The sequence below is a fragment of the Cotesia typhae genome, unplaced genomic scaffold (genome assembly GCF_013202065.1).
Source record: "Cotesia typhae breed Kobodo isofemale line unplaced genomic scaffold, CoteBio_Ctyphae contig_59, whole genome shotgun sequence".
Lineage (NCBI taxonomy): Eukaryota > Metazoa > Arthropoda > Insecta > Hymenoptera > Braconidae > Cotesia > Cotesia typhae.
In genome coordinates, this window is record NW_027423761.1 from 3,100,061 (window position 1) to 3,172,149 (window position 72,089).

The 72,089-nt window shown below is 34.6% G+C and overlaps 6 protein-coding genes and 1 long non-coding RNA gene across 7 annotated transcripts; all 7 read left to right on the top strand.

The window, feature by feature from the left end:
• The first annotated feature begins 6,955 nt into the window (after positions 1-6,955).
• LOC141532413 (uncharacterized) lies at positions 6,956-8,311 on the top strand. The gene has a single exon (XM_074250744.1). The coding sequence runs from the start codon at positions 6,956-6,958 to the stop codon at positions 8,309-8,311; it is 1,356 nt and encodes a 451-aa protein (XP_074106845.1).
• LOC141532414 (uncharacterized) lies at positions 8,308-11,878 on the top strand. Its single transcript, XM_074250745.1, has 2 exons — positions 8,308-8,352; positions 8,429-11,878. Exons 1-2 carry the CDS (start codon positions 8,308-8,310, stop codon positions 11,876-11,878), a joined length of 3,495 nt encoding a protein of 1,164 aa, XP_074106846.1.
• Positions 11,879-14,488: 2,610 nt separating this feature from the next.
• On the top strand, positions 14,489-22,169 carry LOC141532337 (uncharacterized). The gene is made up of 3 exons (XR_012480075.1): positions 14,489-14,967; positions 16,972-17,011; positions 21,905-22,169. It is a non-coding gene; the product is annotated as an uncharacterized LOC141532337 (long non-coding RNA).
• Positions 22,170-22,301: 132 nt separating this feature from the next.
• Positions 22,302-24,327, top strand: LOC141532415 (uncharacterized). The gene is made up of 2 exons (XM_074250746.1): positions 22,302-22,406; positions 23,866-24,327. The coding sequence occupies exons 1-2, from the start codon at positions 22,302-22,304 to the stop codon at positions 24,325-24,327; spliced, it is 567 nt and encodes a 188-aa protein (XP_074106847.1).
• Positions 22,308-51,938, top strand: LOC141532416 (uncharacterized). The gene is made up of 10 exons (XM_074250747.1): positions 22,308-22,406; positions 22,587-22,739; positions 23,866-24,475; positions 26,254-26,772; positions 28,412-28,519; positions 28,923-29,045; positions 29,127-29,264; positions 50,208-50,417; positions 50,754-51,389; positions 51,933-51,938. Exons 3-10 carry the CDS (start codon positions 24,368-24,370, stop codon positions 51,936-51,938), a joined length of 1,848 nt encoding a protein of 615 aa, XP_074106848.1. The 5' UTR covers positions 22,308-22,406; positions 22,587-22,739; positions 23,866-24,367.
• A 291-nt stretch (positions 51,939-52,229) lies between these two features.
• LOC141532218 (uncharacterized) lies at positions 52,230-55,695 on the top strand. Its single transcript, XM_074250458.1, has 7 exons — positions 52,230-52,359; positions 52,592-53,067; positions 53,187-53,375; positions 53,518-53,694; positions 54,090-54,263; positions 54,345-54,924; positions 55,416-55,695. The coding sequence occupies exons 1-7, from the start codon at positions 52,266-52,268 to the stop codon at positions 55,679-55,681; spliced, it is 1,956 nt and encodes a 651-aa protein (XP_074106559.1). The 5' UTR covers positions 52,230-52,265; the 3' UTR covers positions 55,682-55,695.
• On the top strand, positions 55,695-58,221 carry LOC141532219 (uncharacterized). Its single transcript, XM_074250459.1, has 2 exons — positions 55,695-57,218; positions 57,328-58,221. Exons 1-2 carry the CDS (start codon positions 56,138-56,140, stop codon positions 57,615-57,617), a joined length of 1,371 nt encoding a protein of 456 aa, XP_074106560.1. The 5' UTR covers positions 55,695-56,137; the 3' UTR covers positions 57,618-58,221.
• Positions 58,222-72,089: the final 13,868 nt, after the last annotated feature.

A 72,089-nucleotide genomic window follows, 5' to 3' on the forward strand; every position in this document is an offset into this window, starting at 1 on the left:
ATTAGTCGACTCAGCACTGGAGCGCCCCGGTCTTCGGGCTCTTCCGTTTAGTAATTAAGAAAAGGGGGGGGGTGAAATGGGTAAGTGCTCGGGGGTCGGAGAGTGACAAAAAGAGAAGAGGTTTGATAGTCAACCGCACCGGTCACTACTCAACAGAAAAACAGGTAATTAATATATTCGCACGTGAATTTTGGAACGCTGCGATGAAAATTTATCAAGATCGTCTTTTAAGCTTGAGGACAACATTTCTAACATTTTTTACTGTTATAGGAAAACTGGAGTTTGAAGTAAAGACGGATCCCCGGAGTGAAAGAAAACCAACCAACGAGTACCCAGAGAAGTCACCACGTCAGAGAAACATCGTGAACAGGAATTTAAGTCAAATACTCAGGTACTTTATTTCATTCCGTGGGTGGAAGTTAGATCGCGGTTTGTACTCGGTCTATCATTCCGTTTCTCCTCGTATATAAAATTTTTATAAAATTTAATAAATTAATAGTGCAACATTTGCTAGTTTTGGATTTAGTGATTTTCATGGGGGTTTATACCCGAAGATCACTCAATCGACCTTGCGGGGAAATTTTAATTACCGGAAAAATTATCAATTAATAAATTAACATCCGAAAGTTTCGTTAATTTTATTGTTGTAATTTTTATAACAATTAACTTAGTAAAAATTGATTAATTTTTGTCATTGAAAAAAAATCGACAAATTTTTATTCGTGGAATTTTGGTCAACCGTCAGTTTTGTGTCGCAGTAAATTCCAATACCCAAGGTCAAGCAAAAACAGCTAGCGAATGTTCTAGCAATTGAAATTGGAATATTTCGAATTGTGTCAAATTTTTTATAAGTGATAAAACTAGAAGAAAACTATTAATAATATTATATTAAGAATTAATTACTAAGAATATTTTATATTAAGAAAATTATTAAGAGTTAATTATTGAGGATAATATAGATTGGAAAATTATTAAGTATATTATATTAGGAATCATTTATTGAAAATATTTTATTGTAAAACTAATTATTTTATATCACGTGGAAATTTAGTAATTTTTGGGGGTTAAGTACGTGAAGTAGTTAAATTAAAATTACTGAAATTGATAATTATCGGCGTAGACATTAAGTCCAAGAGTTCAGTTAATTGAGTTAAAAAATTGTCACAGTAAAAACTTAGTCAGAATTAGTTAATTAAACTTGTGTTAATAATTTTGAATGGGATTGGAAAAGTTATATTGTGATTCACTTAATTATCAAACGTTGGTTCAGGATATTAAGACCTATTGTCTAAATAGTTATTGTTGTATATTGTTAAGACCATGATTATAAGTTACTGAGGAATTTTAATCTATCTAATATTTTAACGGAATTAAAATTAACAATTGGAATTTGAGAATTGGTTGTAAATTGAATATTGTTTGTCGTTTTATTTATTTACTAATGATTGAATAATTGATTTAAAATATTTAATTAGAATTAGTTACAGTCAATTTTATTAAAGTAAAATTTATAAAGTTAGTAGTGTGAGTACTAGACAAGTGTGGGTTATGTGTGAGTTGCAGAGTAATCAGGTCTATGTTTCGTCGCTGGGCTGTTACTGCTGTAGCTGGAGTGGGTTATGAGAGTGTGCTGCAGAACATCTAGGTCTATGTTTCGTCGCTGGGCTGTTGTTCTGTAGTAAAGTGTGTATAAGCTGCAGGAGTATCTAGGTCTATGTTTCGTCGCTGGGCTGTTACTCCTGTGAGCCGAGTTAACGACCCCGGTATATGATTCGTCTCTGTGCGGGTGATTATAGGTTTAGAAATCGGGTAGACGCCGAAAGGGGCCCGTCACGTGTAGACGCCGAGAGGGGCACGTGATAGAAATCGACGGGTAGACGCCGAAAGGGGCTCGTCGAGAATAAGTTAGAAATCGACGGGTAGACGCCGAAAGGGGCTCGTCGAGAATAAGGATATTGTTAAGTGTGGTTAGAGTGTGTGTGAATGAAATTTGTTAACTAGTTTTAAGTCAAACCTTGTTAAGTTTTTTTTTTTTGTTAATAAATATCGATCGATCTTGTTAATTAAATTTTTATTATTTAACAGCAACCTTCCTCCACTCTCTCTACCCTAAGATAGGATTTTCTCAGCTCTGGACCGGTTCCAGGAACCGTGATTAATAATCCTGGTGGCGCCCTGATAATTTTTATTGTTGTTAGTTTTGTTTAGTTATTTATAAAATTGATTAGGGGCTAACCTGAGCAGGTAAAACTGTTACAATCTAATTCAGCAACAGAATCAATGACGTGATCACTGTTTACCTCATCTGGCCCTCGAGGAAGGGCTGGTTTAATTCCCGCGTCCTTTCCCGGGTATGTATCCAGATTGGTTTCCCTCGATACAGTGAAATTATTGTTTCCCTTGTTTTCAATTTGTTCTGGTAAACACGTGGGAAACTTACGTGTCACCTCTAGGCATTTTTTTTAATTGGTTGAACGACCTTCTCAACAGGATGTTCGGTATTAATTGATGCTGATCCAGGTTGGTTATTCCAGAGAGCAGATAAAGGACAGTTCTCCCTGGTATGACCTATTTTGTAGCAGAATTACAAACTTCTCTTCTTGGACCAGGGCAGAACTCGAATGTATGACCTGGTGTGCCACAGTTGAAACAGGGGCTCGGTTCTCGGATGTATTTTAAATTATACATGTGACCCAGGTCTTGTATAGGTGCATTCGAAAATTGTGGTCCTGGTTGTTGAAGAGTCCCATATTGTCCTAATGAGATGGTATTAGGGGTTCCAGTTTGTATATTCTGTACAGGCACTTGTTGGTTTGCTAGTTGAGTAGCATTTGTTTGCTGTGATGGATAAAACCTCGAGCGATAATATTGTTTATTGGCTGGAAACTGGTTATTAGGACGTCTGATGACTCCATAACGGTTGTCGTATTCCCTTGAATTTGATTGCATATTATTGAATTCGGGGAGTTCCACAATCTCCTCAATAAACCCTATATCCTCGTTAGGATGTTGAATAGCTCCAAAACGAGGTTTATCCGTTTTCTTATTTAGTGAAACAGACTGGTTATTGCTACTCGAGTCCTTGGTACACCTGGCCGCCTCGTGTAATACGTTGAGAAGGTCTTCATATGTTGTTACTTGTCTGGAGAAAACCATGAGCCTCAGCTCGTCTGTTAGGTGGTTACGGATACAGTTCACCTGCTCCTGGACTGGTGGGGGAATCTCCATCGATTGATATTTCTGTTGGACATTGAGCACGAACTCCGTGACATTGTCCCCAGGATTCATCTTCATCTCACTTATGTCCAGGATCATCTGATGGTCTGTAACAGGGCTGCCGAAAGCTTTTCGGAACTCCTGTTTGAACTGGGCGAAATTTTGCCATCTGTAATAGTTCGTGTCCACCCAACGAGCTGCTGCTCCCTTCAGGGTGTAACTGATCACCTTCATTAGCTCTGGTTTACTCCAATCCTCACGTCTCGCTCTAGCTTCCAGTGAGTTCACGAAGTCATTAGCTGTTATACCCTTTTGAAGAAAAGAAATGCCGGACATCTGTATGCTGTCCTTAATTTCCTTCCAACGGTAATATGAAATGTGTCCAGGTCTAATGTCGGTGTTCACCCCGTTGAAGTCACCTCCAGGCAATCTAGGTGCATAATTATCGGGACAATTCCCAGGATAATTAGCCTGTGGTATGTACGTGTTACCTGGTGTGAAACCCCGGTAACGGTCTGGTTGTTCAAGATTTGTTGGTTGATAATCCTGATGATTTATTGTGTTGATCAATGGGCGAGAAGTCAAGCCGATTGGTCGAGTCTCTTAATTATTTATCTGTTGGTATAAAGGAGAACTCGAATTTACTCCCAGATGCGCTGTTCCTGTGTAAATCTCACGAGTCAGTCGTTCACGTTCACGAAGTTGACGGATTTCCTGCTCTTGTTGTTGATGCAGGCGTTCGAGACGTTCCCGTTGAATTTGTTCTTGTCTTAACTGGTCTCTTAGTACCTGTTCCCGTGCCTCACGCTCTCTTATGGCTTCTTCGACACCTTGAAGTCGTGTTCGAGGTGCTTGAATGGTTGCAGGATCACCTCGGAGTCTATGTTGTAACCAAGAGAACTCACGGTCCATGTCGTCAATTATTCCGTTCATCGTATCAGCAACCTCTCCAAAATGTAATGAAGAGTTTGAAGAACCGGTTGGAGCTGGTGTGATCGTGTTTCTTCGAATTACATCGCTGATTCTGGCCATGTTTTGATTTCCAGGGAACAACGCTGTCCCACTCGTACCTGGAGTCTCGCTTATTGATATACATTGGTTGTTCAGGACCGAAGATATTACTCCCGCGGATCCATATTGTCTATAACCCGGGTTTAAGTGAGTCGACTCACCCATGGGCGCAGGCATGACGCCTGACCCGGGTACTTGAGCTGGCTCCCCCAAGGGTCTCTGATCAACGTTGGATCCTGGTCTATTAGTAATAGTCGGTGATGTTCTACCCCGGCCTCTACCGAAGGAAAGTCGTCAAGCCTCAGCTTCTGGCTCTTCGAGTCCTTGAGACCCCGTTCTCGGTCCACCTTGACGTAACATTGTGTTAAAATTTATAAAATTATTTCTCGAATCTGAAGGATCTCACCGTTGAAACACGACAATAAACTTGTAATTCAATTATCCAATATTGAAGATTTTAATTTTAGAATAAGTAATATAAAATATTTGATAAAGAAGAAAAAAAATTATAATGCGATAAATTCCTAAAGGAATTTGTTCAAGAGAAAAAGATTTTATAATTTTTCCAAATAAGATATAACTAATTATTTTCTCTATGAAGGAAAAGAAACTACTGTTAAATTCAATTTAAATAGGATAAAAATTCTTTTGAGGATTATATGTAAAAATTTCTTTTGAAAAGTACTTTACGATGTTGTAATACAATTGTCAAATTTTAATTTAGACAATAAAAGAAAATTTTACATTGAAATAAATTTCGAAAACCAAAAGAATTTGTTCAATGAAAAGGATTTTATAAATTTTGTCAATTAATATTTTATTATAATTCTCTATGAAAGAAAAGAATTTTTGCTAATTTTAAATTGAATAGGATTAAGATTCTTTTCAAAAGCAATTGTCGAATTTTCTCAAGTAAATTCCTCAAAAATGAGAAGTAAAGTTACCCGGGGTAGTCAAAATCGATAAGTATTTTAATCCTTATTGAAAGAAAAATACTTCGACTTAATTCGACTACCAGGTTTGAATATTATGATGATTTTCTTTGGTACCCAAGATAGCTGTGACTTGTAGAAAAAAAAAAACTACCACAAGCTACTGGGTTTAGCTGAATGATAATGATTTTTTTTTTTTCTTCAAAAATTTTAATTAAGAATTAAATTAATGTTAAAATTTGAATTTCAAGGAAAATTAGAAGAAAGAAAATTTTTCGACACTCAGTAACGCACTTTTCTAAGTTAAAAAATTTTTCGAGTAATAAAAAAATAATTTTTCCAATGATTGAATAATATGTTTCTAATTAATTAATCAAAAATTTATTACTCAACAACTTCCATTCGCTCTCTATGGGGTTTTTAAGAAGTTGGGCGCCAATGTAACAGTTTTACCTGCTCAGGTTAGCCCCTAATCAATTTTATAAATAACTAAACAAAACTAACAACAATAAAAATTATCAGGGCGCCACCAGGATTATTAATCACGGTTCCTGGAACCGGTCCAGAGCTGAGAAAACTTATCTTAGGGTAGAGAGAGTGGAGGAAGGTGCTGTTGAATAATAAAAATTTAATTAACAATATACCGGTATTTATTAACAATAAAAATTTTACAAGCTTAACAAATTTAAGCGCTCACTCACACACTTATAATCTAACGAAGCGGAGAATAACTGCGAAATAAACGATATTTACAAACGAACCTTCCGATGACGATACAATGACTAGATGGGCTTTTTCGAACAAACGGTCTCCCACACCTGTCTTAGAACTAATTGGGCTTTTTCGAACAAACGGTCTCCCACACCTGTCTTAGAACTAATTGGGCTTTTTCGAACCAACGGTCTCCCACACCTGTTGAAAAAAGCCAAAATCATCATTTAGCATCAAAAATCGCACGGACCATGACTAGAGAGCTAGTCATGGTACTGACAAAAGCACGGACCTTAACGAGAGAGCTAGTGGAAAATTACTCTATTATAGTGGGAAATTATTCTAAATTGCTATTGGGCCGCTACCTTCGAAACCCCCACTTAGTCCATCGGAGCTGCCGGGCCAGTGAATTGACCGAATCCAATCCCCTCTCAAATCAACAAATTGTTTAAAAAGAGGCAGCGAGGAGAGCTAACCACAGTCCACTTCCATCCACTGAGCGAAGAAGAAGAACAAGAAGAAGAAGAAGAAGAAGAAGAAGAAGCCAATCAAGAATCTACAGTAAGCGAGCCAGGCTTATAATACAGTGCAGTATCTTTGGATATCAAGCGAGCAAAGCTTGTATATCCACTACTCAATAATCGGACCAATTCGGATCATCTCAAATACACCAGCCGACTGACATCGTTAAATCAGTTCTTTTTAGAACTAAAACTTAAACAGTTCTTTTCAGAACTAACCAACTAAGTCTTCTCAAGACTACTCAAGGCTCTTATTTAAGAGCGTGTGACTAACAAGTCATCTCAGGACTACTAAGTAGTCCAAAAACAATCGGTCTTTTTCAAGACCACCAAACAATTGCAATTGTAAGAAACCTACCCAAGTTTGAGAGAAGGTGCCGGTATTATAACCGAACATTTTTATGGTCCCTCGAGCCGAATCATCTCTCGGCTTGGGTAGTACTAAGTGACATCTCCAGACATATCTCTGAGAGTGCACAACATTGTTTGAGATTGGGTTTCACTACTTTGCGCATTGCGGAGCACTAAGTGCTGCGGGAAGTCTTGTCACTCAAATCCTCAAAGATGTCAGCACTTCAGGCTAGATTGTCGCTGCAGCAGTCAAAATACGCGTTCATCATGTCTCTGCAAAAGGAAGTTCAGGCCGAAACTCACCAATCTTTCAACATTCACGTGGCCAAAGCAAAGCTGTTGATGCTCAAGACCAACTGGGAAAAGTTTGAGGCAGAGCACGAAAGGATCATCCTGTCTAAGGTCGAGATCCCATCAGACGATCCTTACATCAAAAACAACGCCTACGAAACTGCTATGCAGTGCGTTGTTAGTATTCAAGCAGCCCTGGAAGAAAGAATCTCAGAGCTAGAAACAGCTAAACCACCAAGTGGAACTAGCCTAGCTAATGTAAGTCTAATCGGAGGTACAGCAGTCAGACCATCATCATTGCCTAAGATTCCGATTCCACCATTTTCCGGTAACTTCGGAGATTGGAGAGCCTTCTCAGATTTGTTCGTCTCACTGATAGGGGAAAACACAGCCATCTCCAATGCAGAAAAGTTTGTCCATCTCAGAAACAGTCTCTCTGGAAATGCTGCTAGTCTTATCTCAAACATCAAAATCTCAGCTGACTCTTTCCAAGTAGCCTGGGACATGCTAGTCAAGAGGTATGAGAACAAAAGGCTTCTCATAGCAGCTCAACTGGACAAGCTTCTACGCTTAAAGACGCCAGGAGTTCGGTCATTAGCAACTCTCAATGATCTTCTCAACGTCGTTTCTGAATCAACCAACTCTCTGAAAGCTCTCGGACTTCCAGTTGACCAGTGGGATTCAATCATCGTTCATCTCATGACACATCACCTAGACTCCAAAACTCGCGAAGATTGGGAAATGCATCTTGGGTCATCAACGGAGTATCCATCTCTAGAACAGTTAACTGGTTTTCTAACTGGTGCTGCTAGCGCTCTAGAAAGCATCGAGGAGCAGTCCAAGACCACTTTAAGAAAGACAAAATCAGAAACAAGGGCATCTCAACCAGCAAAGGTTCATCACGTCATCTCTGAGCATCCTGGAACGTCATCTCAACCAGAAACCAAGCCATGGGTAAAGGACTTAAATAACACCTGCAAGTACTGTGGCAAGAATCATTATCTCGCCTTCTGCCCAGACTTCTCAACAAAGTCAGATGCTGAGAAGCTTCAATTTGTGAAAACCGAACGGTTGTGCTACAACTGCATCGGTAGACACAACTTGTACAAGTGCAGCAACACTCAAACTTGCAAACTGTGTAAAGAGCGCCATCACACATTGTTGCACGGATTGTTTGCAAAACCAAAGGAAAAGCCAACATCTCTCACAGCCTTCTCTGAAAAGTTATCATCGTTGTCTCAACATTCCCAGACCGAAGACAAGCCAGCTCCACAATGACGGTGGCAGCTGTCATCTCAAAACCCACGCAGTCATCTCAAGCCAGGAAGACATCTCAGATCAAGAGCATCTCAAACTGATACAAACATCACCAAATATAAGCAGTCATCTCAAAAGGTTATCATCAACAAGTCATCTCAGACAATTGACATATTCAAGTCATCTCAGCCAGAGCAATTGCCTACTCAGGCAAATAAGTCATCTCAACCAGAGCAATTGCCTGTTCAGGCAAATGCAATCGCTTTGTCAGCAATTAACACAAGAACTGCAGTAATCCTGGCTACTTGCAAAGCACTAGTAGTGTCTCCTAACTTGAAAAAACATACAACTCGTCTTCTCATCGATCCAGGATCAGAATTGACACTAGTCTCAGCCAAGCTAGTTAAAGAAGCAAAACTTGACCAACTAGCCGCTGTGATACCAATCAAAGGCGTGAGAAATCAGTCTTCAAGCAAAACTCTTGGTCAAACTAACTTAACCATTGAGTCTTGTATCTCACATAAACAAGTCCATCTCAGAGCACATATCCTGTCTCAAATCACTACTAAGATTCCATCAGTCTCCATCACAGACCAGCATTGGTCTCATCTGAGCAACCTAGAAAGAGCAGATCCAGAGTTCCTGAAGCCTGGACACGTTGAAATCCTCATAGGGGCTGACACTCTCAATCAAATACTAGAACGATCTCCAATAATTAAAGGGCAATCAGATGAGCCATTAGCTATTCACACAATCTTTGGATGGGCCTTTCTTGGACCAGCATCATCTCAAGCACGAAATCTCTCTCTCAGGTCTCTTCATACTGTGACAAACGATGAGCTTCAAGACTTCCTCACAAGATTCTGGGTTCAGGAAGAAGTACCACATCAAACAAAGACATCTCTCAGCTTAGCCGAAGCGCAATGTGAAGAATATTACACTAGCACACTCTCACGAAATCAAGACGGGCGCTACGTAGTGCGAATACCACTATCAGCTGAAACCTCACAGTTAGGAGATTCCAGAGCTATCGCTTATCGGTGTTTGAAAAGGCTTCTCAAGCGTCTAGAATCTGACGGACTTCTTAAACAGCGGTATATGGACTTCATGCATGAGTATGAAACATTAAGCCACATGGTAGCAGTTCCAAAAGATGCTCCTGAACCTAAACAAGTCTACTACCTACCTCATCATGGAGTTCTCCGAGAACAAAGCACTACTACAAAACTCAGAGTCGTTTTCAACGGGTCATGTAAAACCACCTCACAAGTATCACTCAATGACATTCAGCATGCTGGTCCAAAAACTCAAAGAGATATATTTGACGTATTGCTGTTCATCAGACGTTTCAAATTCATCTTCATGACTGACATAGTCAAGATGTTTCGACAGATTCAAGTCCATCAAGATGATTGGGACTTACAACGAATTCTCTGGATCAACCAACAGAATGAAGTTCAAGAATATCAACTAAAAACAGTTACGTATGGAACTCGATCAGCACCATACTTAGCTTGCAGAACATTATTCCAACTAGTAGAAGATGAAAAAGAAAGTTACCCATTAGCAGTTGATTCAATCCTAAAAGGCAGTTATGTTGATGACATCTCAGGTGGAGCTGATTCAATTGACCAGCTCAACACAATAGCTCAACAGCTTAACTACATGTGCGCTTCAGCATGTCTTCCACTAGATAAATGGAAAAGTAACACACAAGAGTTTATTATTCCATCGACATCTCAATCCAAGGACAAGTCATCGCTTCACACGTTTGATGAATCATTATCAAAAGTATTAGGTCTCTCCTGGTCAGCAACTCATGATCAGTTTACGTTTCAAAGCTCCATATCAGAAAGTGCAGTAATAACCAAGAGATCAATTCTCTCAGAAGTAGCTCAACTGTTCGATCCTCTCGGCCTCATCTCTCCAGTGGTCATTAAAGCCAAAATTCTGCTCCAGCAACTTTGGCTTGAGAAGCTTGATTGGGATGATCAACTTTGCCCTGATACAGTAAATCAATGGACCAAGTTTCGAGAAGACATCTCAAAGTTAACCGAACTTCGAATACCTAGATGGATTAATCTGCAAGCTAATTCATACTCAGTACAACTCCATGGATTATCCGATGCATCTCAGCTAGCTATGGCTGCTGTTGTTTACCTCAGAGTCACTGATCATAAAGGAAACTCAAAAGTCACTCCAGTCTGCTCAAAAACTAGAGTCGCTCCAATCAAGCGGCTAACAATTCCACGATTAGAGCTTTCAGCTGCAGTGCTTCTCGCCCATCTCATAAGACATACGCAATCTACATTAGAACTCCAAGATGTCCCAGTATTTTTATGGACCGACTCTTCAATAACACTTGCATGGGTCAAAAATAACCCCATGAAATGGAAAGAATACGTTGGAAACCGAGTTTCAACTATTCATCAAACACTTCCAAATGCAAGTTGGAGATACACGTCAGGTAAACTTAATCCAGCAGATTGTGCTTCAAGAGGTCTAAACGCGTCTCAACTAATTAGTCATCATCTCTGGTGGACAGGTCCACCTTGGTTAGCTCAATCTCTTGAACATTGGCCAATCTCAGTAGCTCCATCTCCAACAGAAGATCTCGAAGAACGACCTGGCATCTCTTTAACTGCAGTAATACAACCAACAATCTGGGACTTGATCGATCTTCCATGTGTAAAAACATTTCACAAAGGCCTTAACAAGCTACTACGAATAACAGCACTATGTCAACGAGCCATCTCATGTTTCAAACGAATCCCCAACTCGAACGTATCAACATCTCCAATTGGTCCAGCAGACTTAGAGAAAGCAAAACTATTTTGGATAAAAGCAACTCAGCAAGCATACTTCTCATCCGAGATCAGCACCATAGTATCAGGAAAACCCCTAGCAAAATCTCATGCCCTCTCTAGACTAACTGCAAGATTAGATCATCAAGGTATACTTCGAGTTGGAGGACGCCTCCAAAATTCTAAACTTGATCATGATAGCAAGCACCCACCCATCTTACCTCGACAATGTAAACTTTCTGAACTTCTCATCGCAGATGCTCATGCTCGGACTTTCCACGGTGGAACTCAACTCACACTAATGCACTTACGACGTCAATGTTGGATATTAGGAGGAAGAGCTCCTATCAAGTCCTTTATCCAACACTGTTTAGTCTGCGCCCGAATCAGAGCAGTCCGAACACAACAACTCATGGCACCTCTACCGTCATCTCGAGTGACTCCATCATTAGTTTTTGAAACTACTGGAGTTGATTACGCTGGACCAATTACATTAAAGACATTTCAAGGAAGGGGTGCAAAGAAATTCAAAGGGTGGATAGCAGTCTTCGTCTGTTTCTCAACGTCAGCAATTCATCTTGAAGCAGTCTCAGATTACTCAACTGAAGCCTTCTTGAAGGCATTTCGAAGATTTTCTAGTCGACGAGGAATCTGCAAAACACTACATAGTGATTGTGGAACTAATTTCAAAGGAGCTGACAATGAATTGAAACGTCTCTTCTCCAAGGCTACTTCAGAATCAAAAGAACTTCAACGTCTTCTCACTAATGATGGCACAAATTAGAAATTTAATCCCCCAGGAGCACCTCACATAGGGGGAAAATGGGAAGCCGCAGTGAAATCTGTCAAACGTCATCTCCAATCATCAATATCAGAAACCAGCTTCACGTTTGAAGATTTTTCTACTCTCCTAGCACAAGTTGAAGCAGTACTCAACTCAAGACCTCTCAGTGCCTTATCAGATGATCCAGAAGATCTCTCAGCCCTAACTCCAGGCCATTTTATTCGAGGAGCTGCGCTCAACTCCATACCTGAACCATCTCTAACTTCTGTGAACGAATCAAGATTATCCCAATTCCAAAGAATACAGGAACGATTCCAACAATTCTGGAACAGATGGTCAGCAGAATGCTTATCTGCACATCAGTCCATCTCAAAGTGGCGCAACCAAAAAGACAATATCAAACTAGAGTCTTTAGTTTTAATAACAGATGAAAGACTTCCTCCTTCAAAATGGCCTCTCGCGAGAGTGATCCAACTTCACCCTGGAAAAGATGGACTTACTCGAGTAGTCACTCTCAAGACCGCTACATCAATTCTTACTCGACCAATTGTCAAGTTAGCTCTTCTCCCACTAGCTCCTCACCAAGAATCGTCTGATTGAAATTCTGCATTCCTGCAGAATTTGGGGGGGAGAATGTTGAAAAAAGCCAAAATCATCATTTAGCATCAAAAATCGCACGGACCATGACTAGAGAGCTAGTCATGGTACTGACAAAAGCACGGACCTTAACGAGAGAGCTAGTGGAAAATTACTCTATTATAGTGGGAAATTATTCTAAATTGCTATTGGGCCGCTACCTTCGAAACCCCCACATAGTTCATCGGAGCTGCCGGGCCAGTGAATTGACCGAATCCAATCCCCTCTCAAATCAACAAACTGTTTAAAAAGAGGCAGCGAGGAGAGCTAACCACAGTCCACTTCCATCCACTGAGCGAAGAAGAAGAACAAGAAGAAGAAGAAGAAGAAGAAGAAGAAGCCAATCAAGAATCTACAGTAAGCGAGCAAGGCTTATAATACAGTGCAGTATCTTTGGATATCAAGCGAGCAAAGCTTGTATATCCACTACTCAATAATCGGACCAATTCGGATCATCTCAAATACACCAGCCGACTGGCATCGTTAAATCAGTTCTTTTTAGAACTAAAACTTAAACAGTTCTTTTCAGAACTAACCAACTAAGTCTTCTCAAGACTACTCAAGGCTCTTATTTAAGAGCGTGTGACTAACAAGTCATCTCAGGACTACTAAGTAGTCCAAAAACAATCGGTCTTTTTCAAGACCACCAAACAATTACAATTGTAAGAAACCTACCCAAGTTTGAGAGAAGGTGCCGGTATTATAACCGAACAACACCTGTCTTAGAACTAATTGGGCTTTTTCGAACAAACGGTCTCCCACACCTGTCTTAGAACTAAACTTAAAATTAAACGTCCACCGGACGATCAAAACTAACTAACTTACACACTTTTCTACTTAAAATTAAGTCCACAGGACTACCGAACTTAACACTATTAACATTCTCTATCACGCATAACCCGTTCAATTCTTCACACACATAACCCACACTTCGCTTAATTGATTTTATAATTTTAAATTGAAAAAAGGATTTTAATTTAATTACAATATTTTTTCAAATTATTCAATCATAAGTATTTTTTTTTTAACGACAATTTTCAATTTACAACCAATTTCCAAATAGCTTTGAACTAATCTCTATAGAACCAGAGGCTTAATGCCTAGAATTAACTTAATCACAATATAAACCTTTGCAATCACTTCAAAATTATTAACATAAGTTTAATTAACTAATTCTGACTAAATTTTTACTGTAACAAATTTTTGACTCAATTAACCGATTTCTTGGACTTAATGTTCTACGTCGATAATTATTAAATTCAGTAATTTTAATTTAACTACTTCACGGACTTAATCCCCAAAAATTACTAAATTTCCACGTGATATAATTCATTTTACAATATAAATTAATTTTCGATAAATTTTCCACTATATAATTTTCTTAATAATTCCTACTCTATAATATTCTCAATTAATAATTTTCTTACTATATTTTTCGATCGGTATTGTTTTTCAATAATAAATTCTTACTATAATATTCTTAACAATTAATACTTAATAATTTTCCGATCTATCCTATTTTCAATAATAAATTCCAAATATAACAATCCCACTAATTAATTCTTAATATAAAATATTGTCAACGATTTTCTGATCGTTTTATCAATTATAAAAATTCGACACGAGTCGAAATAGTCAAATTCAATTGCTAGAACATTCGCTAGTCAAGTCTTGGTTGACGTTGGGTATTGGAATTTATGCGACACAAAACTGACGCTTGACGAAAATTCCACGAATAAAAATTTATCTATTTTTCTCAATGACAAAAGTTAATCAATTTTACTCAGTTAATTATTGAAAAATTAATTTAATGAATTTTCTTAGATGTTAGTTGATTGATTGAAAACTTTTAGATATTAAAATTTTCCCCGCAAGGTCGATTGAGTAATCCTCGGGTATAAACCCCCATGAAAATCACTCAATCCAAAAACTAGCAAATGTTCCACGATTTATTTATTGAATAAAAAGGAAAAGAAGAGGAATGATAGACCGAGTACAAACCGCGGTCTATCTTCCACCCACGGAATGAAATAATGTACCTGGGTAATTGTCTTACTACGTCCACGATGTCTGTCTACCGTGGTGAGTCCTCCAGGTACCGGTTGTTAGATTCTGTTTCACTCCGGGGAATTGTCCTCACTCTAAGTTCAGTTTTTCCTGTAACAGAACCAATGTTAGAAATATTGTCTAAAAGATTGGGAAAACAATCTTATTAAAAATCATCGCAGCGTTCCGAAAATTCACGTGCGAAAAAAAATAATTACCTGCTGTTTCATTGAGTAGTGACCGGTGCGGCTGACTATCAAACCTCTTCTGATTTTGTCACTCTCCGACTCCCGAGCACTTACCCATTCCACCCCCCCTCTTAATTACTAAACGGAAGACCCCGAAGATCGGGGCGCGCCAGTGCTGAGTCGACTAATTATCGAAATCTGGCGACTTATCGATTTAGGGTAATTTACCCTGTTACACAATCTTTATTCTACAATAAAATATTCTTAATTATTTCAAAATCCACTTCTGAAAAGTTTATGGCCGGATGTCGTATCGTTTTACGTCACTTCTGTGACCATTTTATTCGGTTGTTGATTGGTCGACTGAGATAGTAGCGGGATTTTTAAATGATTGAAGGCGAGCGAAGCGAGCGTGTTATATCTAGTATTAGTAAATACTACACTGTAAAAAATTTTGGTGTAAACGTTGGACCCAGAGACTTTTACACAGTCGTGTAAGTGTTAAAAGTCGGTATAAATTTTCCTCCGAGTGAAATTTTCACTCGTGTAAATTTAACACGGTGTAATTGACTGTTTTACACTATTCCGTGTTATTATTTATAACTTTGCAAGTTTTATAACTATTGCTAGTAACCCTACAGTCACTATATAAATGCCGTGATTTGTGAACGATTAATAAATAAAATTTTGTTTCATTAAAAAATGACTTTTGTTAAATTGCACTATACTTTTTAACTGTTAACATTTTTCTAGATATAAGCTTATCCCGATCTTACATTCATCAAGAACTTTCATTTGAGTACCCACATGCATTTTGATATATTTATATATACAATGTATATAAATATATGAAAAATTGATGTGGGTATTCATATGAAAGGTCTCGATGAGTGTAACATCGGGATGAGATTATATCTTTAAAAACGTCAATAGTTAAAAAAGTACAGTGCCATTTAACAAAAGTCATGATAAATTTTACCATAAAAATGTAATTTTACTCCGTAAAATAGCATAGTATAGAAAAATATATACTTTTTAATATTTATTTCTACATGTTTATATTTATAATCTAATATCATACAAACCTGAAACTAAACAATCAAATTATATTAATTAATGATAAATTTTTTGAATATATTACATTTACACGCTTGATGGTGTAAAATTGAAGATTCACCCCGTTCAAATTTAACGTTACACTTAGTGCGATTTTCACACCGTCCGTATTAAAAATTTTTACACCGAATCACTTACACCACACCGAGTCCAAAAAATTTTTTACAGTGTACCTATCTATAAATTTGTGATTGAAATGGAATGAGGGATTATATTTCAAAAAATTAATTCCGGTTGAATATAAGATTATCAAAATTGATTTCAACATTTTTCTCGCGGTCGAAACGTATGCTTTAGAGAAAATTTTCTTTTTTCGTTTTTTTTGGATATCGTTGCTAGCTATGTACAGTTTCGGATTCAGGCCCGATGCCACGCTAGGCCCTGTTTGTCGCGCCGCCCTTAATATTAGAATACATTTTATTATTTTTGAAACAATTTTTTTTTTTAATTTTAAATAAATTTTTTTGTTGGAATATAATTTTTAATTATAACTAATAAATATTACAGATATTTAAGAAATAAACATTAGACAAATAAATAAAAATTTTTTATTTTCAATATTAATCAATTTAAAAATTTTGTTTTCCTGGTTTTGGTCCGCGCTAAAATATTAATTATAGCATCATAATTAATTTTTTGGACTAGTTGAGCTTTAATAGACAGTGATACAAGAGCATTAAGTCTATCTTGACCCATACTTGTCCGTAAATAGGTTTTTACTCCTTTTAAAGTAGGAAAAGATCTTTCTCTTGAACAATTTGAAGCCGAAATACTCAAAAAAAAAAAAAAAAAAAAAAAGAAAAAAGTAAAGCAATATCAACATTTGGATATACATCTTGAAGACTATATGAAAGTAATACATAGCATATATTTTCTGCAGAGCGTACATCTCCCGTATTTGCTGAAGAATCTTTGAGTTGATAATGTAAATGAATACATTCGTTTCCTAATGTCTCTTCTAAATCGTCAGAATAGTCTATTTATATCAAAGTTTTGGGCAATACTTCATTTTTTACTTGCCTATAAGAGTTATGATGTATTTATAATGTAGTAATTCTAACTTTTATGCTTGATATTTTTTATTTTTCATTGCTTAATATTTTATAGGAAAGACAATCACGGTAGTCGAACTTTTCCAGCAAATAAGGTATGATCTTTAATAAATCATTCATTTATTCTTTTTCGTTCTTCCTAGTTGATCTGATAAACTTACGTATATTTGTGCTAGATTAAAGCATTTCCTTGTGGCCTTGAGCTTCCGGTGTATATACTGCACATACACCGTGTATTTGTTTTATTCGTACACGTTGTATTCATTGTATATCCGTGGGAAATTCTTTGTACTTTGGTAAAAAATTAACCCGGGAAAAATGATCATACCTATCCATGCCTGTTCATGCTATGGATCAAATATGCTAAGAAACAATGTTTGTATATGTTCAGTGTATATACATCAATTTCGATAGTTAATAAATTTGTAAATCTATATATATATATATATATAAGAGATTTCCACCTATATATTGACTCATCACGATATCTCTGGAACCATAAGGCGTAGCGACTTGAAATTTAGTAGGATTATTCCTTTCGCCGAGTAGAGGTCAGCTAAGAACGGATTTTACGAAATTCCACCCACAAGGGGGGTTGCGGGGGCGTTAACAATGGAAAATTCCCATTTTTAACCTATAGCTGCTATCGAGTTCAAATTTGGTAGGAATCTCCTATATGTGATGTAGTGTAAGATAATTGTCTTAACATTAAATATTTATTTGCCGGGACCAGGTGTTAAAAGATGGAGGAGACACATTCGTGGTTATAATAGTATTTATTCTAAAATTAATCACAGACGTAGTTTTGGTTGTACAGAGCTTGAGTAGATTACAAATATTGAGCACTTTGAACACTTATTCTGAACTGAAATTATTACATTAATTCATGAGTACGCGTTGGTTGAGTTTAATTGAGTTGTATTAATTAATGCATATTAATTAGACTGAGCATGAGTTGTAGAAAGTTGATCTTCAATTGAACTGTTAATTAATTCACAATGTAATTAACACTAGCAATTGTGAGCGAGAAGTATGAGTAATGTTGCAGAATTAGGTTCACCAGACGATTAATTAATTACACTTAATTAATAGTCATAGTATGAGCGTATAAATTGGATTGATTGAGTGTAATGATTGATAGAGTGAATGAATTCAAGTGTAGTGAGAGTTTGAGCTTGAATCTGTGGAGTTCACAATGATGATTAATTGGATGAGCTGTATAAGTTAGAGTCACTGGATTATTAATCAACTAACAATATGTTAACTCTCACAGTGCGAGCGAATGAGCCTTAAACTGATGAGTGTAATGGAGTACGTGAGTCTCGGGATCCGAGATAGAACCCAGAACGTTGAACACGGAATTGCCGACAGGCCCAAGAGCAGGTAGCAGTCACCCCCAATCCCCACCAAGCAACATCTGCAATGCGGCATTTGATTTTGCCGCATGATGACGAATGTCTATTAGCAATTGTAATATTATATCGTTGCTAGATAGAAAGTGTAGGTGACTGTTGTACATGTGCATGAGAGAGAGCGACACATGAGTAGCCATGTGACAATGAGTAGGAGAGAGTGGGAGCATGTGAGTATGGATTGTGATAAAGTGATCTCAGATGATTTACAAGAAATACTTAATTGTACCTGAGTTGCCAATGATTGCTGGTGAATAAGATGAGTAGCGATGCTGTAGTTGACTTCAGTAAAGTTGAGTGGATGAGCTTGATGATTTCGTAAATACACAAAAAATGCACTGGTCGCGGTAATGCGTGTGTACGCTGTACAATTAGCACGTATTATGAGGAGTATGGCCGCTTGCCGGTGAGCCAGTTGAGTTGAGGTAGAACACCCGAGGGCGCTTGTGTAGCGGCGCCTCGGTGCTACCAGTTTGTTGCGGGAAGGTTTGAATGATTCCGCAACATGTAGAAATGATCTAAGAGCGGATTTTATGACAATCTACTCCCAATATGGATTGCGGGGGTGGACGTCAACAATAAAAATTCAAAATTTTTGACTTCTAGCTCCTACAGACTTTTAATTTTGTATGAATTTTGTGTAAGTAATGTAAAAATAATTTATGAACGAATTCTACGATATCCCACTCCACAGAGGAATGCGGGGGTGGATCTTAACAATGAAAATTTAAAATTTTTTAGCTGTAGCTTCTAAAGGCTAAGAATTTGGTAAGAATCTGTTCTATGGGATGTAGAAATGATCTAAGATCGTATTTTATGACAATCTACTCCCAATATGGATTGCGGGGGTGGACGTTAACAATGAAAATTAAAAATTTTCGACTTCTAGCTACTACAGACTCCTAATTTTGTATGAATTTTGTGTATGTGATGTAAAAATAATTTACGAACGAATTTTACGATATCCCTTCCGACAGGGGGTTGCGGGGGTGGGTGTTAACAATTGAATTTTTAAATTTCCGAGCTGTAGCTCCTATAAGCTCAAAATTTGAAAAGAATCTGCTATATACGATAAGCTGAAACTAAGGAAACGACCCAACGTCTACGAAAGTATTTACTACCGTTATAGATTGAAATATAGATTAACTATTAAGTTGGTATACTAAAATAAAATAATCTATATATATATATATATATATATATATATATATATATATATATATATATATATATATATAAGCGAAATACCACTCACTTACTCATCACGAGATCTCCGAAACTATTCGCCCGATTGACTTGAAATTTAGCATACTTACTCCATTCGTGATGTAGACGCTCACTAAGAACGGATATTACGCATTTCCTAGCTATAATGAATTTTTCGTCTACCATCACGTATGCTACTCCCTCCCCTCCCTCTCATTCTTCCCCTCCCCTCCCGTGACTTCTTCCCCCTTCCCTATCTCTCTCTCTTTTTTTTTTAGAAAATGTCATTTTGATTCGCCAATCTAAGAAACCCATCAAGTGGCACCCATCAATTATAGAACTCACCCCCCCTCCCCCAGCGCAACCACCCACGCTAATCAACCGTTGCCATGGTTACCGTTACCATGGATACCGTTGCCATGGCTACCGTTGCCATGGTTACCGTTGCCACGGTTACCTTTGCCATGATCACAGTTGCCATGATCACAGTTGCAATGGTTACCGTTGCTAAAACAACTGTTAAAGTGAATAAATTGTAATAATAAATTCGGTTATAAACTAAATTCAGAGGAATGATTAGAATAAAAGTAGAAAGTTACTAAATATTAATATTCTATACAATTATTATTCAACAGTATTATTCTACACAATGTTAGGCAAATACATGGATTTTCATCGATTGATTGTTGGGACAGTAGGAATTCATAATCATACTTTTTTTAAGAAAGAATAGCTAAATCATTAATAACTGAAATAGCTAATATGTATTGAAATGATCATGAAGGATAAACTCCATTATATCATAAAACAGATAAATATAACATAAATATTAATGTTGATATTGTTTAATGATTATACTGATTTAAATGATTAAAAATAAAATGGTAAATTGTGTGTGATATATATAGGAACTGTGCTATAGATAGATTGACTCATCACGATATCTCGGGAACCATCGGACCTAGAAAATTGAAATTTGATAGGAATTATACTTTTGCCCTGTAGAGGTCAGCTAAGAACAAATTTTAAAAAATTCCACCCCCAAAGGGGTTCAAGGGGGCGTTAACAATGAAAAATTCCAGTTTTTAAACTGTAGCTCCTATCAACTCCAATAATCTATAAACAAATTTCACGATATCTCACCTCACAGAGGGTTGCGGGGGTGGGTATTAACAATCAAAATTTTTAATTTCCAAGCTATAACTCCTACAGACTCCAAATTTTGTAGGAATTTTCTATAATAAATGATGAAAAAATAATTTATGAACGAATTTTACGATATTCTAACCCAAAGAGGATTGTAGGAGCGTTAATAATCAAAAATTCCTGTTTTTAAACTATTGCTCCTATCGACTCCAAATTTGGTAGGAATCTTCTGTGAGAGATGTAGAAGAAGTCCATGGGAAAATTTTACGATAGCTCATCTCACAGGGGTTTGCGAAGGTGGGTGCTAACATCAAAAATTTTTAATTTCCAAGCTATAGCTCCTATAGACTCCAAATTCTCATTTCAAATTTTTTTCTTCGTGTCAATTATTATTCATTTTTGAAAAAAAGGCCACGCAAACATTATAGTGATTGCACATTGAAAGTTACAATGCATATTAGCTGGAATAATTTCCTAGATAAAAGGTATATGCTTATTCGATGAAATTTAGAATTTGTGAAAGTCAAAACAATACTCTAATCAAATTTTAAGTTTACATCGAAAAATACAATTCTATAATTGCCCAGCGAAGCGGGCGGGTAACAGCTAGTTATCAATAAACGGTATATATTACTATTCAATAAATAAAAGTTTTTTGATTATCATTTATAACCTACCATAGGGTAAATTTAATTAACTTATCTAAGCATCGACAAGCATGAACAGGCCTGAGCGTATTCCACGCTTCAGACATGAACAGGCCTGATCAGACATAAACAGACATGAGCGTATTTAACCCTTCATACATGAATAGGCACGATTATATCTAATTTCAGGCCTGATCATACATGAACAGGCATGGTCAGATCTGATCATTTCTTCCCGGGTATATATTTTTAAAAATAGGTATTTTAAAAAAAATTATTTGGCGACAAAATTCTATTTCTGATATTATTTGAATAAATAAAATGCTGGATGCACAGTCGAATCGAACACTGGTCCTCTTCACTGTCACATTAAAATCTCATGAATGAACCCAGGAAACCTTACATACACGTTGTACAGTCAATGTATATACTATTTTTGCATACATAGTGTATTTACAGAGACGGTGTAAACATCATGGACCCAAGACCGCAAGGAGCACATTGACCTCATTTCTTTATATTTATTTCACTATTAGCATTCAAAACTGTTTATAAAATTAAACTCAATTTATTGCAGAGCAAATAATATTCCTTTTTATGGGAAGGTTTCAACCTTACGTAAGGTTTTACATGACTCTGGATTTAAACACATAAAAAGGAACAACAACCGGTATCTAGTGGAACAACCACACATCATTGCGGCCCGGATTGAATATCTTGGAAAATATAAAAATTCTTTAGAGCAAAAAAAACGCTTTATTTTCCAAGATGAAACCTAGATTTTCTGCAATGGTACCGGGAAGACTCATGAGTGGCAGGATTTTAGCACTCGAAGCGTTTCGGTAAAGAAAGCTTCAACTGGGCCACGATATATTGTTTGTCATGCAGGAGAAAGAGATGGTTTCGTTAATGGCGCTTCTCTGATTGTGAACACTCAAAAAAAACCCAAACAATACGATGATTATCATGGTGACATGAACGCGGAGATGTTCAAAAAATGGTTGACCGAAAAATTGTTGCCAAATTTAGAAGAACCATCGGTAATCGTTATGGACAATGCCTCTTACCACTCCACGCAGGTAATATAATTGACATATAAATACCCAGCAACTGTTCAGGATCCATTACTTACTAACGCCATGTATTTGTATACCTGAATTTCTGAATATAGATATACAAATACAAAGAGTGGGCAGGTACTGGTTCCTGAACAGCTACTGGATGCTTTACCATAGATATTGTAATAACTTTTTATTCAGGAAGTTTAGCTGTAGCAAATACGTGATTATTGACATACTGCTGTAATATTGAACAGACGTAAGAATGGATTTCTATGCTCACTATGAAATTCGATATAATATTGCAATCAAATTTAACTTTGCAATACCCATCAACAAATAGTTCATGGAATGGTGAGAATAATTAACCATATAAAATTAGTGTGTTTGTTCATTTTTTGAGATTATTGATGCATGAGGAAACCGCATTCAAACACAATTATACAGAAAAATAGTATACAGTCCTTGGGAAGTATACAAATGGAAGGCCTCAGATTACATGTTAGTCAATCTCGGCTTCGCCTCGGTCGACAATTACATGTAATTTGAGAAATTTCTTATTTTACTGCCCAAGGTGTGTAATATACTATTGTCTTCATAGCTTTTAAGTTAACATCTATTTCATTTTGTGCTTAAGCAGGGCTTACACTTTTTTCTCTCTCGCCCTTTATTGGTAAAACGGAAGTATCTCTATCATACTTGTACAACAAATGGAATCTTTAAAACGATTAAAACATAAATGAATGATAAATTATTTCTTATATGTCGAATATAGATTTTTAGATTATATTAATTAAAAGAAATTACAGCACGAGACGATATTCATAAAAGTATAATAATAGACTTATTTATAAGGGAAATAATATACAACTGCTCACTAGCCTGGGTAGTATTAGACTAACTTACAAAACTATCCTTTAAAATTACTTGGGCCTTTCGGTCCCTTCTCACCCCCATCTCTAAACAGCATACTTGCATACTTCATACACTCTTGCTCATTCTGTCACTCGCACTTAAACTACAATCGATGTAATTGTATTTTGGTAATGTAATCGATGTACTAGTATTGGCGACAGCATGTCAGAAATACTAGTTACTCGTCTAATCCTTAAATTTACAACCACTTATCCTTGCAACTAAAAATAAAAATACTTAAACCGAATACTTTTACTAAAGTAGAAGCATAGAAAATATTTACAACAAAATATTTTTCCTGCTCCTACATATATATGAACAAAATTGTTTGAAAATTAACTATCAACCGCTTTTAAACACTTGGATACTACAGTCTGTCATATTATTTATTTAATGAAATGGAATTATTATCACAGTTATAATTAACAACTAATTTGTTAGTGAACTTTTTCATCATAATTTTAAACATAATCTTTATTGCATGGTTAAATTTTTTAATGGTTTTTGTTTATCTGTTTTCTTAAGTATATAATGCTTAAGTTATTAACTCAGCTTAATTTTTTAGTCAGAAAAGCAACCGGTATCTTCCTGGAATAAGCAAGAGTTGATTGATTGGTTAACGGACAATGAAATTCTGCATGACAAAAGATCTCTTAAAAATGATCTTCTTATGTTGTGTCAGAATTACAAGAAACCAAAAAGCCATGAAATAGATTCGTTAATCCAGAAAAGTGGACATGAGATTTTAAAAACACCTCCGTATTGTTATTTTTACAATCCTATCGAATTGGTTTGGGGTCAGTGCAAGCGCTACTATGATGCCCATTTTGCACCAGAATGTAACTATTCTGAGGAGAAAGCGATGGAAGTTTGGTCTGAAGCTTTATCGCAAGTTACTCCAGAACGCTGGAATAGATATGTTAATCATACGGAGAGAAAAGTAATTGAAGATTACAAGCGTTTTTATGAAGAGTCTTTTAAAATCGAGATTGAAGATAATCCAGGGTTAGCTGATAACAGTGACTAACAGTGACAGTGATTATGATGATGATTATGATGATGACGATATGGTTACTGTAGTCGATGGATCTGACCTCGATATAGATATGTCTAATGATAGAAGCCATTTGGACAATGTCAAGAGAAAGCTTCAGGAGGACTTTGAAAACGACCAGGTAATAAATTAGTATAATATTGATTTACAAAAAAAGTAAAAAGCGATAGAGACTTTGAAAATTTGATTACATGATTTGCTCTGAGGACTGGTTATGAAAAATGTGACGAGGCTAGCTAACAACAATAGATCGTACGAAGATGTCCAATTTCTGAGACACCGTTTTTTTTGTGATCTCAGTACTTCAACCAATAACTATTGTACCCTTACTATAAGTTTTCAGCAGTTTTTCTGGCGATTGTGTCAAGGGGCGGGGTATTTTGCAAGTCGCTCGTAGCTAAGTAGAGAAATGAAGGACAATTGGTGAAAGGGATCTTCTGGTTTGACGCTTTGATTTTTGAGCATTTTTTAGGGATTCTTTTGTAAAGACCGACGAAGAGATAGAACTTTGAACTTTTTACAATTTATTTATAAATATTTCAAGAATATACAGTTAAATTTTCAGCTGAAAATATTAAATAGAATTAAAGTTATAGTGGTCTGAAGACACCCACCTCGAAAATAATTGACGCTCACTTCCTCCATGATACCAGCTGATCGGCTTATCTGAAAGAAAAAAAACGGGCGGGGTTTTAATCTGTATACTTGAAAGTACACCGCGTGGACTACGATTAAAAAAAATTTTTTTTAATTTCTACTTTTTTTGGATCAAAAAGTTGACAAAAAAAATAAATTTAGACTTTTTGTTCTGAAATCTGTCAAAAATCCAATTCTCAAAATAGTTTTTTGATCGTTCCAAAAAAATTTTGAAAATTTCATTTTTGACAGACTTTGGAACAAAAAGATCCGAATTTAATTTTTTTTTTGTTAACTTTTTGATCCAAAAAAATAGAAATTAAAAAAAATTTTATTTGATCGTAGTCCAATCGGTGTCCTATAGTCCTATAAGTATACTGATTAAAAACCTCGTAAAACAGCTGATATCATGGAGGAAGGGCGCGTCAATTTTTTCGAGACAGGTGTATTCAGACCACTATATCTTAAATTCTGCTTGATGTTTTCAGCTAAAAATGTTACTCTATATTCTTGAAATATGTATAAATAAATGGTAAAAAGTTCAAAGTTCTATCTCTTCGTCGGTCTTTACAAAAAAATCCCAAAAAAATGCTCAAAAATCAGAGCGTCAAACCAGATGACTCCTTAAGATTGGAAGTAGATTTCAGAAATTAACGTTTCGAAGTTAATACTTTGAACAAATCTTAAAAATAAATAGACTAAACGTCATATTTAAAGACATAAGTAACAGATACATTCTATTAAATGAATTAATTCCGTAAAATGTTTATAATTTAGTATTACACAAAAAGAAATAAATAATTGCGTAATTATTATTATATTGTTTAGTATTTATTAGTCTAGGAATTTTATTGACTATAAGTAATTGATGGTAATAGTTACCATCTCAGTAGTAATATTTATCATGAAGATAGTAATGGTAACCCTGTTGTAAATTAACAAAAAAATTGAAATTCTAAAGATGGTAATTACTAATATTTTCGTGATGATGACTATCACTATCATTATGATAACTATTACTATTGTAATAGTAATTATTACCATGAATTAATTTTAGTCAATAACATTACAAGGCTAGTATCAATTAAATAAACATTATAATTAAAATTATTATAATTATACCCTAATAATTATAATTATTATTATTATAATTATTCAATAATGATTATAATTAAAATTTTTGAAATTATTCATTTCTCTTTGTGTAAAATACATAACTGCTCATGATGCTATTAATAAATACAGAATCTACCTTTTTTTAAGGTTGTTGACAGTGAGGATGAAACAATTATGGAAAGCGTGGATCCTTTAATTGTTGGAATGCCTGACGACTTTGAGCGAGATGATCCAAAAGATGTCGATTTGGATTCTTCCCAACATCAACATAATTGTGACGAATTAATTAAGTCTGAAATGACGATGGATTTCACTGACTGGTCGACTGATATATCGTTACAAGAAGTCATTGTAAAGGATGAAGCATTTGTGTACATGGTAGAAGACGATAATTTTGCCATGTTGGAATATGAAAACATCGTAAATGCTTTAAACGAAACATTGATTGAAAAACAGTCGCCACAACCTTTCAATGAAGAATTACGAGCAGCTGTGGAGTCAATAAATAACTATAACGAAATATCTTCGAACATGAGTCACATTATTGAGGGAAGGAAAAAAGTACTCAGTAATTTTTTTAGAAACAATTCCAACAATAAACGTGGAAATGAAAATGAATCGAGCATCGGAACGACAACTATCGATTCCTTACTACAACTGCACAAGGTAAATAGTTGTTAACAAAGTAAACCATTAAACTGTAATTTTAAATATTTAAAAATTTTTTTAACAACAAGTTGACGTATAAAACTTAAACGTGAAATTTTTTTGTTGTAAAATCGATAAAAAATTTAATTTTCAAAATTTTCTTGTGATAACAGTTCATTCAGAGCTCTATAACCTCGGTTCTAATAAATATATTCATTAAGGGGATATTCTAGTGTAGAGACATGAATGTTAGGATATTTTTAAAGTGTCTAAAAAAAAAACAATCAATATTTTTATTATCCATTTTTTATCAGTTATTTATTAATGTTGCAAGAGTACAGAAAAAAATAAAAATAAAAAAAAAAATTTTAAAAACTGGCAGCTGATGAAGTGGGGGGCGTCAAAAAATTGGCAGATGAGTTTTGAGATGATTTCAACCCTCCTAGTCATTTGAAATGAAAAAATAAAAAAGATTATTAATCTGCAATGATGTCGCAAGAATCTGAACTAGCGATGAGTGGCAAAAAAAATTTTTAACAAAATGGCGACTGTTTGAAAAAAAGGTTTTTTTTACCATTTTTTTAAGTTTCTCGAATTTTTTAACAATAGACAAAATTGAAATTTGGGGATGAGGCTAGTTCCAATTCTTGAGAGGTCTATAAAGAAGATTCTCTGAAAATTTCAAGTGAATCGGTCGAGTAGAACTCGAGAAATCGTGACAAATATATTGAAAAAGTCTGTTCTGAGAAAAACGCATTTAAAGTTTCGCGTAAAGTTTTTCGCTGTCAAATTCATGAAATGATATATTAAACTTACTTTTATTTAATATGCCATTCCACACTAAACACACACACACACACACACATACACACACACACGCGCGCGCGCGCGCGCGCGCGCGTATATATATATATATATATATATATATATATATATATATATATATATATATATATAAAGGACAAAAGGCTTAACTGAGAAATATAGATTCAGGTAGACGGAGAATCCCTAATGTCTTTTGTTTGACTAGACCCAACCGAACCAGTTTGGAGGCCGGGTCAGTAAATTGTCTATAGCTCCGAAAATAATTAAAATTTTCAAAAATCCTCTCGTAGACATATTCTTAAATAGTTAAACTTTGAAGATATAAAAAAAATCAATTTTTTTTTAATTCTACACTAGAATACTCCCTTAAAAAATGTATACGTATATCCTAAAAATACTTATGAATAACTGATGACAACTTTAAAGTCCTGTAGTTTCATTGGACCTTACAAAAAAATATAAACGAAAATGCGTGTAAGTCATACCATCAAATCAAAGAATCCTCTTAAATCAGAAGCACTATATACTTCTTTATTATGCAAAATTAAGCAAAATGCGATAGAAAATTATAATACAATGTTATAAATTGATACAATAGAACTCTATTTTTTTTTTAATTGCTCATCGTGCATGTTATATGTAAAATTAAAAAAACACTAAAAAATAAAAAAAAATTTTTTCAATTGAAAAATGCAATATTAATATTCGAAAATAATAGTTGTGTTTTTAAACGTTGGAAGTGAGTTTTCTGTATTAATTTTCGAATATCATTTCATGTCGTCGACCACATTGATGTATTTGATTAAAATTTCATTTTCTTGATTTCAATTAGGAACATCTTGGAGTCAATGGCAAACATTTATTTTCAAGTAATGTTGGAATGAGTATTAGAGTTATGAATTTAAAGAAGCTTGTTCCGCCAAATCAACTAAATGATGAAGTAAGTAAGAACGCTAGCTTCATAATTCTTCTATTGTCATTGAAATCAGTAGAATAATAAAATCCTATGTATTATCTTGAGTGTAGCAAAAATAACACATGAAATATTTAATTTACAAATAACTAGGTGACCTGACAGACGTATTGCGTAAATAGTCAACTAAATAGTCATTAATATTAACAGATTAATATTTTTATGCTAAAACTTCTTTATAACTTAATGTACTAGAAGTGATGAAATAATTTAATAAATTAAAAATAAAAAAGTTATTGAGTTAATTTTGCTTGAAAAGAAGATTAATAATCAATCATTTTTGCTACTCTAAAGATCATTGGAATGAATCAGATAACATAGATATAAGAAGTTAATCTCAACAAGCTATTTAGATTCAATTTTTCTTTAGGTAATTAATCTGTACTTGAAAATCATTACAAATTTGTCATTAGTGGATACTTATGTCTTTGACACTCATTTTTATCCGCAATTGAACAAAGGCTTTACATATGTTGAAAAATGGACGAAAAACGTAAAATTTTTTTATATTCTTTTATATTATTACTAATTCAACAATTTTTGAAAGCTTACAATAAAATATTCGATATTTTAGGTTGACATTCTAGCAAAAAGTTTTATTTTCATTCCAATCCATTTGGGAAACCATTGGACGTTATGTGTCGTCGATGTAATCGATTCTACTATTTGCTACTACGATAGTCTTGGTGGAAAAAATGAAAAAACTTTAAACGTAAGTATATACGGCGCTGTTAAAGAATCCATCCACCTAAAAATCCGTGACTCTAAAAAAGTGAAAAAAAATGGTCATTTTTAACATTGTTTTCCGTGTCTCTAAACCGTGAAAAATCCGAGAAAAAAAATTGATTAACTGAACGATATATATTATTGTCGGTGACTCTAAGGATCTAAAAATACGGAAAATTTTTAATAACAAGGAACGAATAAATTTTTTTTCCGGAGCTCTAAGAGATTATAAATACCAAAAATTCTAAATAACGAGGAACAAATAAATTCTTTTCTTTTCGGGGCTCTAAGAACTTAAAAACACGGAAAATCCTAAATAACCAGGAGCAAATAAATTCTTGTTTTCTGTGACTCTAAGAGCTTATTAACACGGAAAACCTTTAAGAAACAGACAATGCATCTGGTTGTCCGTGACTCTAAGGACTTGAAAACACGAAAAATTCTAAATAATCAGGAACAAATGAATTCATGTTCTCGGTGGCTGTAAGGGCTTAAAAACACGTAAAATTCTGAATAATCAGGAATAAATAAATTCTTGTTTCCCGGGGCTCTAAGAACTAATTAACACGGAAAACCTTTAAGAAAGGGACAATGCGTTCGGTTGTCCGTGACCCAAAGGGCTTAAAAACAGGGAAAAATTCTAAATAACACACGGAGAAATAAAAATTGTTGATGTAAGGTGAGATGACTTATGATAACAAATTTTTACCTTAATATAGAACCAAAGCAATATTCTTTGTTGTAACATAACATTGCAATGATAACAAATTTTATTTTTTCTTTAGTAATATCATCTGTAAGTACGACAAAATCGCTATGTGGGAGAACAAAAATGTTTTTGGGAGTGACAAATAGTATATTACACTACAAGGGCCGAAAGTTGAATTTTCGGCTCTGCGTGTCATGATGCCCGAGGCGAAGCCGAGTAATAAAAATTATTTAATTTGTAATAAAAATTACAAGTGTAAATTTTTAGAAGCATTTTTTTATTATAATTGATTTGCTATAAAAATTTTCAAAATTGACAGCTGACAGCTAACTTTAGTATCATTCAGATGACAATGTATTATTCATTTTTACTGGGGTATTGAATTGACATTAATAATACTTTATTTAATATTAAATTAACAGATGACTAAACAACATTGATAATTATTTTAAAGGTTAGAGGTAGCAACAGAAATGACAGCGGTTAACAATTGCTATAGCGATGGAATAAATAGTCCCAAGTTACGAGTGTAACTATGCATGAGAAATTTTTTCCTCCCGTCGTTACAGAGGGCGCACGTGTATTTCTCGCCGGGAGTAAATGTTAAACTTTCATTCCTGCTATTAGGGACGAAAGTACGTACTTTCGACCGAGGTATGAAGAAAATTAAATTTTTTTTACAAAGTAAATTATTACTTATGATAAGCTAAAGTAATTTATAGTAGCAAATTCTTATTTTGATACAGATAAGCACATAAAAAATCCACCATAATTATTGCATTTTCGTTAGGATAACAAATTTTTTGTTATCTTTCTGAATAACTATTTGTTATTACAACAAATTCAATTTTTAAACTGATGTTATAACTACTTATTATTATTATTATAACAAATCAATTTCTTACTGTAAGTCAGTCAGTTATGTTACATGAACATAGCTTTATGCTATCCCTTCTTGTGTTACGGTGACAAAATCGTTTTCTCCGTGCAAGGAACCCAGGCAGGAAGGAACTATTGGGCAAGACTTGGACCATACATTGGCCCGTTGTCTTGCCAATGCTGCCAAAGCTTCGGTCGAGCATTGGTTAACGATTGGACCAAGCCTCGATCCAAGCCTTGGATGATAACCATGTCCCAAGTCGAGGGAAACAAAAAAACAAGGCTCGGTGAACCAAAATTCGACGGAAGTAATAAAATGTTCTGTTACTAAAAATGAATGAATAATCACAGTTGGAAAAATTTTAATTTAGAAATTGTCACTTTTCATTCACTTGATAAAAAATAACTTACTAATTTTATTTCATAATTTATAGATGAACTGAATTATATTGTGATAAATAATTTTGAAAATTGCTCTGATTATTCGAAAATAATGTGACTATTAACCCTTCGTTACTCGCGTACGTGGGGATTCCCCGCACAACACTACTCAACCTAACAGAGATTGTGTGAATAAGAGTGAGACATTAGAGAAAGCGCGTATAACGGAAGGTTAATGAAGAATTGCAAGTAGGTAAACAGGGGGTCTGACTCTGCCGGTAAAACAGATTTGTGGGTTCGTGTCCATACTAAGGGATCTGTATAGCCGACTGTAGGTTCGTGGCGGGTATCGTATGTGGGCATGGGCGACCTGTTTTACCGACAGTTTGAGGATATGGTCGAGGTATTGCAGGTTGCGCTGGTGGTGAATTCCGCCGCCATCTTACTGTCCGCCATTTTCCCGCCATTTTTAAAATTTATCTGCCATTTTGAATTGTGAATCCGTCATTTGAATCCGCCATCTGGTGGCTGCTATCCGACATCTGGTGGTTGCTATCTACCATCTGATGGCTGCTATCCACCATTTTGAATCTGATTTCCGCCATCTGGTGGCTGTTATCCGCCATTTTGAATTGTGAATTCACCATTTTGTTAAAAAATGCACCTGTGATCTAACCATCAACTATAGTTGCTTAGATCACAGGTGCATTTTATTGTTCATAATCTGAAAAGGTTTATATATTCAAACGGCATGTATGACGAGTACATGCGAGAAGATACACCATCTGGTGAGGTTTTTGTCAACCTTAGGTTTAAGCCTGTTCAAGGTCATACGCAGTTTTCTTTGTTCTCCTGCGTAGTAGATGACGTCATCAGATAGGTTTGAACCTGTTCAAGGTCGCGTAACTGCGTAGTTTTCTTTGTTCTATTTCTAACTGCGTAGTAGATGACGTCATCAGACAGGTTTAGACTTGTTTTGTGAAAGGGGTGGGGGAAATTTCCACGAACCAGATGACTCATTCTGTTCTAGAATTTTCTAACTGCACAGTAGATGACTCATTCTGTTCTAGAATTTTCTTACTGCGCAGTAGATGACGTCATCAAACCGGTTTCGAGGTAGAGGAGTGGGGGTAACTACGCAGTATTTTCTGCCTATATAAGCAGCTTGCTGAGAGCGTACTTCATAAAAAACGAAGTACATATCTCATGATTAAACAGTATTCAGTGTTATATAAAATATAGTGAAGTTTAGTGTTGTGAAATACGCGAGTATAGTCCAGTGTGCAAAAACTATTGTGTGCATAAACTGTAGTCCAGTGTACCAAAAACTATCGTGTAAATTCAGTGTGTGTATAAACTATTGTGAACATAACCTATAAACAGTGTATATAACCTACAAACAGTGTATATAACCTATAAAAGTGTACATAACCTATAAACAGTGTATATAACCTATAAACAGTGTGCATAACCTTCAATATTGTGTAAACAGACAGTAGTGAAGTGTGCGTCTTCCCAAGATGGCTCCACCTAACCTCATTGAGGCTCTCAAAAACTTGGTGGACACTATTGCTGTCTCATATGCTGATCTGTTAGGAGAGCAGCTCACTGATAATCATCGTCAAAGGTGTTTAAGGGTGTGCAATGAAACTATCCAGTACTTCAACACTATATTACTCGATCCTGGAACATCAATTCAAGTGAGACGAAGTGTTCAAGCACACATCAACCAACTCAACTGGTTTGCCGATCAGTTCTCCAGACTCGGTAACCTAGTTGTTGGTGGAGATCTCAACCAAGGAGTCAAATGGAAGGACTTGGAGAATGCTTTTGCTGGCAACATCCAGACTGGATGTGTTATCAATCAGCATCACAAAGATCCAGCAGCATTCCTCCAGGCCTCACGAGACACCATTATTAACAAGGTGCAGAGTGCGTTGAGAGATTTGGCAGGGTTGCAAGTGAATGTGGAATTCTTCTGCACATTCCGGAAACATCAACAAGATATTGAAGAGCGGAAATCTTTTATTACTAAATGCCGTGAGATTCTCCCTGCCACATCTCTTCAGGATTGGTTTAGTCAACATGTGTACGACAAATTACTTCAAAGAATCGAAGATTTTGAACATGAGGGTTCCGGATGGAGTCTGCTTGGACCGAACAGCTTGATGGTGACTATGTCAAGATTCGCACCAACCCAAGTTGAAAACTCCACCTTCGTCAGATTACCGCAGGATATTATCAGGAAGCATGCGGTTACGAACATCCAGAACAATGATGAGTTCTGCTTCCTGTGGTGTGTCAACGCTGCCTTGCATCCACCAGTATTGGTTCCAGCTGACCCTTCAAGTTATCGTCACTTCAGCGTCAGATTAAATTATGAAGGTATTCAATTTCCAATTAAACTTAATGATGTGTCGAAATTTGAAAAAATGAATAACCTTAGCATTAATGTATATGGTATAGAGTCAGAATTCACGGGTAAAAAGTCTGAAAAAAGCACTATTATCCCATTATATTTAAGTAACTCTGAATCAAAAATACCTGCAATTCATTTATTGATGATTAAAAAAAGTGTAAATTATACCAATAATTTAGATAATATTGAGTCTGTCTATCACTTTGCGTGGATACATAATCTTTCCGGACTAATTAAAAGTCAAATAACTCTAGGAAGACATAAATTGTACTTTTGTGATCGTTGTTTGAATCATTTCAAATTAGAAAAATGTTATTTAGAACACCGAGCAGATTATTTTAAAACTAACAAAGTCCGCATGGAATTTCCCAGTGAAAAAATTAAAATTTTGAAATTCAAAGATTTTAAGTCCAAAGATACTGTACCGTTTGTAGTTTACGCGGATCTTGAATGCACACTCGAACCCCCAGGAGATGATGAAAAGACAGTTCATAAACATGTTCCACACAGTATTGCTTACTATGTGCATTGCAGCTATGACAATACACTGTCTAGATTCCAATTAAACCGTTCTCCTGATTGCATCAACTGGTTCGTTAAACAATTAGAGTCATTAGCTCTAGACTTTGAAAAAATTCTAAAGAATCCTATTAAAATGAAACCATTAACGAAAGAGCAACAAGATAGACACAACCAGGCAACTGAGTGTCACATTTGTGAAAAACCAATCACTTCTACGACAGATAAAGTCTATGATCATTGTCACTTTACCGGTAACTATAGAAACGCAGCTCATAAATCATGTAACGTTAATTATCAAAAATCTACCATTATCCCAGTTGTCTTTCATAATTTATCCGGTTACGACTCACACTTCATAATTAAATCCTTAGCTACAGTATTTGAAGGTGAAATTTCATTACTACCAATCAATAAAGAGCGTTACATTTCTTTTACAAAATCAGTTAAAAATACTTCAGTCTCTTTAAGATTTATTGACTCTTTTAGATTCATGGCCTCCAGCTTAGAGAAATTAGCTTCATACCTTGATGACAAAGACAAACAGATTACGCGACTACACTACCCTGACCCTAACAAATTTAAATTAGCAATACGTAAGGGTGTATTCCCGTATGAGTACATTGACAGCATTGACAGACTAGATGAGAGACAATTACCTGACCAAGAATCATTTTATTCAAAATTAACAAGCTCAACTATTTCTGATGATGATTATACTTTTGCTCAAGTAGTTTGGAATGAATTTAATATTAACACGCTTGGAGAGTACTCGGACTTATACTTGAAGACTGATGTCCTCCTCTTGGCTGATGTTTTTGAAAACTTTAGACGTAGTTGCTTTAAAACATACAATCTAGATGCATTACATTTTTATACAGCACCAGGCCTTCCAAACGCTGCAATGTTAAAGCATACTGAAGTAGAACTTGAACTGTTAACTGATCCTGAGATGCTTCTTTTCATTGAGAAGGGTGTTCGCGGTGGGGTATCGATGTGTGCTAATAGACACGCTGAAGCTAACAACCGGTACATGGGCAAAGATTTTGATTCAAACAACCCTGAAACATACCTGATGTACTACGATGTAAATAATTTGTATGGCGCAGTGATGAGTATGTCATTACCTAAAGGTAAATTCGAATGGGTTGAAAATGTAGATGATGTAGATCAGTTTTTCAATGATGATGAGAGTGTAGGCTACATCCTTGAAGTAGATCTACACTATCCTGAGAAATTACATGATCTACACAAAAATCTACCTTTATGCCCAGAACATTTTATACTACCTGGCAGCAAACAACAAAAATTAACAACAACTCTGTATGATAAGACTAATTATGTAATTCACTATAAGAATTTAAAACAATGTTTAGATTTAGGTTTAGTTCTTAAGAAAATACATCGAGTCTTGAAATTTGAACAATCAGACTGGCTCAAATCATATATCGATAAAAATACTGAATGCCGAAAGCTTGCAAAAAATGAGTTCGAAAAAAACTTTTATAAATTAATGAATAATGCGGTTTTCGGAAAGACGATGGAGAATGTAAGGAAGTACAAAGATATATATTTAAGAACAAAGTGGCAAGGTCGATACAATGTATCAGATTTAGTATGTAGACCAAACTTCCACAGCCTTACAATTTTCGATGAGGATATGGTTATAGTTGAACTTAAAAAAGCTAGAGTCTGCTTCAACAAGCCAATCTATGTAGGGTTTAGTATATTAGATTTATCTAAAATTTATATCTACGACTTTCACTACAATTATGTGCTTAAAAATTATGTAAATACTTCAAAATTATTGTACACCGACACAGATAGTTTAATTTACCAATTTAATGTACCCAACATCTATGAAGACATCAAACGTGATATCTCAAGGTTTGATACTTCCGATTACCCACCCGACAATGTCTTCAACATGCCGTTAGCAAACAAAAAGGTCCTGGGGCTTATGAAGGATGAGAACAATGGAAAAATCATGTCCGAGTATGTGCGTCTCAGAGCCAAGCTCTACGCCTTCGAGATTCACAATCCTGAGAAGGAAAGAGATAGGATCAAGAAACGGGCAAAGGGTGTTGGAGGATCAACCTTGAAGACAATCACGTTTGATGACTTCAAACGATGTCTGTTTGAAAACGTATTATTAAGAAAAGAGCAGTACATGATAAAAAGTAAAAATCATCAAGTACACACAATAAAGCAGGAGAAACTTGCTCTCAGTTGGGGTGATGATAAACGTCAACTTATTGAGGCTAGCACTGATACCCTACCATGGGGTTACAAGGGGCCACTAGTTTTTAAGAAAAGAAAGATTGTGCAAGATAATAATAATAATAATAAGAAGCAAAAAGTTTTGTAATATTAAAAAACAATGTAAATATAGTTTTAAGGTTTGTAAATAAAAACAATATATAATTTGTGTTTTACATATCAGATTTATTGATCCAACTATTATGTTTAGTATCAAAGCCTAACCATTTAACATAGTATTTATTTCCACGTTTTCTAATTACTTTTTCAACAAGATATACATCTGGATATTTGACTTTGCTGAGTTCTTCGTTGTAAAATCCGCCTTCAATTGGTTGATCCTGATAGTCCACGAGCTTGTACGTCGTTGGATTCGTGTTCTGCACCGACTTGATGGTAAAAATCTCGGTTGTCCAGTTTGGCGTGTATCCTTTGTCAAAAACATGCTTGTACTTGCTGATTCGGACTTTGTCTCCAACTTTGAACTTCCGCTTCGATTTGGTTTTCAGTGGTTGATATATATTTTCCAATAGTTGTTTCTCCTGAGCAGCGGTAACATCAACAGGTTTCATTTTGATGGTACTGTGTTTGGTGTTGTTGTAAGTATTCACCAAGTCATCAAGTATATCAGTCCACTTGTAGCTGCCACGAGCTGTAAATTCTCGCCACATTTTATTCTTGAGTGTTCTATTGAAACGTTCACATATGGATGCTTTGAGATTGCTGAATGTTGAGTAAAGATTTATCTTGTGCTGCTTCATCAGATCTTTGAATTCTTTGTTGTAAAACTCTTTACCCTGATCAACATGGAGATTCTTAGGAACACGACCTTGCTGGAGTACAGACTTCATAGCACTAGTGACATCTCACCACTTTTTGATTTAATTGAACTGCCCAGGCATATTTAGAAAATATGTCTATGATTGTAAGCAGATACTTGTATCCTTTATTGACTGTCGCATATTGAATCATCTCAACCAAGTCAGCTTGCCAAGTCTCATCGAGACCTCGGATGTCAACATGACGACGTTTATAGTTCCTGCGAGCTGGTTTGTGAAGCTCTTCAGCTATCACTGTCTTTTTGTCGTTCATTGAGTTTCTCAGTGAGATATTTGATATTATTTTGGTGAGAGGAAAGTACTGCTTTAACTTCCTCAATAGATGTCTGCAAATTTCCCACAGCAGCCTTCAGTATTACTATTTCAGAGTGTAAATGTGAAATAATCTCTTTCTGTTCACTGTCTATACTTTTATTCAGTTCAGACATCTGTCTCAGTACAAACTGCACTGTCGCCGCATCATGTTCATTTGAAGGATTACCGAGATTGCACAGCCTTTTATTCTCAATGTTATAGTTTCCATCAGAAGTTACATTGAAACCTCTACCAGCTGGCCCTCGTTGACCTAAGTTATTGTCCAGTGGACGTCCAAATATATCGATGCTCATGGCTGTGAACACTTTGACTGTCAATGTGTGAATGATTTAATTTTCCAGAAGCTTTTAATATATAACTCCAGCCTCCCTAAGCTCTTCAATAATTGATATGATTTCATTCGTGTGACTTGGATTTCCAGCAGCTTGAGATGCCATAAGTAGTCGCAAACGATCAACTAGTTCATTTGGATCATCCCAGTAAACATAGTCCATTGGTAATCTCTGTTTTCTTGCAATCATATATTTTGGTAACCCTTTACCGAACTTGGTGATAAAATCAGCAATGTATTTATTGAACTTGATTGTTGTATCTTCATAAATGGTACGATTTGGGTCATAATTTTTCCTATGAGCGTTGGTATGTTGAATTATGTCCATCTACTTTTTCTTATCATCTGGGGTGATGAGTGCATCCTCTGGTGATTTTCTAAATAATAATTCCAACAACCCAGGAGTTATTAGATAATTTTTTTCTTTGACAGTTATTGTATCATTTGCAAATGTAATAGGTGAATCACCCATATGCATTTCACCGCGTTTTCTGCGTACACCATATCTCATATCATTATCTTTATGTTTTTTACTTAAACGTTGTAGATAATTAGTGAGAAGAGGATTTCTACGAGCTGGAGTACTTGTTGATGGTGGTGGCTGAGTAATAGCAAGTGCTGTATTCTCAAATGAACTTTCATCATCTGTTATTAAACTGTTGTATACTTCTGGATCATCATATAAAGATTTTTCAACCTGTGGTTTTTCTTCTTCTTTTTAATATTTTCCCTTTCAACTTTGAAGATTCAACTATACTCTGGAGTGGTGTCACAATAGGCTTGAACATTTCCTCCATAGCTTTCTCAGCTGTATCTTTACCCAACTTCAACATCTTGTGCTTCCGTCGGATGGCATCACTGGCTTGAGATATCTGATGCAGAATATCTTTCTGCTTTGATATTTCTTCAGGCTTCATGTTGACAGGTTAACGTCTACAGCATGTATGACTATCACACTCTAAAGTACCTCAATTTATACTAATGAAGCAGTCGAATCCTTTGCGATACCTACCACTGTTCAATTCACTGTTTTTATCTATTACCACAAACCCATATTTATTCCAACATGCCGAGCATAAATCTCTGAATGAGTTGTACGACATGTCTGTATTGACATGATCATTATAAATATGCTTCAGATTCATTTCATCTTGACGGAATAGCACGAGAAAGTTTGCATTATCTCTAATCAGATGCTTCGGTATTCGTGTATAAGTTTGACAGAGATAAAAGCTGTCTACATCCTTGTGTCGACCCATGCAGAAAAAAGCCTTGATGTGATCTTGATTTTCACAAGCAACATCATCAAATATCATCAGGGAGTTAGGTTTAGCATCTTCAGGCTTGATTACAGCTTCATGTTCAGTGAATGTGAAGAATCCAATACCATCAATCTGTTTAAGCAGCGTCTCCAGGAACTGATACTTTGGTTGGTTAAGAGACTTTGAGTAAAGATATATATTCTCAAACCTCAAACCGTTTGGATGTACAATAAGAGACAGTAGAGCGTTGGTCTTTCCACAGTTTGATGGTCCGCAAAACACTGCACGGATACTGTTGGGAAGTAATGCACCGTGTCGTTTGAGTTTCACACCGGTCCCTTGAACAATTTGATCAAAATTGATAACTGGCAACTGAGCTCTTGATTTGCTGCCCATGACTGCTGATTAGATTCTGAGCTCAAGGGGTATATATAACAGCTTATATAGATTAGCATGTCAGTCTTTGATGTGACATGTCTGAGAGCAGACGTGGTGAAGGTTTATTCAACAACATAATCAATAAGCTTCCACTTGAACTTCACATACCAGGATATCAGTATTGTGGTCCGGGAACAAAGTTAGCCAAAAGGTTAGCTCGAGGTGATCCAGGCATAAATCCTTTTGACTCTGCGTGTAAGGAACACGATATAGCTTACTCTAAAAATCGTGAAAATTTGGAAGCCCGTCACGAGGCTGATAAAATTCTTGCTGAGAAAGCGTGGCAACGATTTCAAGCGAGGGACGCTACTATTGGTGAAAAAGCTGCTGCTTGGAGTGTGAATAAAATCATGAAGTTGAAAAGACGTTTCGGTATGGGTCTTAAAAAAGAAAAACCTATTACAAAGCGTAAGACAATTAAAAGAAAAACAATGAAGCGTAAGACAGTCAAAAGAAAGACAACCAAGAAGAAGGATGTTGCTCTGAGACAGATTGTTGATGAAGCTAAAAAGTCCATGCAGCCTGGTGGAGATCCAGTTAAAACAGCTCTTGGAGGTGCCCGCAAAGCTGTCAAGAAAGTTGGTGGGAAGAAAAACGTTCGATTGCCTCGTATTCTACCAGTTCCATCAAAGATTGGTGGAGTACTTCCATTCTTGATTCCCCTGTTTGCAGGGTTATCAGCGGTTGGTGCTCTAACAGGTGGAGCTGCAGGTGTTGCAAAAGCTGTGAACGATGCCAGCGCAGCCAAAAATCAATTAGCTGAAAAGAAGCGTCACAACTTGAAGATGGAGGAAATAGCTGTAGGTAGAGGATTATACCTCAAATCTTACCGCAATGGTATGGGACTTTATCTGAAACAATACCCAGAAGGAGCTGGCTGCAAGAAGTCAAAAAACCAGTAGAGCTACCACATCGAGCACTGACTAACATCGACTTATTAAAATATGTCAAGCTGCTTAAAATTCCAAATTTTCGAGGAGTTTTTATGAGAAATGATTTACCAAAATCTGGACCAAAGACAAACGAATCAGCAATAATAAATTTAGATGATAAACTTGGACTTGGAACTCACTGGGTTGCATACAAGAAGAATCATAATCAAGTAATTTACTTTGACAGTTTTGGTAATCTACAACCCCCACAAGACTTGATGAAATATCTCGATGTAGGTAGCGTAAAGTACAATCATAAAAGATATCAAGACTTTGATACAATCATATGTGGACATTTGTGCTTAAAATTCCTGGCTGGACAACTATAAATTGAAGTGAGTCGGGACAACAAGCGTCAGTCATGGCAGAGTCATTCACCTTGACACTATCCGGAAACTCCTCCATACTGGAGGCAAATTATTTTCCGCCGATTGAGCTATCACCAACAAAAATTATGTACTTGGACTCGTTAAGCTCCTGACATTTAATTCAATACCAAATATTGATGTTGGTGCTAATAAATTTTATGTGTCATCAAAAAGATTCAAAAGAAGTACAATCAAGAGATTTCAAGAAATAACTATACCAACAGGGAGTTATGAAATTAAAGATATTGAAACTTATATAAACAAGACATTACCTGAACTAAGTTTCACTTTAAAAGCAAACAACAATGAGTTGAGAAGTGAAATAAGATGTGATCAATATATAAATTTTGAGCCTGAAGATTCCATTGGATCATTACTTGGATTTACCAACCGCGTGCTTGAACCTAACACAGCACATAAATCTGATTTACCAGTCAAAATATTGAAAATCAATGCTCTGAGAGTCGAATGCAATATAACTACTGGATCGTACATCAATGGTGAGAAGAATCACACAATCCATGAATTTTTCCCGAGGGTTCCAGCAGGATATAAGATAGTGGAAGTGCCAACAAACATCATTTACCTACCAGTCGCCGTACGAGCAATACACAACTTGAGGCTCCGCATTGTTGATCAGGACGGGAGAATAGCAAATTTCCGTGGCGAGACTATAACGATAAGACTGCATATAAAAAGTCTGTAATGGGTATCGTATATGAGACAAAGACTGGTAACGGGTATAAAAGGATTGCAGGATGTCCAAAGATTATCAGTCATCATCGAGCTCTGAAAGTGTTGACACGTCAAAACGCAGAGTTCCTAAAAAGTCTAGGACTAAAATTACGTGGAAAATTCACAAGATAAAAATAAATTTTTGTTGTCTAGCTTGTGTGATACCATGGCGGAAATCTTAGATATAAAAAAATCAATTATTTTCGATGAGTCTATTGCACACTGTGAAGCTCATTCGTACTTACCATATGCATCATCAACATTCAACAACAGTGATTGAAGAAATCAGGATTGCTGTTCAACATCAAGATCTGTGCTTGCTCCCAAGCAAAAGCACATTACATTTTTATGGAAGAATGAGGAAAGCTGATGGTACTGCTGTAAGTGCTACTACGAAGATGGTCAACATGGCTGTTTGTCATATGTTTGAAGAGATACGTTATGAACTCAATGGTGTAGAAATCGATAGATGTAAGAATGTTGGTATCACCAGTGTTATGAAAGGATACGCTTCTCTGAGTCCGGGACAACAAAATATTCTGGAAAATGCTGGTTGGATTGTTAATGAAGATGACAACAAGCTGACTGATAATAGCGGTTACTTTGATGTCTCAGTACCGCTGAGTTTCATTCTTGGATTTGCTGAAGATTATCAACGAATTATCGTGAATGCCAAGCATGAATTGATACTGATCAGATCAAATACTGATCAAAATGCTTATGTTGTTACCGTTGAGAATGAAAATGTTTCAATTACGATTCAAAAAATTGAGTGGATTGTACCATACATAACAATGTCTGACAAGCAAAAAATCGAGGTCTTGAATTACATAACCTCCGATCCAGCTATTCCAATCAGTTTCCGGACTTGGGAATTGTATGAGTATCCACTGCTACCAGCTACCAACAAGCATATTTGGGTAATCAAAACGACAAATCAGCTTGAGAAACCTCGTTTTGTTATCCTTGGATTCCAAACAGCAAGAAAGAATCAATCGAATCAAAATGCAAGCGAGTTTGATCACTGCAGCATAAGAGACATTAAGCTGTTCTTGAACTCTCAGAGTTATCCATATGGAAATTTGAACCTCAACATTGTGCATAATCAGTATGCCTTGATGTTTGATATGTACACACAAATTTTCAAAGTGCTTACTATGGGAAAGAAGCTGAACCGCTATTGGCTAAGAAAAAAATTTCTAAGTACAGCACCTCTGTATATAATTGACTGTTCCAAGCAGAACGAGTCAATCAAGTCTGGACCTGTGGATATACGTCTGGAGTTTGAATCGTCAGCACAGTTTCCAAATCAAACTGCTGCTTACTGCTTGATAATTCACGACCGAATAGTTGAGTACAATCCCATCAGCAGCACTGTGAGAAAACTTACTTAATGGTACAGTTTGACCCCAAGCCCACCATACATTACATGTATGTGTGGGACTTTGCATCCAGACAAGCGAGGAAAGGTCCATGGGAACAAGCAGCAAGAGACGGAGAACGATTTCGCCGACGAATACAAGAATTAAATAAAATTATTGATCCTATACTAATCTAAAAACTTATTGTGATTAAAAATATTCAATAAACTTGATGTAATTAAAAATAGCAAATAAAGAAAAAACTTTTTTTAATTTTGCGTTTTTAACTATAAACCTTACTAGAATAAGTATAAAAAATTATTTAGTATAAAAGTTAAGTATAAAACAATTATTTAGAATAAAAGTTAAGTGCACATATCAAAACACAATTCTCTCACAATTTCTGTAATTGATTTCCCAGAGTGATTAATAAGCTTGAATTTATTATAATTGGCCCCAATGTAGTGTCGATTTAAAGTATTGCATAAGATTAAAAATTTCATTTTAAATATCATATCAGGATTGTTGAGATATTTCTGGTTGGTGGTAGCAGGAAGAACGTTGAAAAGTGGTTTTCCAGATCGATTTCAACGTTGAGTCCATGATCTGTCATAACCGTTCTAATCCCAGTTAGCTTGTAAGTTTTTCCCACCTCAAGTTCACACATCCTCTTGAACATCAACGGGCTTGGAGTTTTATCTTCAACTTTGACACGCTTGAAAGTTGTTGATCTCTCAATTTCATGCATTGTATCGGTAACAGGATGTTTACGGTACGGTGCCATGATTGAGATTTCTTCAGCAGATTTCAAGTAGCAGATTCCAGCACGAGGTAGCAGATTTCAACAGCTGGTAGCCGGCTTCAGAAAACAGTTTCAGAACAGCAGATTTCAAAAGCTTGAAATTTTCTAACACACAACACTATGGTACTTCACTCGTACTACACTTCGATGAAGTATGCTCGCGGCGCGCTGCTTTTATAGCAAGGTAATGACGTCATCTACTGCGCAGTTGGAAAAATTCTAGAATAGTATGACTCATAATCTAAAAATAGAAACTGCGCAGTTATGATAGATGACGCACAAGAAGTCTGACGCACAATAACCTGAAATCATAAGTTAAATGGTGGGAAAGCATAAACATAACCTGTAAAATGAGTTAAATGGCGGGAAAGCATAAACATAACCTGTAAAAATGAGATGACGTCATCTACTACCCAACAGAAATAGAAGAAAGAAAAACTGCACAGCTACGAGACCTTGAACCGGTTCAAACCTGTCTGATGACATCATCTACTACGCAGTTTAAAACTCTACGACGTAGTTTGAATAACCAATCAAATTATTAATTAACCAATAAGATTATCGAGTGGTGGGGGTAAAATCCAGAGATCGGGTTATAAAAAGGTTGAATTGATTGTAAGAGTCATCATTCAGTCACTCTTCGTTGTCAAGAGCAGTAAAAATGGAGATCATTCTAGACGTTCAAGGATTCAGAGGAGCTGATAATCGCTTCATTGTTAAGGAGTTGGCCTCAATAACAATTCAACATGATATTGATAATATTGAAGAGTTGTCATACACACTATTTCAACCGCCATATCACTGGAAGGTGCTACCTACCAACTATCAACGTCTGAATACCTGGCTGATCCGAAATTATCATGGAATCGGTTGGAATGCTGGAACAACTTCATATTACAAGCTCAAAGAAGTTCTCAATTATTTAACTTGTAATAAAAAAATTATTTATGTCAAAGGTATCGAGAAAAAGTTATGGGTTCAAAATTTAATTGATTGTGATAATAAAATTGTAATCGATCTCGATAATTTCAAATGTCCCTCTCTAAAAAGTATGAAAATTTGTAACAATCATTTTTGTAATTATCATGATCGTTTATCTGATTTATGTGCCTTGGAAAATGTAAAAATTTAAAAGATTGGTTTGTAAGCACTCAATAAATCTAAAATAAATGAATTATAATTGTTATTATTATTTCATCCTAACACATTTAATTCAGAATAGAATTAATTATTGTTAGTTATTAAATTCAAATAATTTTCCAATACTACTACTGATATTAATACTTATCAACAGATGGCGTAATGGTTTTTGATTTTTTAATTATGATAATCAATAATCAGTTTTTGTTTTCTAAAATTTTATAATTAATATTTGTTTAAATTAAAAGTCATGCATTATTTTATATAACCATTTAAAAATAAAAACTGAGTATTGATTTTCAAAATATATAGAAGATTTTTGGATTTGACGATACAGAGCACATCAACCCCATATTAGTTTATCAAATAATACATAACTTTTAATTTAAATAAATATTAATAATATTAATAACAAAATATTATAAACTAATAATAATTATTTATCTTTTATTTAAATTAAAAGTCATGTATTATTCTATATATGTATATATAACTAGAAAATTTTTTTAATATTTATGAATTGACAGCTTTCACGCTCTAAGAATAAACTGATAGTAGATGGCTCTAGTAAAAGAAGCGCGAAATTCAAACTATCATTATGATAAGTAACTTAAAAAATTATGATTAAGTATAACTTATTGAATTTGAATTATAAATATTAATCTTAAATTAAAAATGTGAGGAATTATAAATAAAAATAATGAATTATTTATATTGAAATCCAATATTTTATTGATTAAATAATTCCACTGGTCATTTTTACATCAAGACTAGAATTAATAAATTCAAATTTATTATATTTTCCACCATGGAAACGTAGAAACAGATAGTTTGAATCTATTAATTCATTCAAACTCTTCAGGAAGTTATCATCTTTTAAATGTTGAATAGTTCTAGATAGTAGATAAATGTTAAATTCATCGTTTAGATTGGCAACAATCCTAGTCCCATACTGAGTTGTAATAGCTTTGATACCATTAATCTTATATTCTCGATTAAACTCCAAATGAATCATTTTTTTAACAGGAAGAATCCCAGTAAGACAATTAACCTCATTTATCTTGGTAAAATCCATGATTGATAGCTGTAAAAATTTTTTAATTAATTAAATGATTCTTCATTCAATTCATATTTTAATTAGACAGTAAATGAATACTTACAATTAGTAATACTGATAGGCAGAAGATGTATATCACCAATACTTCACTACTGTCTGTCGACAACTGGTACTTCACTGGAGACGTGTACTTCGTTTTTTATGAAGTACGCTCTCAGCGAGCTGCTTATATAGACAGAAAATACTGCGTAGTTACCCCCACTCCTCTACCTCGAAACCGGTTTGATGACGTCATCTACTGCGCAGTAAGAAAATTCTAGAACAGAATGAGTCATCTACTGTGCAGTTAGAAAATTCTAGAACAGAATGAGTCATCTGGTTCGTGGAAATTTCCCCCACCCCTTTCACAAAACAAGTCTAAACCTGTCTGATAACGTCATCTACTACGCAGTTAGAAATAGAACAAAGAAAACTACGCAGTTACGCGACCTTGAACAGGTTCAAACCTATCTGATGACGTCATCTACTACGCAGGAGAACAAAGAAAACTGCGTATGACCTTGAACAGGCTTAAACCTAAGGTTGACAAAAACCTCACCAGATGGTGTATCTTCTCGCATGTACTCGTCATACATGCAGTTTGAATATATAAACCTTTTCAGATTATGAACAATAAAATGCACTTGTGATCTAAGCAACTATAGTTGATGGTTAGATCACAGGTGCATTTTTTAACAAAATGGTGAATTCACAATTGGCGGAAATCAGATTCAAAATGGTGGATAGCAGCCATCAGATGGTAGATAGCAACCACCAGATGTCGGATAGCAGCCACCAGATGGCGGATTCAAATGACGGATTCACAATTCAAAATGGCAGATAAATTTTAAAAATGGCGGGAAAATGGCGGACAGTATGATGGCGGCGGAATTCACCACCAGCGCCACCTGCAAAACCTCGACCATATCCTCAAACTGTCGGTAAAACAGGTCGCCCATACCCACAGACGATATCCGCCACGAACCTACAGTCGGTTATACAGATCCCTTAGTATGGACATGAACCCACAAATCTGTTTTACCGGTGGAGTCAGACCCCCCTGTTTACCTACTATTGCAGTATTTTTTAACTTTAAATATTTTTTATAAGAAATCAATGTGCGTTTATTACAACAAAAAAGTTTTTATGACTCAATTAGAACAATAAGCAAGTTTTAAATTCATATTCAGTCCAGCAATAGTGATTTCCCTAAGCCTCGCTTTGAAAATATCAACTTGTTAGGTCAACCGTTGGTCCAGGCCTGGGCCAAGTCTGGGACGGTGATGGCTCTTCAAAACTTATGTCACTGATAGAAATATTTTTGTCGTACTTACAGATGACATTACTAAGGAAAAAATAAAATTTGTTATCATTACAATGTTATGTTACAACAAAGAATATTGCTTTAGCTCTATACTAAGGTAAAAATTTGTTACCATAAGTTATCTCACCTTACGGCAACAATTTTTTTTTCTCCGTGTGTTATTTAGAATTTTCCCTGTTTTTAAGTACTTAGGGTCACGGACAACCGAACGAATTGTCCCTTTCATAAAGCTTTTCTGTGTTAATTAGCTCTTAGAGTCACGGAAAAAAAAGAATTTATTTGTTCCTTGTAATTTTAAATGTTCGGTGTTTTTAAGTTCTTAAAGTCACGGACAATAATATATATCGTTCAGTTATTCAATTTTTTTCCGCGGATTTTTCACGGTTTAAAGACATGGAAAAAAGCTAAAAATGACCATCTTTTCACTTTTTTAGAGTCACGGATTTTCCGTGGATGGTGTCAATAGACACTCCGAAGTATATATGGGGTATTCCATCGACCACTTTTGAACTCGACCCCTTTAGATTTAGCTGAAACTTTATCATTGTTTTTTACATTTTGAAAAACGTTTTTGATAATTTTTTCAAATTTTTTTTTCCAACCCAAAAAAAGTTTTGAATTTCCCAAAAAAGTTACTTTTTAATTTTCACATAGCCATAACTTTTTTAGACATTGACCTTTGGGTAACTTTTGTTTTTTAAATTTTTGTTTTTGAATGAACTTTTCGATGAAATACACAAAAAAAATCAAATATAATCAATTCTATAAAATAAATGGTTTTTTTTGACAATGAAAAATTGTCAAATTTTCAGAAATAAAAAAGTTATTTTTTTTTTTCAACAAAATAAAAAAAATCGGCCCTGCCCGAGATGAGTGGGAATAGTTATGAAACTGATTGAAGTTTTTTTTGAGAAAAAAAAAATAAAAAAAAAGTGACCGACTTCGGAAAAATAACGATTTTGCTCAAAAAAATTTATTATATAATAGAATTAATAATATTTGTTTTTTTTTTTTGTGTATTTTTCCGAAAAGTTAATTCAAAAACAAAAATTAAAAAAAAAAGGTACCCAAAGGTCAATATCTAAAATAGTTATGGCTATTTGAAAATAAAAAAGCCACTTTCCTTGGAAAATCAAAATATTTTTTGGGTTGGACAAATAAATTTGAAAACATTCCCAAGAACGTTTTTCAAAGGGTAGAAAAGAATGATAAAGTTTCAGCTAAATGTAAAGGAGTCGAGTTCAAAAGTTTTAGATTTGGCATAGAATATCGCATATACATTATGAATCAGAAAAATAGTATATTACATCCCTAGGGAAGTAAAGGAAGAAATATCTCAGAGCACATGCAATTGTTGGCCGAGGCGAAGCCGAGGTCAACAAACATGTGATCTGAGGCTTTCTTATTTACTTCCCGAGGAGTGTATACTATTTTATTCCCCGACGAAGGCGTAAAGCGGAAACTTCGTCTAGCGCAGCGGGGCTAAAGTTGACACTTTACGCCCGGAGGGGAAAAAAAAATTTTTCGATTTTGACGATAATAATAAAAAAAATTTTCAAACAATGATGTTCTCGGACTATGATTTTTTGATAAATTTCAAAACAATTTTTGAAAAACACTTTTTTAATTTGTCAAATAATTTTAGTTAAAAAAATAAAACTTTCATCTTAGATACGATTATTAAATCCAAATTAATATCTTGGATTAGTCAAGAAGAATTTTCTTGTTTTGATTCATAAAAATCGCATATCAAATTATTTTTTAATTCTGCTCAGTCGAGTTATTGAAAGCTGTAAATAATTAAATAGTGTTTGGCACAAAATAGAGACATTAAAGATAAAAAAAAGTATTGAACTCTATAACAGCTTGTTTAAAAAAAAAAAAACATAGGAAAACGGTTCACCCTAAAGGCCATCCCTGTAACTTCCCGCTAATTCCATACCTGAGCGCTTAAAGTTGTACTTATGACATTTTTAAGATTTTTGAGCTCAAAATATAATTTATGTGATATTTTGAGCTCACTGAGTTCGGAGATATAATATCTTGATGTATTTGAGCTCTCCCAGCTCAAAAGTCTGATAGAAGTTTCGTAGAACACGATTTTTAGATTTTTCAAATCGCAATAACTATTGAATGGATCAACCGATTTTCACGCGGTTGGCGGCATTCGACGTAGTTTTATCATCCTCATGAGTGATTTTCAGGTTTTAATTGATCAAATCGAAAACTTCAGAGTAATCTCGAAAAAACACTTTTTTCGGTTTTCTTTCGTTCACGATAACTCACAAACGAATCAACCGATTTTGAACGGATTGGCGACGATCGGCGTGGTTTTTCAAGTTTAAGGGCGGATTAGTTTTTGAAGTTGATCGATACAGCCGTTTAAAAGATATTCCAAAAAAACCACTTTCAAAAATGATTTTTTTAATTTTTTTGTAGATTTTTCAAGATTTCTTAAAAGTTATAAGCGAGTCACACACACACACACACGCGCGCGCGCGCGACACGACATAGTGACAACATCGCGGGGACAGTCAGGGAAACTTCCTGTGACCTTCAAACGTCGAGATCTGATGAAAACTCGATTTTTGCAAAACGGGGTGAAAATAACTTTCCGATTTTTGAAAATCTTCGATTTTTAGCGAGAAGTTAAAAATTATTAAATTTTTTGTTAACCGTATTTTTGCTTAAAACAGTCTTATATTATAAAATTATCTACCCCCCTTCGTAATTATTCTATTAAAATCATTACACGATGTAGATGCTTAGAATATTATTTTGTTTTTACGACATGTTTATATCAGTCAAGTGATTTTTCAGAATATTCCGCTGCAGAATAATGATTATGACTGTGGCGTTTTCGTTTGTTATTATGCAAAGCAGTTGTCGATGTTAAAGCCGATTGCCAATATAAACACCGCTAACATGAAACCATTCCGAACGCAGATGCTTCAGGACATATTGGAGACGTACGAACCATTGTCATCATCAAAGAATGATCAGAATTTACAACTTTCTGAAGAAACAATTGTAAGTTTTCATTGTTATAATATATTTAATTTTTTTAGCCGTTTATAATATTTCTTTTATTTAATACTCGGCGCTGAATACTTACACTGAATTAGAACTTGGGTAATAATGATTAAAAAATAATTATTAAGATTCGATGAATGCGAAGTAATTGACAACTGCATAAAAATTATTTTAAACATATGGCAACAATATCTACAATTAATTAATATTTTTTCAATTCTTTGGTTCCAAAAAAGCATTCAAGCATAGATTCTCAATTTCAAAAAATTGGAAAATTCCAACTTAGTTAGCTGTGTAAGCCGGTATAATATAATAATTTTAATAATTTTTCAGGATATAATAGAATTGGCCACGGAAGGTCACTGTAGCGTTACATCCATGAAGGGAGTATATTTATATCAATCGGCCAATTACCACCAAGGCAGCCTGGAATTATTCACACACCAGCAAACAGAGTTACAATGTACTGCTATTGCAACATATGCGATAGCAGCATTGCCTAATCACTTGTCTACTATAACTGTAAAAGATTTAGACGATATCCTTATTGGTGGTGACAAGTATTATTTACAATGCAGAGTCACCGCTAATGAAGACATGCTAAATATAGATGAATTATTATCTAATTTTCTCATGAAAAATCAGCTTGTGGTCATAGTTGAAAAAAATGATGTGTGTTATGGGTCATTGTTCACTCAGAATCCTTTGAGCCGCTTATATAAGGATATTATCCAAGAAGTTCTGCCAAGAATTGAAGAAAAGTCCGGATTTCTGTTTATTACGCAAGGAAAAACTGTGGCATTTAAACATCTTCATTCCCCACATTCGGACGACCAACATTTTTTCCTTTTCAACTCCCACTCAGTGGACAAATCTAACTGTTTAGCTGAGAACAACACTGGAAAAGCTCGACTTTTTCAATGCTGTGGGCCATTAGCATTGGCTAAGGCGTTGTTAGCTGGGATAAATGTAAATTGTGAACCAAATAATGGCTTTTGGGGTATTTATAAAATAAAATTTTCAGTAACCACCTAAATTCTAAATTTAAATGAAAATATTTTTATATTTTCATTGATGCATGCATAAAAAAAATGTATATATTGTTTTGTTTTATATGTATAATTTTACAAAAATAAAAGTAATTTTTTTATATTGATAAACATAATTTATGTATTGTTTTATAAATTAAAATATATTTTAAAATGAATAAAAAGTTCAAATGTTATTTTTCAATTTAATGAACTTTTCCTCTCATATATTAACGTAGCTTGTAAAAATATTTCTTAGCACCTTTGTATCTTTGCAACGCATCGTTTAGGTATTGAAATTTATTCTTCTCGCCGTTTTTCTGTTAGTTGTTTTCTTTATTTTTATCACATTCTGTTATCTTTTTGAATCTAAGGTCAGCATTAATAATTTATTTAAATTTATGATTTCTTTTTTGATGTTACAATTATTTATTATAAGTTAATAATAAAAAAAAATACATTGAAAATAATTGATTTATAATAGGATTAAGAAATTAGACAAAATTGTAACTTTAAATACGTGAATTTAAATCTTAGCAGTTTTTTAATAAGAATTATCTACGAGCGCTCTCTGTTCTCAGAAATATTAAATTTCAAGAAATTTAAATTTACCGCGCGTGTAGTAATACCAGTTGGGAACTTCTTTCAACTTGCGCATGCGCAATTACGTTCGTACAAGAGTAGGGGAAACCATTCCGAAAAAACCCGAGGTACACTCTCTTGTTCGACAACTATATCATTTTATTTAATATAAAGACCTCTAAGATTAAAACGATTGTCACGTAAATTTTATAATTTGGTTATAAAACTTGACAAAATGTATCAGTTAATTTATACAACTGATACTCAAAAGTACAAAGTAATTAAAAAAAGAAGACGGTTATCTAAAAATTTCAAAAAAATTGTGAACAGTAAGTATTTGACATAATATTTTTTAATATCAATAAAATTAAAAAAAAAATATCTACATATAAAAGTAAAATTATCTGCTGCTGCCATTACAAAAAAAAATATACGTAAAATTCGCAATATTCATAAAATTTGAATCCGGTCAACAATAAACTTATGTGCATTACTCCTATTTACAGTATGTATTTTTTCAGTTTAAAAGGTATACTGTTAATTTATGTTTAATTTTTTTAGGTCGTGATAACATTTTTTCTATATGTGAATCTTTGAACGCAGGAGTACCAAAAATTATAATTAGCTACATAGATAAAAATAAGTTAATTGGAGCAATTTTAAACAAAAATAAAAATGATGAATCGTGCACTGGCAAGACTACTAAGATTGTTGAGAATAATACAATATTAACTAAAAATATAAATGATTTGTCAAGCTTGGAAAAAAAAAATGTAACCGACTTGAATATCGATGGACAGTACAATGAAGTATTAAAATCTTCATATATATCACCGGTTCATAAAGTTTTAGATATTGTTGGAACTAAAAAAGATGACCTTCTATGTATTTCCCACGATATTTCAAAGGTTAGTCATCTACCACCTAAATTGAATATTGATATGTATTCAGAACAAGTAAAACAAGATGTGAAAACTGGACAAAATTCTATTAACGACGTAAAAAGTAACTCCCATGATAGGTTGGAAGATTATGAGGTCAAGTGTAATTTATTAATTATTTTTGTTACCTCGTATGGATTTATTGAATATAAGTTATTGAAACTTAGATAAAATTAATTCATTTATAAAATTTTGATTGAATCGTTTTATTATAGATAATGCAAGGTGCTTCGCATTGTCCCATTCAAACTGACGAAGATAGCATGATGGCTGAAAATGAATTAAAAAACTCAAATTTTCATTCAACACCGTATCAAGATCACCAAGACATGATAATAAATGATAATGATTTAAATTTTACAGATGATTCCATTAACTTTATGGCCTTGTCACAAGATCAAAAGGTTAACTATTCTATTTCGCTATTTTTTTGGTTATTATTAGATGAAATTTATTATTAATATTTATAAAGATAAAAAAAATATACTTATGAGGACAGTATAATTATTTAATTGATGACATTGTAATTTTTTTTTTAATCCATAGGAATTACCAGCCACTACACACAGTTCACGGAATGTAATAATTAGTAATACCACCATATCCGAACCATCGGTTGATTTAGAGATAAATTTGAACTTCCGACAACGAAATCAAAATATGAAAATTAATTGTAGTTCTACTAATCTTGATATTTCAACAGACGCTACACAAAACATTGAGGTTCGCACTAGCATTTAAATAGCTTTAATAATTTCCATAGTGATGTATGAGGTTATTATTCTTACAAAAAATTAATTTGATAATTGTAACTATAACTTTTTATTTTTTTATTTCAATCTAAGAAGTATTTTAATATCACTCATTAGTTTTTTTTACAATCAAACAAAAGCATAGATAGTAATTTGTCGTAAATTCCTTTAAATAACACGAAAATATTTGAATATCTCATTACGTATCGCTCAAAAATAGTTCTATTTGTGAATTAGTATTATTTTAATTCCTGACCAAAGATTTTCTACAATTAATTTAAAAACTTAATTGAATGTATTGAATGTTTTAGAAAATAATTAAAATCAATATGACGTCACTTAAAATAACCAGACTTTATTTTACAGAATAATTTTGACAAAATTTTTCAAAAAGAATGTGATATTCAAGCACAAGGTATTGTCTCCTCTCCAGGTTTCAATTCACCAGAAGACGATTTATTAGAATCAGTTATAATTCCAAGTATGGATGAAATAATTGTCGACGATTCTGATTTATCTAATTATGAATCAAATTATAAGGTTTCAATTCTTTCCTATTAATCCATAACATTATTATAATATAAATTAAATCTATAGCTTTACATCGTTAATAATTTCCAGATTTCCGAGCAATTAGAGTGTATTTTGTCATCTCAATTAGACAGCGAAACAGTGGAATTCGTACGAGCTGAGCACGAAACCGTTAATGAAAATTTATCAGTTCCAGATTTAGGACATGAAGAAATTAATTCTTATTCAATTTTATCTGATCACAATTCAATATCTAAAGAAACAAGTGATATTGATTTTGACCCAGCCCAAGTAATACATTCTTCAACTATTACCGAAGACTCTGCACATAGCCTTCAATTACCAAAAATAGGTAATGATGGAGATCCAACATTTGAAAATACACCCATGAATGTACCTTCTTTCGTATCAAGTACCAAGAAAATTGTTGTGAAGAATTCGACATCAATCAAGGTTCCTCTTTCGATGAAAGGGTCTTGTGATAATTCAAAGTTGAATGTAGAAAGCAGTTTTACTACTGATGAAGTAGGAAATGTAACTTTTCAACCACGGTGGAAGAAAAAGTATTTCTGTATATATTGTCAAAAATCAGTAGTAAAGTTACCTCGCCATATTGATACGAAACATAAAGATATTGAAGAAGCTCAGCAGCTTAAAAGCACTCCAAAAGGTTTGTAATATTTTTGGATATTATATTTCGAGTTTGAATTAATATTTGTTGTAGTTCAGTAATTTTGATTACAGAAATTATTTTTAATAAATTTTAACAAAACTTCAATTTAAAATTTGATATGACTAAAAAGAAATTAATGTACAGATGAATCATTAGTTTATCAACCTCTTACTCTTATCGAATTAAGCTTTTTGTACGAAAAAATTCAAATATATGGGTGTAGTTTCATGAAAAAGTAATGTCAACTATCATAATTTGACTTTTATTATAATTCTATATACATATTTAAATCATCGAAGTTAAAATGTGACTTTATAATTATAATTTAGAAGAAGTTCATTGTTTTGATTAAACGTATATTACTGATTGAAGGCTGTTATAAATATTTGTTGATTGTTTCGAAGTTATAATTTAATTTAATTGTCTTATTATTTTTGTAGTATTTAATATTTCACTTAAAATATTTATTAACTAAATAATTTATGTAGGTACCAAAGAAAGAAAAAAATTATTGGAAATTCTTCGAGACAACGGCAGATACATGCATAATACTAACCCGGATTATAATACTGGAAAACTACTAGTCAGCCGGCGTCCTAGATCGGAAAAAAAAGTAGCAAGTGATTACACGACCTGTGCTAAATGTTTGAAAACTGTTACAAAAGCAAATTCCTACAAACATTTTGCTACATGTATTAATCATCAAACGAAAGGATCAAATTCGTATAAATTCCTTGGTCGATACGTAGAATGACGTATTCATGCTACTGCCAGTGATACACTTAGTCTAGTTATTTTTCCGGTATTCCAAGAAGATGCTATCGTTCAATTGATAAGATATGATTGGTTACTTATTTTATACGGAAACAAACTCTGTTTGAAACATACAGCACATTATCAGCACAATTTAATACGTGCAAGACTGAGGTTGGTTGGTCGATTGTTATACGCAGCAAAAGAAATTAATACGGAAGTCATAGATCTTGCTTCTCTGTTTGCTCCAGAGTACATTGATACAATTGTTAAATCTGTTGAAGTTGTCTCGAGAATTGATCGACTAAAAAATGAGTGTGGTGCACCATCCTCGGCGTTGAATTTAGTGACTTATTTGAAACACATTCGGAAGGTATACGAAAGTGAACTGGCTAAAAAAAATGATAAAGAAGGTTTAGATAGAGTCACAAGATTTAAAAAAGTATATAAGAATGAAATGCCAGACTCTATAAATAAAATTGCCACGGAGGCTCAAAGTAAGCTTAAAAGACAAAAAATCGTAATACTACCCGTCACTGAAGATATAAGAAGATTAGTTCATTATTTAAAAGTTGAACGGAAGAGGTGTTTTCAAGTTTTGGAGCATTACTTTAACCTTTCAGAATGGCTTAACGGTTTAAAGCTCGTTGCTGCGTATCTTCTTGTCTTTAATCGTAGACGAGTGGGAGATATTCAAAATATTCTCTTGAGTGATTTGAATCGTATTGAGTGTATTAGTAAAAAAAATGACCATGAAGAATTTAATTTGTTAGATGATATCGGAAAAAAAATTGCTGAAAAGTTTTTTAAAATTGAAGTGAGAGGAAAAAGGGATCGTACTGTATCTGTGATTGCAGGTGCTGATGTTATTAAAGAGATTAATTTGTTGATCAGACATCGTATTAGTGTAAATGTACCTGCTACAAATGAATATTTATTTGGATTGCCAAATAAAGTAGACGACCGCATAAGAGTCATAAATATCTGTAAAGAAATGAGATCATTTTCAGTTTTATGTGGTGCTGAAAAACCGGAATTATTACGTGGAACTGGTTTACGAAAGCATGTAGCTACCAAATGCATTGAGCTTGAGTTGAATGACAACGCTCTAGGAGATGTGATGAAGCACATGGGTCATTCTGAGAAGATTCATCGCGAAATTTATCAGCAGCCGATCAAATCTAAAACTATTGTTGGAGTGGCAAAGGTTTTAGAAGCAGTGCAAGGTCCTGTGGATATGGATGAAGAAGAAAATGAAATGGATGACGTAAGTGATTTCATTGTGATTCCAAGTGAAGCGGCTGAAAAAGAGTCTGATAACAAATCGGATGAGCCTGTTTTTGTCTCACAGCCATCTTGTTCTCATGATATCAATACCTCGGTCGAGGAGGATAATTTAAATGATTCATCAGGTCCATCAACTCGCGAAAATCTAGATATTCAACTAAATTTGGACTACGGTAACCAAATGGTTTTAAATTCCGTTTCTAACGATAACGATAACAAAAAAATATGCCGAAAAACTTCTGAAATTACTGGTAACTTTATTTTTAATATTCAATTTATATACAAATTTTTAAGTTATAATTTTGATTTCAGTTTTGTGTTACTATAAATGGTTAAAAAAAAATTTAATTTGGTTTATAGAAACAATTCAAAAAAAGCGATGGACCAAAACTGAGGTTGATATTGTGACTTCAGCGTTCAAGTATAATTTAGAATCTGGTACTTTACCATCACTAGAAGATATCGACGATCTTCAAGAAAAATACCCTTGTATGATGGCTCGTTCCAGAGAATCAATTAAAACTTGGGTATGGACTAAAAACAACTCTAAAAAACAACCTGACAAACTGCGAGTAATTAAAAACCAGCCAGTACGATTTAATCTGAAAAAATTGATTAAAAAAAGCAATTTATTGCCATCTAGTGCATAAATTTATTATTTATTGATATTCTATTCGAATTGATATATGCTTAATGAAAAATTATTTGCATAATTCTTTTAGCTATTGTTTTTTTATAATTAATTTTAAATAAGCAATTAAAATCTATGTTTCAATAAGCCTAATGAGTATTAAAAAAATGTTGATTTAGAAATTTATAAATATTTGAACAATCGACATGAATACTCGGCCAAATGTTTTTATTTTATAAATTTTGTCTTGAACTAAAAAATTTATGTTTAGATTCAGTTATTAAAATTGAAAAAATTATTCTATTATTATTATTATTATTTTTATTATTATTATTACTATTATTATCTATGATTATTTTATTATTCTGTAATTTTTACAGGCAATTTTGAATTTAATAAATGTTTAAATATATTATACTTAAAGCTATTTTTCTGTATGGTCTAATACTCTAAAAAACTAGAGATCAGTTTGCAGAAAAAGAAAATAGAGGTATACGTATTGAATAGAAAAAGTTTGAAATCAGTTATATCAATAAATGTAAATATGACTATACAAATAAATTTGATTTATAAATGTATAATCTTCAGTCACTATAAGTTACTTCGTACTATAACTAATTCGAGATTTAAGAACTATAAATTTGTTCTATCATGTTCTCATAAATTTTTGGAATCCAATTAATGAGAAATTCTAAAATTTGGATCTTTACGGAGTTCTATTATGAGTTTAATTGCGCAGAAAAAAAGATTCACTTGAGCCAAGAAAATTTATTTAAATCAAGAAAATCTTCTTTTGAGAAAATTCAATCTCTTGCTCCAAAACATTTAGTTCTTGATAGGGGTAAATTTTCTTGTCTTGAGAAAATTTCTCTCTTGCTCCAAAAAATTAAATATTTCGATAGAAGTAAATTTTCATTAATATTTTTATTGATTAACATGTCAAATGGGAAGATCAAATAATATTGAATCATTTTTTTTCATTCAATATGTATAATTGCACGCTTAAATAATATAAAATGGGTATCATATAATCAAGAGAAAAATTTTCTCAAGGTGAGAAAATTTTTTTTCAGCTGAAGTGGGGGCGCTGCTCCCCTCAAGTATAAAAATTTATTGTAACAAGTATTTATGATAATTTAAATTAAGAAAAAATTACTTCCTCCAAGAATAAAATTTCAAAAAAAATTATTACTTCGACCAACACAACTTCGATCTTCCTTCAGGCACCAGAAAATTTTCTTGGGCCCAGAATTTTGTTCTCCAGTCAAGAAATTGTTTTTCTGTGTGCATCAATTCGGAATTGAAAATTCGAAATTACAAACTATGAATTAAATCGTAAGGCTTAACGATGTTTTTGCTTAATAGCAAAAACATATTTTTATTGCGGATCAGCTGATTCGATTATGGAATTCCGTTATCAAGAATTATGAATAATAATTTTTAATTTGCTATCTCTTCCAAGAAAAATTACATTATAGAATTCGCGATTTAATTACTAATGAGTTTTTTATACTGTTTAGGTTTTTTTATATGGGTTAAGGATTATATATTGGTAAAATAAGTTATAATATTAGCTGTCAGCTGATTTAATATCATGAGTTACTTGTTAAGTTTCTTCTTTGGAAAATCTATTTTACTTTTATATTAATTTTGATGAGAGAAGTTTGATACTCTCGATTAGCTGATACTGTTGTCAAATTTACAACTAAAATTGTTTACATACTCAAATAAAAGGTCTCAATGAGCAGAACATTCAGAAGAGCTTATATCTTTAAAAATGATAAAAAAAATTTATTCACCATATTATCAACATTTTTACTTCGTTTCATTATAAGTAAAATAATAGCCTTATAAGATCTTATTAGCCTGTAAAATTCTTGAACAGGTGTTTTATTCCACTATATACCATCTATTTTTTTAGATTCGGATTTTAAGTTCTGCAGAGCTTCGGCAAAGGGTCTTTGATGAGATTCACTGTGAGTTAGCTGTGTGGGAACATGGTACAGCAGTAAAGAAAGGTACACTCTTCAAGCTTCAACGTCCGGTGGTGATGCAGCTAACGATGGTATCAGCCCATCAATAATAGATGTGAAAATCTAGAAATTAATTATAATTATTTCTTTTCATGAAAAAAAAAATTTTTGGCACGTTCTTATTTAATAAAAAAAATAAATAAATTATTTCAATTGATAATGAAGAATTTTTAGAGTCTAATTAATAAAAGTTTCAGCACAGTACTAGCTTTAGTCTATTTCATTAATGCTAAAAATATAAAGATTTAATAATGACACTCATTATATGGCATTGTAATTTCTAAACTATTGACATTTTAGATGATATCAGCTCATCTCCAGGTTACACTCGTCAAGAGCTTTCATTCGAGTACCCACATGCATTTTTGATATATTTTTCATATATACATATATGTAATATATATATATAAATATATAAAATATATGAAAACTACACGTGGGTATTCAAATGAAAGCTCTTGATGAGTAGAATACAAGAATGAGCTTTTTCCTTTGAAAATGCCTATAGTTCGCCAGATATGAGTGATGAGGCGATTTCTTAATTATGTAGCTAGATTATTTTCAAATACAACCTTACATCATAAGATTATGATCAAATTTAGCCACTTTTTGACAAAATAACAGCTGGACTTCGATCACAGTGACAATCTGCGTTGAAGAATCAAATATCCTGCTGTCATCGGGAGGAATATTACTCTAGTAAAAAAATTTATGTTAATAATAATAATAATAATAATAATAGAAATTCATATAATTGGTCAAAGAAAAAAATAAATTACCTCTCCTTAAGTAACAGTAACATAACAATGATCACCACCAGTAAATATATGTTTCACAACACAGTAGTCACTGGCCGGAGCATCACTTTGATAAATCGAAGAACCTGAGGAGTGGTAACAGTTCGCTTGGTCATAATCCCCAATTAGCTAACGCCACCGAGCGAGATCCCAAGCGTATACTCGACCTCTCAAAGGAATCAGTGCTAACGTATGTCGTTTTCCACACGATATTTGAGTCACTACGTTTCCCATGAGTTCCATTAATTGACAAGATAGAATTTCAATTGTTGCCGAGCCATGTTTTAGTTGCCCGTACATAACAGCGCCACAGGTGAATACTCCTACATCAGTAGGTATACAGGGGGTACATGCCCAGTCGGTAAAATAGATTTGTGGGTTCGTGTCCATACTAAGGGATCTGCATAACCGACCGTAGGTTCGTGGCGGGTATCATCTGTGGATATGGACGACCTGTTTTGCCGACAGTAAGTGTTGCCGGCGGTAGATATGTATGGCATTATGGATGAGGTTTTTATCGAGGTTATAGGTGACGCTGGTGGGAAATTCTGCCACCATCTTACTATCCCCCATTTTTTAAATCTTACTATCCACCATTTGGTGGCTGCTATCCGCCATTTTGAATTTGAGTTCAACATTTTGAGGTTAAAAAGCATCCTCAACTATTAACCTGCCTTCGGCTCAGCCATAACAGATCAATAGTTCAGGATTACGCATTTGTAGTATGGTATATCCATGTTCTATATATTTAAAATGAAGTTATGTCAACTACTTGCGAGAAAGATTTCACGCAACACCATCTGGTGACAGCGTGCATTACTTCTAACCGCGCAGTAGATGACTCATTCTGTTCTAGAATTTTCTAACTGCGTAGTAGATGACGTCATCAGACAGGCTTGAACCTGTTCAAGGTCATATAACTGCGCAGTAGATGACTCATTCTGTTCTAGAATTTTCTAACTGCGTAGTAGATGACGTCATCAAACCGGTTTTGAGGTAGAGGAGTGGGGGTAACTGCGTAGTAGATGACGTCATCAGACAGGCTTAAACCTGTTCAAGGTCATATAACTGCGCAGTAGATGACTCATTCTGTTCTAGAATTTTTTGAGTCTGCTATCTGATTTCAGCCATCTGGTGACTGCTATCTGAGTCTGAAATCCACCATTTTGAGTCTGCTCTCTGAAATTTGCTATCTGGTGGTTGCTATCTGACTCCGCCATTTTGAATCTGATTTCCGTCATTTTGAATTGTGAATTCACCATTTTGTTAAAAAATGCACCTGTGATCTAACCATCAACTATAGTTGCTTAGATCACAGGTGCATTTTATTGTTCATAATCTGAAAAGGTTTATATATTCAAACTGCATGTATGACGAGTACATGCGAGAAGATACACCATCTGGTGAGGTTTTTGTCAACCTTAGGTTTAAGCCTGTTTAAGGTCATACGCAGTTTTCTTTGTTCTCCTGCGTAGTAGATGACGTCATCAGATAGGTTTGAACCTGTTCAAGGTCGCGTAACTGCGTAGTTTTCGTTGTTCTATTTCTAACTGCGTAGTTGATGATTCATTCTGTTCCAAAATTTTCTAACTGCGTAGTAGATGACTCATTCTGTTCCAGAATTTTCTAACTGCGTAGTAGATGACGTCATCAAAGAGGTTTAGACTTGTTTTTATGAAAATGGTGGGGGGAAATTTCTATGAATCAGATAACTCATTCTGTTCTAGAATTTTTTAACTGCGTAGTAGATGACGTCATCAGACAGGTCTGAACCTGTTCAAGGTCACGGTAACTGCGTAGTTTTCTTTGTTCTATTCCTAACTGCGCAGTAGATGACTCATTTTGTTCGAAAATATTCTTACTGCGCAGTAGATGACGTTATAAAACTGGTTTTTAGGTAGAGGAGTGGGGGTAACTGCGCAGTAGATGACTCATTCTGTTCTAGAATTTTCTTACTGCGCAGTAGATGACGTCATCAAACAGGTTTTTAGGTAGAGGAGTGGGGGTAACTGCGCAGTATTTTCTGCCTATATAAGCAGCTTGCTGAGAGCGTACTTCACAAAAACGAAGTACATGTCTCCAGTGAAACATCTCTCGTAATTAAAAAGTATTCAGTGTTATAAAATATAGTGAAGTTCAGTGCTGTGAAGTACGCAAGTATAGTCCAGTATGCAAAAACTATTGTGTGTACAAAAACTCTAGTCCAGTGTGCCAAAAACTATCGTGTAAATTCAGTGTATAACCTATAAACAGTGAACATAGCCTATAAACTGTGTACATAACCTACAGTGTACATAACCTATAATATTGTGTAAATAGATAGTAGTTAAGTGTGTGTCTTTCCAAGATGGACCAACCTAACCTCATTGAGACTTTAAAAAACTTGGTGGATACAATTGCAACCTCGTATGCTGATCTGTTGGGAGAGCAGCTGACTGATGAACATCGTCAAAGGTGTTTACGAGTGTGCAATGAAACTATCCAGTACTTCAACACAATATTACTGGATCCTGGAACATCAATTCAAGTGAGACGAAGTGTTCAAGCGCACATCAACCAACTCAACTGGTTTGCCGATCAGTTCTCCAGACTCGGTAACCAAGTTGTTGGTGGAGATCTCAACCAAGGAGTCAAATGGAAGGACTTGGAGAATGCTTTTGCTGGCAACATCCAGACTGGATGTGTTATCAATCAGCATCACAAAGATCCAGCAGCATTCCTCCAGGCCTCACGGGACATCATCATCAACAAGGTACAGAGTGTCTTGAGAGATCTGGCAGGGCTGAAAGTGAATGTTGAACTCTTTTGTACATTCCGGAAACAAGAAGATGTAGAAGAGCGAAAGGCTTTCATCACTAAAAGTCGTGAGATTCTCCCTGCTACATCTCTCCAGGATTGGTACACTGAGCATGTGTATGACAAGTTGAGACAGCGAATTGAAGATTTTGAGCATGAGGGTTCCGGATGGAGTCTGCTTGGACCGAACAGCTTGATGGTGACTATGTCAAGATTCGCACCAACCCAAGTTGGGAACTCCACCTTCGTCAAATTACCGAGGGATATTATCAGGAAGAGTGCGGTTACCAACATCCAAAACAATGACGAGTTCTGCTTCCTGTGGTGTGTCAACGCTGCCTTGCATCCACCAGTATTGGTTCCAGAAAGCCCTACAAGATATTGCCACTTCAGCGTCAGATTGAACTATGAAGGTATTCAATTTCCAATTAAACTTAATGATGTACCGAAATTTGAAAAAATGAATGATCTTAGCATTAATGTATATGGTATAGAGTCAGAATTCATGGGTAAAAAGTCTGAAAAAAGCACTATTATCCCATTATATTTAAGCAACTTCGAGTCAGAAATACCGACAATTCATTTATTAATGATTAAAAAAAGTGTAAATTATACCAATAATTTAGATAATATTAAGTCTGTCTATCACTTTGCGTGGATACGGAATCTATCCGGACTAATTAAAAGTCAAATAACTCTAGGAAGACATAAATTGTACTTTTGTGATCGTTGTTTGAATCATTTCAAATTAGAAAAATGTTATTTAGAACACCGAGCAGATTGTTTTAAAACTAACAAAGTTCGTATGGAGTTTCCTAGTGAAACAAATAAAATTTTAAAATTTAAAGATTTCAAATCTAAAGATACTGTACCGTTTGTAGTTTACGCGGATCTAGAATGCACACTCGAACCCCCGGGAGATGATGAAAAGACAATTAATAAACATGTTCCACACAGTATTGCTTACTATGTACATTGCAGCTATGATAACACACTCTCCAAATTTGAATTAAACCGTTCTCCTGATTGCATTAACTGGTTTGTTAAACAATTAGAGTCATTAGCTCTGAACTTTGAAAAATTCTAAAGAATCCTATTAAAATGAAACCATTAACGAAAGAGCAACAAGATAGACACAACCAGACAACTATGTGTCACATCTGTGAAAAACCAATCACTTCTGCTTCAGATAAAGTTTATGATCATTGTCACTTCACAGGTAATTACAGAGATGCTGCACATAAATCATGTAACGTTAATTATCAAAAATCCACTATTATTCCAGTTGTCTTTCATAATTTATCTGGCTATGACTCGCACTTTATAATTAAATCCTTAGCTACAGTATTTGAGGGTGAAATTTCATTATTACCAATCAATAAAGAGCGTTACATTTCTTTCACAAAATCAGTTAAAAATACTTCAGTCTCTTTAAGATTTATTGATTCATTTAGATTCATGGCCTCCAGCTTAGAGAAATTAGCTTCATACCTTGATGATAGTGACAAGAAAATTAAACAATTACACTACCCAGACCTTGATAAATTCAAATTAGCAACACGTAAGGGTGTATTCCCATATGAGTACATTGATAATATTGATAGACTTGATGAAAAACAGCTGCCTGATCAGGATTCATTTTTTTCAAAATTAACCAACTCTACCATTTCTGATAATGATTATGCATTTGCTCAAGTAGTTTGGAACGAGTTTGATATTAGTACTCTCGGTGAATACTCAGATTTATATTTGAAAACAGATGTACTTCTTTTAGCTCACATATTTGAAAACTTTAGACGTAGTTGCTTTAAAACATACAATCTAGATGCATTACATTTTTATACAGCACCAGGCCTTTCAAACGCTGCAATGTTAAAGCATACTGAAGTAGAACTTGAACTGTTAACTGATCCTGAGATGCTTCTTTTCATTGAGAAGGGTGTTCGCGGTGGGGTATCGATGTGTGCTAATAGACACGCTGAAGCTAACAACCGGTACATGGGCAAAGATTTTGATTCAAACAACCCTGAAACATACCTGATGTACTACGATGTAAATAATTTGTATGGCGCAGTGATGAGTATGTCATTACCTAAAGGTAAATTTGAATGGGTTGAAAATGTAGATAATGTAGATCAGTTTTTCAATGATGATGAGAGTGTAGGCTACATCCTTGAAGTGGACCTACACTATCCTGAGAAATTACATGATCTACACAAAAATCTACCTTTATGCCCAGAACATTTTGTACCACCTGGTAGCAAACAACAAAAATTAACAACAACTCTGTATGACAAGTCTAATTATGTAATTCACTATAAGAATTTAAAACAATGTTTAGATTTAGGTTTAGTTCTTAAGAAAATACATCGAGTCTTGAAATTTGAGCAGTCAGACTGGCTCAAGTCATACATTGATAAAAATACTGATTGCCGAAAATTAGCGAAAAATGAGTTTGAAAAAAATTTTTATAAATTAATGAATAACGCAGTTTTCGGAAAGACGATGGAAAATGTAAGAAAATATAAAGATGTATATTTGAGAACGAAGTGGCAAGGTCGATACAATGTATCCGATTTAGTATGTAGACCTAACTTCCACAGCCTTACAATTTTCGATGAAGACATGGTTAGAGTAGAACTTAAAAAAGCTAGAGTCTGCTTCAACAAACCAATATATGTAGGCTTTAGTATATTAGATTTATCCAAGACTTTTATTTATGACTTCCACTATAATTATGTGCTTGAAAATTATGTAAAAACATCTAAATTATTGTACACTGACACAGACAGTCTAATTTACCAATTCAATGTACCCAACATCTATGAAGACATCAAACGTGAAATCTCAAGGTTTGATACTTCCGATTACCCACCTGAAAATGTCTTCAATATGCCTCTTGTCAATAAAAAGGTTCTGGGGCTCATGAAGGATGAGAACAATGGAAAAATCATGTCCGAGTTCGTGGGTCTCAGAGCCAAATTGTATGCCTTCGAAATCCATGATCCTGAGAAGGAAAAAGATAGAATCAAGAAACGGGCAAAGGGTATCGGAGGATCAGCCTTGAAGACCATCACGTTTGATGACTTCAAAAGATGTCTTTTTGAAAATGTGCTGCTGAAGAAAGAGCAGTACATGATCAAAAGTAAAAAACATCAAGTACATACAATTAAACAGGAAAAACTTGCTCTCAGTTGGGCTGACGATAAACGTCAACTTATTGAGGCTAGCACTGATACCCTACCATGGGGTTACAAGGGGCCACTAGTTTTTAAGAAAAGAAAGATTGTGCAAGATAATAATAATGATAATAAGAAGCAAAAAGTTTTGTAATATTAAAAACAATGTAAATATAGTTTTAAGGTTTGTAAATAAAAACAATATATAATTTGTGTTTTACATATCAGATTTATTGATCCAACTATTATGCTTAGTATCAAAACCTAGCCATTTAACATAATATTTATTTCCACGTTTTCTAATTACTTTTTCAACAAGATATACATCTGGATATTTGACTTTGCTGAGTTCTTCGTTGTAAAATCCTCCTTCGATTGGTTGATCCTGATAGTCCACGAGCTTGTACGTCGTTGGATTCGTATTCTGCACCGATTTGATTGTGAAGATTTCTGTTGTCCAGTTTGGCGTGTATCCTTTGTCAAAAACATGCTTGTACTTGCTGATTCGGACTTTGTCTCCAACTTTAAACTTCTGCTTCGATTTGACTTGCAGTGGTTGATATATATTTTCCAATAGTTGTTTCTCCTGAGCAGCGGTAACATCAACAGGTTTCATTTTGATGGTACTGTGTTTGGTGTTGTTGTAAGTATTCACCAAGTCATCAAGTATATCAGTCCACTTATAGCTGCAACGAGCTGTGAATTCTCGCCACATTTTAGTCTTGAGTGTTCTATTGAAACGTTCACATATGGATGCTTTGAGATTGCTGAATGTTGAATACAGATTTATCTTGTGCTGCTTCATCAGATCTTTGAATTCTTTGTTGTAAAACTCTTTACCCTGATCAACATGGAGATTCTTAGGTACACGACCTTGCTGGAGTACAGACTTCATAGCACTAGTGACATCTACACCACTTTTAGACTTAATTGGAACTGCCCAGGCATATTTAGAAAATATGTCTATGATTGTAAGCAGATACTTGTATCCTTTATTGACTGTCGCATATGGAATCATCTCAACCAAGTCAGCTTGCCAAGTCTCGTCGAGACCTCGGATGTCAACATGACGACGTTTATAGTTCCTGCGAGCTGGTTTGTGAAGCTCTTCAGCTATCACTGTCTTTTTGTCGTTCATTGAGTTTCTCAGTGAGATATTTGATATTATTTTGGTGAGAGGAAAGTACTGCTTTAACTTCCTCAATAGTTGTCTGCAAACTTCCCACAGCAGCTTTCAGTATTACTATTTCAGAGTGTAAATGTGAGTCTTTCTGTTCACTGTCTATACTTTTATTCAGTTCAGACATCTGTCTCAGTACAAACTGCACTGTCGCCGCATCATGTTCATTTGAAGGATTACCGAGATTGCACAGCCTTTTATTCTCAATGTTATAGTTTCCATCAGAAGTTACATTGAAACCTCTACCAGCAGGGCCTCGTTGACCTAAGTCATTGTCCAGTGGACGTCCAAATATATCGATGCTCATGGTTGTGAACACTTTGACTGTCAGCGTGTGAATGATTTAATTTTTCAGAAGCTTTTAATATATAACTCCAACCTCCCTAAGCTCTTCAATAATTGACATGATTTCATTCGTGTGACTTGGATTTCCAGCAGCTTGAGATGCCATAAGTAGTCGCAAACGATCAACTAGTTCATTTAGATCATCCCAGTAAACATAGTCCATTGGTAATCTCTGTTTTCTTGCAATCATATATTTTGGTAACCCTCTACCGAACTTGGTGATAAAATCAGCAATGTATTTATTGAACTTGATTGTTGTATCTTCATAAATAGTACGATTTGGGTCATAATTTTTCCTATGAGCGTTGGTATGTTGAATTATGTCGAAGTACTTTTTCTTATCATCTGGGGTGATGAGTGCATCCTCTGGTGATTTTCTAAATAATAATTCCAACAACCCAGGAGTTATTGGATAATTTTTTTCTTTGACAGTTATTGTATCATTTGCAAATGAAATAGGTGAATCACCCATATGCATTTCACCACGTTTTCTGCGTACACCATATCTCATATCATTATCTTTATGTTTTTTACTTAAACGTTGTAGATAATTAGTGAGAAGAGGATTTCTACGAGCTGGAGTACTTGTTGATGGTGGTGGCTGAGTAATAGCAAGTGTTGTATTCTCAAATGAACTTTCATCATCTGTTATTAAACTGTTGTATACTTCTGGATCATCATACAAAGATTTTTCAACCTCTTGTTTTTCAACCTGTGGTTTTTCTTCTTTTTTAATATTTTCTCCTTTCAACTTTGAAGATTAAACTATACTCTGAAGTGGTGTGACAATAGGTTTGAACATTTCCTCCGTAGCTTTCTCAGCTGTATCTTTACCCAACTTCAACATCTTGTGCTTCCGTCGGATGGCATCACTGGCTTGAGATATCTGATGCAGAATATCTTTCTGCTTTGATATCTCTTCAGGCTTCATGTTGACAGGTTAACGTCTACAGCATGTATGACTATCACACTCTAATGTACCTCAATTTATACTAATGAAGCAGTCGAATCCTTTGCGATACCTACCACTGTTCAATTCACTGTCTTTATCTATTACCACAAACCCATATTTATTCCAACATGCCGAGCATAAATCTCTGAATGAGTTGTACGACATGTCTGTATTGACATGATTATTATAAATATGCTTCAGATTCATTTCATCTTGACGGAATAGCACGAGAAAGTTTGCGTTATCTCTAATCAGATGCTTCGGTATTCGTGTATAAGTTTGACAGAGATAAAAGCTATCAACATCCTTGTGTCGACCCATGCAGAAAAAAGCCTTGATATGATCCTGTTTTTCACAAGCAACATCATCAAATATCATCAGAGAGTTAGGTTCAGCATCTTCAGGCTTGATTACAGCTTCATGTTCACTGAATGTGAAGAATCCAATACCATCAATCTGTTTAAGCAGCGTCTCCAGGAACTGATACTTTGGTTGGTTAAGAGACTTTGAGTAAAGATATATATTCTCAAACCTCAAACCGTTTGGATGTACAATAAGAGACAGTAGAGCGTTGGTCTTTCCACAGTTTGATGGTCCGCAAAACACTGCACGGATACTGTTGGGAAGTAAAGCACCGTGTCGTTTGAGTTTCACACCGGTTCCTTGAACAATTTGATCAAAATTGATAACTGGCAACTGAGCTCTTGGTTTGCTGTCCATGACTGCTGATTAGATTCTGAGCTCAAGGGGTATATATACCTGCTTATATAGATTAGCAAGTCAGTCTTTGATGTGACATGTCTGAGAGCAGATGTGGTGAAGGTTTATTCAACAACATAATCAATAAGCTTCCACTTGAACTTCACATACCAGGATATCAGTATTGTGGTCCGGGAACAAAGTTAGCTAAGAGGTTAGCTCGAGGTGATCGAGGCATAAATCCTCTGGACGCTGCGTGTAAGGAACATGATATAGCTTACTCGAAAAATCGTGAAAATTTCGAAGCCCGTCACGAGGCTGATAAAATCCTTGCTGAGAAAGCGTGGCAACGATTTCTAGCAAGAGACGCTGCTATTGGTGAAAAAGCTGCTGCTTGCAGTGTGAATAAAATCATGAAGTTGAAAAGACGTTTCGGTATGGGTCTTAAAAAAGAAAAACCTATTACAAAGCGTAAGACAATTAAAAGAAAAACAATGAAGCGTAAGACAGTCAAAAGAAAGACAACCAAGAAGAAGGATGTTGCTCTGAGACAGATTGTTGATGAAGCTAAAAAGTCCATGCAGCCTGGTGGAGATCCAGTTAAAACAGCTCTTGGAGGTGCCCGCAAAGCTGTCAAGAAAGTTGGTGGGAAGAAAAACGTTCGATTGCCTCGTATTCTACCAGTCCCATCAAAGATTGGTGGAGTACTTCCATTCTTGATTCCCCTGTTTGCAGGGTTATCAGCGGTTGGTGCTCTAACAGGTGGAGCTGCAGGTGTTGCAAAAGCTGTGAACGATGCCAGCGCAGCCAAAAATCACTTAGCTGAAAAGAAACGTCACAACTTGAAGATGGAGGAAATAGCTGTAGGTAGAGGATTATACCTCAAACCTTACCGAAGTGGTATGGGGCTCTATCTGAAACCATACCCAGAAGGAGCTGGCTGCAAGAAGTCAAAAAACCAGTAGAGCTACCACATCGAGCACTGACTAACATCGACTTATTAAAATATGTCAAGCTGCTTAAAATTCCAAATTTTCGTGGAGTTTTCATGAGAAATGATTTACCAAAATCTGGACCAAAGACAAACGAATCAGCAATAATAAATTTAGATGATAAACTTGGACTTGGAACTCACTGGGTTGCATACAAGAAGAATCATAATCAAGTAATTTACTTTGACAGTTTTGGTAATCTACAACCCCCACAAGACTTGATGAAATATCTCGATGTAGGTAGCGTAAAGTACAATCATAAAAGATATCAAGACTTTGATACAATCATATGTGGACATTTGTGCTTAAAATTCCTGGCTGGACAACTATAAATTGAAGTGAGTCGAGACAACAAGCGTCAGTCATGACAGAGTCATTCACCTTGACACTATCCGGAAACTCCTACATACTGGAGGCAAATTATTTTCCGCCAATTGAGCTATCACCAACAAAAAATTATGTACTTGGGCTTGTTAAGCTCCTAACATTTAATTCAATACCAAATATTGATGTTGGTGCTAATAAATTTTATGTGTCATCAAAAAGATCCAAAAGAAGTACAATCAAGAGATTTCAAGAAATAACTATACCAACAGGGAGTTATGAAATCAAAGATATTGAAACTTATATAAACAAGACATTACCTGAACTAAGTTTCACTTTAAAAGCAAACAACAATGAGTTGAGAAGTGAAATAAAATGTGATCAATATATAAATTTTGAACCTGAAGATTCCATTGGATCATTACTTGGATTTACCAAACGCGTGCTTGAACCTAACACAGCACATAAATCTGATTTACCAGTCAAAATATTGAAAATCAATGCTCTGAGAGTCGAGTGCAATATAACTACTGGATCGTACATCAATGGTGAGAAGAATCACACAATCCATGAATTTTTCCCGAGGGTTCCAGCAGGATATAAGATAGTGGAAGTGCCAACAAACATCATTTACCTACCAGTCGCCGTACGAGCAATACACAACTTGAGGCTCCGCATTGTTGATCAGGACGGGAGAATAGCAAATTTCCGTGGCGAGACTATCACGATAAGACTGCATATAAAAAGCCTGTAATGGGTATCGTATATGAGACAAAGACTGGTAACGGGTATAAAAGGATTGCAGAATGCCCAAAGATTATCAGTCATCATCGAGCTCTGAAAGTGTTGACACGTCAAAACGCAGAGTTCCTAAAAAGTCTAGGACTAAAATTACGTGGAAAATTCACAAGATAAAAATAAATTTTTGTTGTCTAGCTTGTGTGATACCATGGCGGAAATCTTAGATATAAAAAAATCAATTATTTTCGATGAGTCTATTGCACACTGTGAAGCTCATTCACACTTTCCATATGCATCATCAACATTCAACAACAGTGATGAAATCAGGATTGCTGTTCAACATCAAGATCTATGCTTGCTCCCAAGCAATAGCACATTACATTTTTATGGAAGAATGAGGAAAGCTGATGGTACTGCTGTAAGTGCTACTACGAAGATGGTCAACATGGCTGT

Bases quoted from the DNA above. Each gene is read 5' to 3' on its own strand.
- LOC141532218 (XM_074250458.1), top strand. From the start codon at position 52,266: ATGTATCAGTTAATTTATACAACTGATACTCAAAAGTACAAAGTAATT. The intron at 52,360-52,591 runs GTAAGTATTTGA...TAATTTTTTTAG, and splicing joins TTTCAAAAAAATTGTGAACA to GTCGTGATAACATTTTTTCT. The intron at 53,695-54,089 runs GTTCGCACTAGC...TTTATTTTACAG, and splicing joins ACGCTACACAAAACATTGAG to AATAATTTTGACAAAATTTT.
- LOC141532416 (XM_074250747.1), top strand. From the start codon at position 24,368: ATGGTTACTGTAGTCGATGGATCTGACCTCGATATAGATATGTCTAAT. The intron at 24,476-26,253 runs GTAATAAATTAG...CCTTTTTTTAAG, and splicing joins AGGACTTTGAAAACGACCAG to GTTGTTGACAGTGAGGATGA. The intron at 26,773-28,411 runs GTAAATAGTTGT...GATTTCAATTAG, and splicing joins CCTTACTACAACTGCACAAG to GAACATCTTGGAGTCAATGG.
- LOC141532413 (XM_074250744.1), top strand. From the start codon at position 6,956: ATGTCAGCACTTCAGGCTAGATTGTCGCTGCAGCAGTCAAAATACGCG.
- LOC141532414 (XM_074250745.1), top strand. From the start codon at position 8,308: ATGACGGTGGCAGCTGTCATCTCAAAACCCACGCAGTCATCTCAA. The intron at 8,353-8,428 runs GCCAGGAAGACA...TCATCTCAAAAG, and splicing joins AACCCACGCAGTCATCTCAA to GTTATCATCAACAAGTCATC.
- LOC141532219 (XM_074250459.1), top strand. From the start codon at position 56,138: ATGCCAGACTCTATAAATAAAATTGCCACGGAGGCTCAAAGTAAGCTT. The intron at 57,219-57,327 runs GTAACTTTATTT...TTTGGTTTATAG, and splicing joins AAAAACTTCTGAAATTACTG to AAACAATTCAAAAAAAGCGA.
- LOC141532415 (XM_074250746.1), top strand. From the start codon at position 22,302: ATGAACGCGGAGATGTTCAAAAAATGGTTGACCGAAAAATTGTTGCCA. The intron at 22,407-23,865 runs GTAATATAATTG...TTAATTTTTTAG, and splicing joins CCTCTTACCACTCCACGCAG to TCAGAAAAGCAACCGGTATC.